General features: G+C 47.8%; 1 protein-coding gene and 1 non-coding gene across 4 annotated transcripts; both read right to left on the reverse strand.

The window, feature by feature from the left end:
• Window positions 1-2,485: 2,485 nt before the first annotated feature.
• On the reverse strand, window positions 2,486-32,852 carry TMEM72 (transmembrane protein 72). 3 transcript variants are annotated; one of them, XM_059398032.1, is made up of 5 exons: window positions 32,496-32,850; window positions 14,673-14,739; window positions 10,722-10,793; window positions 9,004-9,143; window positions 2,489-7,639 (listed from the first exon to the last, which is right to left on the reverse strand). In XM_059398032.1, the coding sequence occupies exons 1-5, from the start codon at window positions 32,797-32,799 to the stop codon at window positions 7,161-7,163; spliced, it is 1,062 nt and encodes a 353-aa protein (XP_059254015.1). In that variant the 5' UTR covers window positions 32,800-32,850; the 3' UTR covers window positions 2,489-7,160. The 3 variants fall into 3 exon arrangements, with proteins under 3 accessions (XP_059254016.1, XP_059254017.1, XP_059254015.1); XM_059398034.1 differs by lacking the exon at window positions 14,673-14,739 and having other exon boundaries at window positions 2,487-7,639; window positions 32,496-32,737; XM_059398033.1 differs by lacking the exons at window positions 9,004-9,143; window positions 14,673-14,739 and having other exon boundaries at window positions 2,486-7,639; window positions 32,496-32,852.
• Window positions 32,853-65,638: 32,786 nt separating this feature from the next.
• Window positions 65,639-65,740, reverse strand: LOC132017038 (U6 spliceosomal RNA). Its single transcript, XR_009404122.1, has one exon. It is a non-coding gene; the product is annotated as a U6 spliceosomal RNA (small nuclear RNA).
• Between the last annotated feature and the right edge of the window lie 5,176 nt (window positions 65,741-70,916).

A 70,916-nucleotide genomic window follows, 5' to 3' on the forward strand; every position in this document is an offset into this window, starting at 1 on the left:
ACACATTCATTTAAGAAAATCTGCTAAATCTTGGTGAGAACAGGGAGTGTCTATAGCATTTGAACTGTGACCCGTTCCCTTATCCCCTCTCAGCTTTGTCTTATGGAAACTCCACACCAGGCTTCTACCCTGGGCCAGTATGGCCACTAACACAGGGCCTGCCTTTCCCTCCGAGACCCAGTTTAGGTTACAGTTTTGCCCCTAATGGGGCAAGACGCAGGTATTTCTCATCCTTACAGGCCTGTGTTTATAGAAATTCTATTCTGAAGAGGCACAGCCAAGATGGCGAAGGCCCCTTTCTCCCATGGAGCCCCCACTCCCATGAGCAGAAGTTCTGCTCCAGGCGCAGTGGGCTGGGATGTTGGGACCTCAACTCCACACCCCACTTGCCCCCAGGAGGGAGGCTCCACACTGGGAGAGGCAAGCTGAGAGTACTGGGGCTGTCTCCATCTCAATACCTGCTTGTAGAACACGGGTGTCATCACTCTGGGGGAAGCAAGTATCTGTCCCCATCTCTGGCTCCTGAGCACTGCTACACATGTTCTAGAAGAACTCACAGTGCTGCCTCAGGGGACTGACTTTATTTAGAACAGAATGTGGAGATTTCCATCCCTGGTGGAAGGGAACTATTGAAAACAATGGCGATCTGGGTAGAGAGCAATTAAAAGGAGGCTCATAAACTTCATGGCATGAGCAGCAAGAAGCAAAAGACAGGAGCAACTAGGAGTTTGCTAGGAATTGGGTAAAGAGATCATCTCCAAGAAGAGCCTTCTTGGGATCTCCGTCAGTTCTGGGAGTCAGGAAGGTGGTGTGCGGTTGCTAGGCTGGACCGACTCAGGCATGATCGGCAGGAGTTGGGGGGAATTGAAATCATTCCCCAGTTCACACACAGATCCGTCAACAAATGGCAATGCCCCATAGGCAGAAGAGGCTTAAGCACACACTGCAGGGCTAGCAGCAACAACCAGAAAGCCAGGCTTAGAAATCCAGTCACATGTATGCCCGATAGCCTAGCACACAGCTTTGTGTGTCCAAAATTGTACCCTCTCAGGGGTGATCAGGGAGGAAACACCCAAGTTACTAATCTCTGGCTAAATGTGGGGGGAAATGTAAATTTCTAGAACTGTGATAGAGGTTTCCAAGTCTCACATGCACGCTGGTGAAGGGTAAGTATCTGACTGGTCAAAGGCACTTAATCACACATTTTTTTTTTTAAAGATTGTATTTATTTATTTGACAGGCAGAGATCACAAGTAGGCAGAGAGGCAGGCAGAGAGAGAGGAGGAAGTAGGGCCCCCCCCCAGCTGAGCAGAGAGCCCCATGCTGGGCTCGATGTGGGGCTCAATCCCAGGACCCTGAGATCATGACCCGAGCCGAAGGCAGAGGCTTTAACTCACTGAGCCACCAAGGTGCCCCTAATCACACTTTTTGACCAATAAATGCCTTATGCTGACTCAGGGTAAACTCCTGGGGAAAGAAGCTAAAAAATTAAACACAAGTAAAAAAAAAAAAAAAAAATCTGAGTGGGGACCTAAGGGGCTGAACACTGGGGGAAACAGATTGACCTCACACAATTAGTCCAGCCAACTAATTAGCAGACAAACAATGACAGGAAATAAACAAATGAATAAACAAAAACAAGAGACTCAGACAGGGACAGGGAGAACCGGTTTCCAGTAGTTATTGTGTATTATCTAAAATGTCAACTTGTTAAAAGTTTTGAGATATACAATGAAAGAACACGTGATACACAGGGACAGAAAGCAGGCAACAGACACAGTGTTTGAGAGGTCCAGACGTGGGACGTGGTGACAAAGGCTTCCAGGTAGCTGTTATAAATATGTTCAAAGGAAAACATGGAAAAAAAACTGATATCAAACCAAGTGTGTTTTGTAATCACAACGGAGTTGAATTAGAATATGTGTAAATTAAATAACATACTCCTATATGGCCAGAAGGCCAAAGAGGAAATCAAAGGAAAGTAGAATATACTTCTAAATGAGTAAAATTCCACATATTAAATTGTAGGGGATGCAGCTAGAGCTGCACTCAGAGAGAAATGTATAGCTGTGAATGTATATATTAAAAAATAACAGATACTTCCTATCAACAACCTAACTTCTACCTGAAAAATACAGAAGAGCAAACTAAAAGCAAAATAAGCCTAAAGAAAGAAAGGTGAAAGATTAGAACAAAAATAAATGAAATAGAGAAATAGAAAAACCATAAAGAAAAATCAATGAAACCAAACACTAGGTATTTTGAAAAGTTCAACAAAATTAATAATCTTTTTGCTAGAAGACCAAGCAAAACAGGGAGAAGACTCAAATTACAGAAATGAGAGGGACTAAAATGTAATAGTCTGAACAACATGATGCCAACAAAAACTTGGGTGAAACGGACAAAACCCTAAAAGCGTGATAGATGTGTTAATTAGCTTGATTGTGGAAATTATTTTACAATGGATATATAAATTAAGTCATCACATTGTATACTTAAATATATATAATTTTATTTGTCAGTTGTGCCTCAATAAAACTGAGAAACAAGGAAAACAATTCCATTTTCAAAAGCACAAAAAAAGAATAAAATATTTAGGAATAATTTTAAGAAAGATGACTAAAGTTGCATATCACAATGAAAGAGATTGAAGACAATCTAAATAAATGGAAAGTCACCATATATTCATGGGTTGAAGAATTAACATTGTGAAGATGAGAAAGCTCTCAAAACTGGTCCAGAAGGCCATGGAATCCCTATCAAAATACCAGCTGGCCTTTTTTTTTTTTTTTTTTTTGCATAAATTGACAAGCTGATCCTAAAATTCGTATGGCAATGTGAGGGACCTTGAATAGCCAAAGCATCCTGAAAAAGAATAAAGTTGGGGGCTCACACTTCCTAGTTTCAAAACATACATACTACAAAGTTACAGTGATCTGAGCTGTGGAAATGTCATAAGGCTAGATACACAGATCAATGGAATAGAGTTAAAAGTGCAGAAATTTATGGTCTATAAATTTTCAACAAAGGTGGCAAAATAATTTAATTCAACAAATGGCACTGGGACAACTGGATATCCACAAGTAAAAGAATTAAGTTATAGACTCCATTTCGCACCATGCTGAAAAATTACCCCAAAACTGATATTTCTAAATTTAACAGCCCAAACTGTAAAGCTGTTAAAAGAAAATATAAGAAAAAAACATGACCTTTGGTTAAGCAATGGTCTCTTAGATTTGGCCACAGAAGAAAAGAAATAGATAAATTGGACTTCATCGAAATTAAATCTTTTGTGTTTCAGAGGACCCTACCAAAAAATGAAAAGGCAACCCACAGAAGTGGGAAAATACTTGCAAATCATTTATCTGGTAAGGGTCTAGTATCTGGAATGTATAGGAAACTGTTACAACTCAAAATTGAAAGACAACCCAGTTTTAAAAAGGTGAAGCCTTTGAATAGTCACGTGGCGTCTCAAAGAAGGTATGCAAATGATCAATAATGACATGAAAAGATGCTCAACCCCTTGAGTCATTAGGGAAATGTATATCAAAACCATAATGAATGGATGACTATAATAAAAAAGACAGATAATAACAAATGTTGGTGAGGATCTGGAGAAATCAGAACCCCCATACACTGTTGGTGGCAATGTAAAATGATGTAGCACCTTTGGAAAACAGTTTGACAGTTTTGCAAGAAGTTAAACGTTGAGTTACTATTTGACCCAGAATTTCTACCCCTAGGCATCTGTCCAAGAGAAATGGAAATATGTATCCACCCCAAGACGTGTATGTTTATAGCAGCATTGTTCATGATAGGCACAAAGTGTAAACAACCCAAATGTCTGTCAACAGATGAATAGATAAATACAATGTGACATATACATGTAATGGAATATTATTCAGCCACAAAAAGGAGTAACATAAGGATACATGTCATTAAAAAAAGGATACATGTTATAACATGGATGAACCTGAAAAATATTACGTTAACTGAATAAGGCAAATAACAAAAGGCCACATACTATGTGGTTCCATTTATATGAAATGTTCGGAATAGGAATATCTATGAAGACAGAAAGTGGATTAGTGGTTGCTTTGGGTGTGGTTGGGGTAGTGATCACTAATGTATACCAAGTGTTTTTTTTTTTTTTTGTGGGGGGTGATGAAAATATTGTGAACTTAGATTGTAGTGAACTTGATTATGAATATACTAAACCCATTTAATTTTGCACTTTATATTGGTTAATTTCATGCTGTGTGAATTTTATCTCAATAAATATATTTTAAGAACTAAAAAAACAATCCCTTAGGGCTGATGAGAGACAGAGAGGACATACTGGGTGGCCCAGCTCCTCTTGATTGAGGGTCCCCTGTGTCTCTGTCTAAGCTGGTGGATGGTGGCTATGCTCTTCCCAGGCTCAAGCACTGGAATCCTGAGGGACGAAAGGAGCTCTTGGACCTTCACTGGCCATGCTGCCAAGACATATTTTGGTGGTGTTTCCTCAGTGTTTCCTTACTCTGGGACTTTCTCACGGTGCAGTCACACACAGCGTGAGGCCCCCACAGCTACGGGGACAGGCACTCACACCGACCTGGGTGATTTGCAATCTTGGCAGCTCTTTCCCCATTTTTGTTGGTTGAGTCATTGTGACAGTCCTGAGAGAAGTGCTGTTATTCCCACATTATAAGGGAACCTGAGACCAGAGGGGTGAAGAAGGTTGGTCAAGGTCAATCAGTGTGTTAGGAGCAGAGCCAGTGATCCAGCCCAAGGCTGTTTCTACTTCCAGTCGCTCTGTTCCACGTCTATGCAACGTCTGCTCCACTTTCTGCTGAGAAAGGGAAAAGGAGAGGACAGGATCAGCCCTTCTGGTCTTTGTTTCTCATCAGGGATAAGGGTCATCACGTCTTTCTGGGATAACAGTGCACAGGGATATGACTGCAAAGTGTCTTGGGCTGAGGATCAAAAGGTGACTTGTGGCATTCATCTGCTCATCAGAGGATGCCACTTTTCTTGTCTGGTCTACTGACAGAGCTGAGGGCTCCAGGCTGTCTAAGGATCTCATCCCAGCTTCGCTGCAGCTGCTGTGGTTGGAAGCACTAGCGTGCTGGAGAGCTTTCCTTCGCTAAGTTAGGGAAGATCATAATTATTGAGCTTCTGATGTCTAGTCAACAAACTCTTGCTTCACTGATCATGGACACCAGGAAGCCCAGATGTCTCAGGAGGGCAGGCCCATCATATCCCCTGGAATTCCCAACACGTGCCTCCCTGCTAAGACCCATCCCAAACAATGCTCTACTCTGGGTTTACAGAAGTGTTTATTAAACAGCTCTGATAATACACTTCAGCATTTGCTTCTTGTGACCTGGTCATTCATCCCCACTGGGCTGGTTTGAGTTCTGAGAACAGAGTGGAAGTGTTGAGTTGCCCAGAAGCCTGCCAATCCTGTGTTGTGTGGCTGTCTGTGCCCATCACTTTCCCCTTCTGGGTGTGACAGGTGCATGACCCCTGGCTCCTCTCCACAGGGGCTCCTTTTGTGCACAGGGGTCCTGCCTAGGACACCGGGCCCATTAGGAATTGGGTGCCATTCCTGTCTCCTAATACCCACATTCTGTGATTCGGTCTCCCCTGACTGTGGGCTGGCAGATTCTGAAGCTCTTGGTGGCAGCCATCCTCGAGGGCTCACAAGAACATATTTACTTGTTTGTTCTCACTTGGTTTTACGGGAGAACTGGGTTACTGCGGGAAGAGAGCTGCTCACTTGGGAAACCTGTTGGGTTCAGGCATCAGAAAGATCATCTGGTTGGCCCTTAGTCCCCCACATTTGCGAAGGAACTACTAGGGGATGTTGAAAAGTATTAACACATGTTTCTTATCTAGACCTTCAAGCATGTGCTCTAAGGGCTGCTCTGCAGAACCCTGGTGCTCACACACACAACACACACACACGGAAACAATATAACTGTTTCTTCAGATTACCCTTTCACTGAGACTATTTATGAATAATGTGTCTGCTCTTCCTTGTGACAATCCCATGAACCAAAAGACACCTTTTAGAAACAAATACCATTTCGCAAATCTTTGAAGGATATCTGATTGAAATTTCTTTGTTCATGATAGGTTAACTGTCACTTCCCTCGCCCAGTGTCCCAAAACTGACCTGCCTGCCCACTTCCCTCCTATCCACCCCCTTTTCCCTCCTCTTCCCTCCCTTCATTTAAAACAAATGTATATTTATCACCTATTCTGCCACCAGGCTGCTGTGCATGGTGTGGCCGTGTCTCTGTGACTGGTGTCTGGGGACCACCGCCTCCCCAGTACCCCCCGCCCCCCTCCCTGCACACTGTAGACACTGGGTGCTGTGCTGGGACCGGCGCCGCTGAATCCTTGTCGCCATCCAAGACCTTTTGGTTTACGTCATCTGCTCGGAATCTCGGGAAAGTTCATGTGGTGGGGATGCCAGGAGTCCTCAGTGATGCTTCTGGAATGAACCCGGCTTTCCCTGCAGGGAGCACAGAGCGGCATTGTTTCCTGAAGGGCTCTGTATCTCCTGCTGCCCAGCACCCAGCCCCAGGACACACAGAGAAGGCGGCCCACGGCTCCCGCTGCTCGCATCCTGAGGGCTGGCAGCCTTGTCTTCCCTCTACCTTGGGAGCAATCTCGCCTGGGGGTTGAGATCTAGGGCTACCTCCAACACCTGCCTTGGATCTGCTCATAACCAACACTCCCCTGGGCTTGTTCAGAGCCAGGTTGTTGCATAAGAGATGGGATGGATGATGAGTCCTTGTTGAGTGCTGGGTCCTCGTGTCTGGAGAAGAGAAGCCCACTGGCTTCCAGGGCCAAAGCAGCCTTATGTGAAGCAGGACTGATGGTCTCTTTCGGGGAAAGCACCAGGATTTCCCCACTCCATGTCCAGGAAGGAGGAACCTGTGCTGGCTTGAGGCAGCGCGAGCTTCATTTGCGCCTTCCTCAAGGATCTGCCAGGCCCCTTGATGGTCCCAGAAGCCTAACTACTGTGGGGAAGTCTGGTCACGCCATGAAGCCCTGACCTGTGACGACCCCCAGCTCCTGGGAGTTCCTCAGGTATTAGGAAACTCCAGGCAGGGCCGTCAATCTCTGAAGACCCCTTGCTGAGTGTCCCTCAGGCTGGAAGGAGCGACTCAGAACAGGCTGGTGTCTGCGAGAGAAAGCAGGAAGATAGGGGCTTGTGGGGGAGGGATGATAGGGGTGGTGTCAGAGGTGGTCTCCTCCGGCTCGCTGTCCCCATCATCCAGGTCTTCAGTGAGAGACGGGATGATTCTGACTGTACTGTCCTCAAAATGCACCTGCTTCTTCTTGACCAGCGAGTCAGCTGGCTCCAAGGTCAGCCCCGTCAGGGTGTCTGGGCACTGGAGGGCACCGGGTCTCTTGGCCCCCTTCAGGATGCTCTTCATGTGGACGAAGAGGGAGCCGGGCCCATCCTTGAAGGCCCCATGGAAGGTGTAGGTTTGCTCGGTGTCCCCAGAGCCGGTGGTGCTCACGGCACTGCTGGAGGGGTCCGTGTACTGCTCCGAGGAGGCCAGCACCTCCGGGGAGGCCTTGCTCTTCTTCCGCTTGCTCAGCAGGAAGTAGGCCAGGCCAGTGATGATGAGCATGGAGCCTGGAAGGAATGCGGGAGGTCAGGAGGCTAGACGTGTGCTGGGGAGGAGCCGGACAGAATGCTGTCCGAGCCCACCATTCCAGAGGGCCACCGTGGCATGCTCAGGCCCCCCAGGCTCCAACCTGCACCCCTGACTTATCCTCACACACCCCCTGATTCAGGGCCAGGCCTGCTGTCTGACTAAGGGATGTCCATGGGGCCAGCGCTGTACTCCTCCTGACTGTTAGCCAGGCAGCTCTGTGCCTGAGGCCCCTGCCTGTTGATAGCCGCCCCTGGGGCCACCTGCCTGTCCTCTCATCACCATTCCTAGCTTCTGTGTTAGGACCTCGTGTTGGGCCGGACCTGCAATGCCTGCCGTGGGTTGCACTCTGTTCTGGATACTGGGTTCCAACCGCAGAACTGGGCTTCCTTCCATTCCCAGAAGTGCAGAGAGGTTCCTTCCTCAGCCTTCCCAGGAAAGATGGAGGAAAGTGTGAATCCTACTGGGTGGGTCCCTCTCTTGGGTGCACCCGCCCTCCCTCCCCACCCCTCTCTCCCAGTCTCCAGCCTAGAGGTCTCTCTGGCTCAGGTTGAGATTGCTGCCCTGGTTCTCCTGCCTGCAGGCCTGCCTATCCCGAGGAGGCCTCTGGGTGTCTCTCCCTCTCTAAAGAGCGGGAGGTTGTGGCTTGCCCTGGCCTCATGGTTGCTGAATCCTCTGGAGTCCACTAAAGGTTGAGCAGAGTGGCCTTGAGATGCTAAGACAGGTACATTAAGAGAAACCACGGGAAGGAAGCCTTCCAACGTTGTCTCTCTGCACACCGGGCATTTTAGGCCGGTCACGAGGAGGGACGGGCTTTCATAGCTAGGGAGTGGGGAAGAAAAGGGTACTAGCAGAAGGGCTGTGGGCAAAACCCAGGGGTGGGAGCAAGGCACCCTGGCTTCTAGCTGACTAGCACGGACTTATGAGGTGGGAGGGAAGATGATGAGGCTTGGAGGGTCTGCCAGGTTCCCCTCATGGCATGCCTCCCAAACCAGGCTGAGGAGTTTGGACCGGAATGGGTAGCACTGAGGAGACATGGGAGGGTTTGGACAGAGAAGTGACCATCTCATACCCTCTGAAGGCCCAGACCACACGCAGGCATTGGAGGAAAGTTCTCCATTTGTGGGTGCAGCCTCTCGGCCTACAAGAAGGGACATTTCTACTACTTTATCAACATGAAGTATGTTTGACCCCACCTCATTCCCTTGATCTAGGCCAAAGGAGTCAGTGGAGCCAGAGGTGGGGCCAATGTCACTGAGGTCTATGAGGGGAGGATTCAGCCCCTCCTGCTCAGAATCCACCTGTGGTAGGGTTTCCTCCCTCCACGAACTCCTGGAGCTCCTACCTGGGATGGTCACGTGCCAGACCAGGACGGGATGGAGAAAGCAGGCCACAGACAGCAGCATGTACGCCAGGAACTTCTGGAAGCAGCCCAACCAGCGGGCTTTCTCCCTTGCTCTGTAGGCCAGGGACTCTGGTTGACACCTGGCAGCAGGGGGGTGGGGGTGGGGGCCGAGTCCAGGATTAGCAGGAAATAGGAAACAACCCAGAAAAGCCCCAGGACATGGGAAGCTGTTGGAGGCTGGGATCGAGTCCTGTTGTCCCCATGTTCTCTTTAGTGGCCTGTGGCCAAACACTCCCCAGGGGCTGGGGTCCTCATCATGGGTTCCACAGTTAGGTTTCTTGCCTGAGTCCTTCAAGAGGGCCCACAATTTTTCTAAAAGGCTGCCTCGCCTGTTCTTTCTGTCAAGGGTGAAGGGAGCTCAATGATACCAGGATTCAGCAAAGGTAGTGGGAAGGAGAATAGGAGACTCAGGGGCCCTTTGAGAGGTCCCCAGTGGAGTAGAGAAGGCATGTGGTCTGGGAAACAGCTGGCTGGGACAGCTGTGTAGACTGGGCACTGCACAAGCCACTTGTTCCCCTGAGTGAACAGGCCAGAATCCAGCTCCACCTGGTTCACAGAGCCTCGCCTAGGCATAAGATGGCATCAGCCCCAGAGGGATCTCTTTTTAAAATGGCCCTCAGTTTAAAAGGTCCCTTTATAAACAGGCCCTTTTTAAACTGGCAGAGGTCTGATGCCGAGCCCATTTCCTCAGCACTCTTGCTTCCGGGTTTCAAAGAAGGAAAGGGCTTGTCTTAGGTTCATCTCCTTCATCCTGTGAATTGGTCTGTCCAGGCTAGTCTGGGGGCAGTGGCGGGGGCTGGAGGACAAAGGTCTGGTTCAGAACACTGCCCTCCTCCTGCAAGCCATAGCCATGGCTCATTGGTGCCCTCTGGTGGACATTGTTTTGTGACCAGACCCTGGCTGGGAGAGGAGGGAGCTCAGAACAGAGTGAAATGCCCCTTTGGGTTCAGGGCTCCTCCCTAACCTGTCCCAGAGAAGTTGCAAAGATCGCTTGACTGTGCCATTCATTAGAAAGGAAGAAGTCTTTTGCCTCAGGGCTGGTGACCTTGGGAGGCAGCTGATGGCCTTGCAAGGTGCTGGGGATTTGAGGCCAGGCTCTTTCTCTGATTACCTAGAGACACAACTATTGAGGTTCTGAGAGCTGTGGTCCAGAAACAGCCCTTGGCCACAATGATGACAGTGTTTAGTAACTGAGCACTGCTGGACAGCAAGTATGGGCCTCTGTGACCATGTGGCTTCCCGAGGGGATCCTTACAGCCCCCGACTTGTGCCTGGGTTCTAGCAGGAAAAAGAACCAGTTCTGCAATCTAGCTCTGCTGCCTCTAAGACCATCCGGCCTTCCGCAGGGTCCTCCCCTCTCTATGGGTGCCTGGGATGGCAGATGCAGCTACGTGCTGTTCTTGGAGGTGGGAATGGACTCTGCGGGGGCTTCTGGGTGGGAGCGGGCCCTAGGTGGATGCTTCACTCTGCTCCCCTGGTTGGGAGCAGAGAAGGGGGACCATTGAGTTCTGTGGGACTGAGCCCGTGGCTGGGCAGGGGCTGGCTGTGTGGGTGGGGAGGGCAGCCGTCGCAGCTGCTTCAGGAGCAGGACCTCACCTGGACTGGCCTCACGGGTCATGGTATGTGGGGGCGCCTGGGGCTAGGAGGAGGCTACTTACTGGAAGCAGATGGCCAGCAGTTGAGCCACAAAGTATGCCCCTTCACACACGGAGACGGCAGCGCCTATGAACCTGTGGTGGAGACAAGGAAGGGAGTTCTAGAGCCCTCTGATCTGCCCTTTGCTCTTCCAGAGCCTCTTTTCTTACTGCCTCTGGGGCTCCTGGCCATCTCCTGCCGACAGACTGTCCAGGAGATTCCTGACCTAATGCGGCCCCCCAGCCGGTGTCTGCCAGGAGCTGCTCCGTGCCAGGGCCTATGCTGGGTCAGGCCTCAGTGGACAGGTGCCAGCCAGGGCCCAAAGATGGGTGCAGGAGTGTAGGCCACCGGAGAACACTGCCTTGACCCTGGCCCCCATGTGTGGCCACTGGCTGGCATGTCCTTCTACTACTGTCACTAACATAACATTTGCTGCTTGGTTGTACAAACTTGAAGGCTGGATCTGTTCCAGATCCTTTTCCTTCTCCCTCTTTTCCCACTGTCCAAACAGTCTCTGGCCTGACCTATATGACCTGAGTTTGGGTAATGCTCCCTTGACCCCTGCACTTGTCTCCCCTTTTCTGCCTCTCTAACTGCCTGCTCTCCCTTCTCCCTCTCCTGCTCTTCCACTTGGTCCCCACTGGCTGCCCTGAGGACTCCCTCTGAATGGAACTGTAGTTTTCCCAATCCACATTGCTTCAAAATCTCCTCATGTTCCATGTGTGGTCCAGGGAATTTCCAATCCAAATCTTCTGGGAAATATGTGAAATCAAAGATTCCTGGGCCAGCCTCAGATTTTATATATCAGAATCTTTGGGAATGGAACTTAAATGTTTTATTGGGGAGTCCTATAAAATTGAACTTTCTTAGCATGCCTTTGAAGCCTTAAATGAAAATCCATAGTTCTCTGACTACAGAGGAAGTTACCAGGTGCCACAGTGACTTTGCACAAGCTGGCCCTTCTTGAAAGGACTCCTCTTTCCTCCTTTTGTCTGTCTCGTGATCTCTTGCTTCTCTGTGTTTTACGGTGTGACCTGAGCTACCAGCCTGTGAACTCCCTTTGTCACTTCCTTCCCTAATTCTTCCCTGTAGCCCAGGCCCACTCTGGGAATGGCTTATTGTTAAGTGCTCCATGGATATCACTGGAGTGAATGAATGAGTGAAAGGAGAGGCTACGCCACAGGCGAAGGTGTCTTGGGGCCAGAATTTCCTCAGGAACCTGGGCATTGCTCCTGCTACTGATCAGCTGTGTGCCTCAGGCAAGGGACTTGACCTTTCTGTACATCAGCGTCCTCATCTGTAAACTGACAGAATTACAGTGCTCCAGCAATAAAATTGTTAAAAAGTCTCAAATGAGCTGATATTTGGAAAACCCTTTAAATGGGGCACATAGTGCTCATTTTGTAAATGTTAGTTACCGATTTCTCGGTCTCTCTCTCCATAAGCATTTATGTACTTAATCCCTATTCTCTCCTACTCTCTCTGTCTCCCAGCATCTCTCTAACACTTACTCCTCAGCTTTCAAATGGAATATCCGTTTGATATAACGAGCACTGTGCACAGGCATGTTCTAAGGGCTTCACCAGTATCAATTCATTTAGTCCTTTTAACAATTTTATGATTGAAGCACTGTACTAATCCTCAGCCTACAGCTAAGGGCACCAAGGCACAGAAAGGTTAAGCTCCTTGCTGTGGTCACACAGCAGATCCATAGCGGCAACAAGATTTGAACCCAGCCCTTAGACTCCAGAGCCTGTGTTTCTAACAAGTACACTGGGGCATGTAGTTTATAAAACAAGCATCATATCTTTTTCTAGATCATGGGATGGAGGACAAGGAGGAAACTGAGGCTTGGGCTGTGGAGTGACTCTCCAGGGGTCCTGTTTGTTGCTGTAGAAGCTGTGCCTCTCGAGGCCAGGAAGGTCTGGTCACTCAGGCAGGGCAGCGAATCCAAGCCGAAAGCCCTGCTGTGATTAGCGGGATCCCACAAACTGAAGCCTCTTCCCTGCAGTGTCACGCCAGCCACGCAGACCCTTCAGCCAGTGGTGTGGCTGGTGTTCGTGGGTGAGTGTGAGGAAGGCCGTGAGGAGCCCCACAGGAAGGAGAAAGGTGGGAGTGGAAGCTGGTGTGCAGAGAAGTGGGGAAGAACCAGAAGAAAGCCCACGATAGCTCAGCGCCCATGGGAGCCTACTCTGAGCCTTGGCCCCTGCCGGGTCCCAGAGACACGGGGGAGGGGGTGACAGTGACACAGGGGTGTGCTAGAGTCAAAGAACACCCTGAGTGTGGGGGCACACAGAGGCAGGAGTCTGAGATCTGCCAGAGAGACTGCATGTGTGCGAGGGAGAAAGGTGGGAGGAGGGAGGCGGAGCATTGAGATGGCCCTTGAGGAATGGGGGGTGGGGGGATGAGTGCGGGAGGGACAGAAGGGACGGAGGGTTGGGGCAGGCAGGCGGGCAGGGGCTCCCATCCCTGCAGCTATGGAGCACTGCACAGGGGAGAACATAAACTAACTCAGAGCGGGGCCGGCGGGACCTGAGGCTGGAAATCAAGTCTTCTAGGACTGGACCACCGAGTGACTAGAGGGGCTTGGTGTCCCCTTGGGACAGGAATAGAGCAGTCAGGGAGGGGCAGGGCTCTGGGCAAAATGCAGTTGCATTAAGTGGCTATAGACCTGACTTGTTATAGGAGGATAATCACATCTAACTCATACCTGAAGTGATGTTTGTGGGGAAGCCAGGTAGAGAGAGGAGAAGACGAAGGCCAGGCTGGTTTCTGGATTCTGGGGGGACAGGCTCAGAAAGACATGGAGGGGGTTCAGAGCAAAGAGAAGTCGCTCCAGGCTCAGGGCAGGCTTCCCAGGGCAGAATGCCAGGGATGGACATCAGGCTTTGGGGACATCGAGGTGGATGGTAAGTCACCCTCGGTGCTCAATGCAGTGAGCAAGGGCTTGGAGGTGAGGCGAGGCAGGGAGTCTGAGAAAGAGTCAGAGGCTCCTGAGGTGGAAGCTGAGTGACAAGAAATAAAACGGAGGCCAGGAGATGGCAGAGGAATATGGCCTGGAGGCCGTGGCCGTGGCTGAAGGTTCCAGAACAGCCCTGCGTTTCTAGGTGGCAAATTTTGTAGCAGAGTGGAAATGGGCTGGGCGGGTGGAAGACAGTTGGGAGACAGTGGAGGCCAATCCACACAGCAAGTCAAAGAGCTGTCCTGGGCAGGGGAAGCCCGGATGACGGTGGGTGCGGGCGGCAGCTCGGTGAGCCCGCAGGAGAGCGCACAGGTGCCCCGTGTCCCTCGGGAGCTGGCAGACCCCCTCCCCCCAGGGTGTCCTCCTTCTTCAGGCCACCACTGCACAGTGGTCTAGCTCCCGTTGGCTGGCGGGAAGAAAGGACAGAGGCTAGGGAACTAAATGGATCCGGGCCCGACTCTGGGCCCTGTTGCTCATGGGTTTGTTGGTGCTGGCTGAGCTGCTTATCCCCTCTAAATCTTCTAATCTGAAAACCTAGGACAGTATGCCCTTCTACAGTGCCATTGGAGTTCAAGGACACACGCAAATAAGACGTGTTTCTGTGCCTGGCATATAGAAGGGCTCAAACATAGAGTCTTTGGAGCTGATTCCTCTCTCTCTGAAACAAGCTTGGTTTGTGTTTGCTGAACAAAGGATGACTGAAAAGATAGATGGATGGCTGGATAGATGGTAGTTGGCTGGCTGGCTGGCTGGCTGGCTGGGTGGATAGATGGACAGATGGACAGATGGATGGATGGATGGGTGTGTAGGTAGAGGGATGGAATAATGATCTGACCAAAGCCCTGCCCAAACCAGAGAATATCCTAGAAGTCCCCTCTAGGGCTTCCACCTGTGGGATGTGATGGAGTTAGCATGGAAAAGGGGTGTGGGCTACTCTGTGTTAGTGGGGCAGCCTTAGGGTGAGCTGGACCAGAACATGCCAGCAGGGAAGGGCACATGCACACATACTCACAGCAAATAGAAAGCCAGGCTTTTGAACTGCCCCTGGAGGAAGGTCTCAGTGCCCACGCCGATCAACACTAAGAGGGGAAGAGGAGAGGGGAGGGTGGGCCTGGGTGCTCCAGCCACATGGCGGCCCTGTGGAAGGTTCCCTGGCTGCGGAGTGAGCCTTCTCCCCGGGGACTGAGAGCCAGAGAGGCTCTTCTCCAGGCACAGGGATTGGTGGCTGGGAAAACGCAAGGGAACAAGGAGCCTTCTGGATTGGTCTCTGGAAACTAGATGGGTTTCAGCAGAAGGCCAGAGGTCTTTTACTCCAGCTCCCAGATCGCAGATGCCTTTCCTCCTCTGCCCACACTGGCCATGCCTCATGCCCCCAGAGACAACATATGCTTCCAGGCCTCCAGACCCTCGATTTCACAACAGTCATGGCTTCAAGGGCCTTCACTGTCCTACAGCCCATGCCCATATGTGCTGTGGGTCTGGGTTCAGTGCTTGGCCATGGGTGGGACCTTCCCAACCCCTGTTGCCCGGATCACTGTTCTAGCTGTTTCTGTGACCCCGTTTTCACTTGCTGTTTTGGTAGCTGTATCACACCTCCTGGTTCCTTGCTTTGGACCCACTGCTGGCTGAGCCCCTGAGGGGCTCTGACACAAGAAGCTGATTAGCTTCGTCTTTCTTCCTGCCCCTTCTTGGCTGTTGGGGTTTGCACGCAAGTACTCAGCCTTCCATTTGTCCAGAGTGAATATTGTCTTGGACCCAGCCTTCCAGACTTGCTGACTCCAGGCTGTCTCCTCACAGGGATTCCCTTGCTCTCTCTGCTTCATTCAATGAGCTGTGGCTCCAACCCCATCCGCTCGCCGATGGAAACATTCCACAGACAGCACTCACGGATTCTGAAACCTTCCTCCAGGGCTGCATGGCCCACTAACTAGAATTATTTCTGGTCCTAACTGATTACACTGCATGCGTCCTCCATTTCTCTCTGGGGTCAGCAGACACCCTCTGGTAATGGCCGCATTGTGGCTTCCTCTGGTCTCCCTCCCGGAACATCAAAGATGGCAGCGCTAGGCTGTCGTGTTTGGCTGCCTGTACATGGCCGTTTATCTCTGCTATTCAGGAGGCTGCTTCCCTGGGTCTGATGACTCTCCTCCCTGGAAGACACCCAGTAAGCTTCCATTCCTGGTGTCCTGAGCCTTTTGTCCATGTGGAAATGAGAAGCCATGTGAGGACCCACACTGAGGCCACAGGCACCTCTCCTCTCACTTCTGAGAGGACTGGATTGTGGAGGTACCTCAGTGAGCAGGGAACAGGGTGCTTTAGTCTAGGAAGGGAGGGGAGATGCCTAAGTATGCTTGGTGAGGGAAGGTTCCGGGGCTCCCCTGGCCTTGGTCTAGAGCCGTGGGGGACACTGCCTTTGCCCTCTTCAGGTTCTAGATGTTCACGCTTGTACCAGGTGAGGGGCCAGGAGTGCTGAGCAGCCACAGACCCTTCCAGAGGGTCAGCATGACCTACAGAGCACTTAATGCTTTATACACAATGGTCACACTTGTGCTCACTCCTCCCAGCAGCTGGAGACACAGGCACATCTGTACTTCCTATTTTACTGGGGAAAACAAGGCTCAGTCAGTCACCATGCCCCGTACGTGTGTGCCCCAAGGACACACCAGAAAACAAAGGACCCGCAGACCAAAACATGAGACTCTGGCTCCAGGTGGCAGACCGTTTCCTGGTTTCCACTGTCTATTTTCTGTGTGTGTGTGTGACTGTGCGTGTATGTGAGATGTGCGCCTATGTGCATGGGGTGTGTGTGTGTGTGTGTTCTGCAGGCAAATGCCCATCTATTTAGTTTTCACTAACTATCCTGTCCTGTTCTCAGCACTTAGCACTTACTAACTTTTTAAGTCATCACTACAGTCCTATGTGAAAGTCTTATGTTATCCTCATTTTACAGGAGGGAAACTGAGGCACAGAGCGCATAGGCAAAACCAATCTACCAACCTGGGCCATTCCAGCACTTCGGTCTCACATCTGCCGGTTAAAAGCTGATTCACTCAGTCTCTCTGAGCCTCAGATTCCACCTTACCCCTCTTGCGCATGATGGTTATAAGGATTCAGTTAGCTGACTAGTGCCAAGCACCTTACAGGTGCTCAGCCCCTTGTGCGCATTCCGGGGTTGAGGTCAGTTTTTGGAGATTTGCATGGCCTTGCGGTGAGTGACCAGCAGGTGGCAGGAAAGGGTCTTGGGAACTCAGCCCTTTACCCGTATTTGTTTAGAACCCTTACTCTGATGCCTTCTGATGGAAACAAAAGGTCTATAGTCAAAGGGGCATTCTAGGAATGCTGTAGGGGCAGCACTGGTTTGTAGTTTAAAAAAAAAAAAATCGATGAAACAGTGGAGAAGACAGAGAGTTGGGCTGGAATCCCCGTTTTGTGAGTTCTTACCTTGGTAACCATGGGTAAGCACTTAGCACAGAAGGGGGCTATGGGCAGTCCTTGTGAGCCGAGGCCTGGGAGTGGGTCTTGAAATATCAGCGTCCACAGGATGGGCAGGGAGGGCCTTCAGTGTTTTGGGGAGGCTGAGCGACATGTTCAGATTGGCGTTACAGAAAGCGACCTGACTTCGGGCTACAGGGTAAGAGGCTTTGGTTATATTTGGCTGAGAGGAAGCAGCAGAGGGGAGGAAGTAACCATGTTCTTCTGAGTGATCATGGCCTCCCGGTGTCCCAGCACACTGGGAGCCACTGGCTCCTTTGCTGGCCTGGCCTGAAGCAAAGTTCTGGTCATGGCTCCTGATGGTATGCCCGGGGCCTTGTTCACCTGTTTTAATACGCAGGTGTTAGTAGGCACAGACGATCAGAAGGGGAGGCTGGTTCTGCCTGGGGGCTCCGACAAGCTCTCCAGGCACAGAGAAGGGCCAGCCTTGCCATTGCAGCCTAGTTTCCTTTTTTTTTTTTTTTTTTTCCTGGGGTAGAGGAAGGTGGCAGCGTAGGAACAGAAGGTGTCTGGGTTCGGAAGACCCCTGGGTGTGCCAGCCCAGCTACCTCTCAAGGAAGTCCCAGCACGTGCGACACACGGCACCACCACCCCCCGCTTCCATGCATCTTATGTAGTCTGGATCGCATCCCTCAAGGTGGGAATCCTCAACCCCATGTTATTTATGGAAACATCCCAGCAAGCCTCCTGGAGGTGCAGCGCCTGGCCCAGGGCAGGCTGGTGGAAAGGGGGCAGAGGGAAGCCAGAAGAAGGACTGATTTTTAGGGGGCTCCAGGAACCCCCAGCGGAGGAGGACTATGGTGTGAATGGTGCTGGTGGGGAGCACATTTCCTGGGGGCCTTCATGTGAATGGGGGTGTCACATGCATGAGACCCTCGTTGCCATGGGCACTGGACTGCCGTGTCCCCCAAGCCCAGCGGTGAATGGAGTTTTGTAACATCTGCCACAGAATGGCCAACAATCACCTCACGGCCTCAGGGAGCTTCCTGGTGCCTAAGGTGCGGGTTGTGGTGACGGCCCCTCTGCTCCCCAACCCGAGGGCTTGGTGCAGGGCCCCAAGCCTGAGCAGAGTTCTCTTCTGAAGGTCAGAAGTAGCCCCAGTCCAATCTCCTTGCCCAGGGCAGTTCCACCCAGCCATCCAAGAGTCATTCCAGTCGTCCAGGGTCCAGAGTCCCCAGTGGTCAGTCTGCACCCATGTTTATGGCACAACCTGTGCGCCGGGCCTGGTAAAGCACGGCGCTGTGAGGGAACTACGTGCTGCAGTGACTGTTGTAGACCCAGAAAATGAAGAGCCGTGGAGGGTAGGACAGGGCCCAGCAAACACGCTGAATGCAGGCTCCATTCTGCCTGGGAACCAGGACGGCTCCAACAAGAAGGAAGGCCAGGTGAGGCCAGGAGCCAGAGCTGCACAAACGAGAGCCCGGAGCAGCAGGAAGGAGAGTCTGGAGCTGCTACCGTGGTTCCGTGGGCTTCTTCGTGCAGTTCGTGTACCTGGGCAAGGTCACGGGTTCTACCTGGGGCAGCGACAGTGTGACTTCCCGAGCCCACACCCTCAAGTCTTTTTGCACCTTGCAACTTCCTCCTGCCCCTCCGAGGGAGCCAAGTCCACGGAGAAAGCTGCGCCCCGCATTCTGGGGGAAACTCTATTCCCACAGTCTGGGTGCCAATAAGTATGCTGGGCATGAGGCCTGTTTCTGCGAGAACTTACTCTCCTTCCCAGTACTCATCTCCCCAAAGGCCTCCTGGGCTTCTGAACATCACACCAGCGGCCATGACTGAGGTAAAGTGAGCTAGGAATGGTCTCCTTGTGAAGGTATTCCTGCTGATCCCAGGGGCAACAACAGTCCCAGAGACCAGGTCGGTAATCTAATTGCTGGGCTCTTTGGCAGAAAATGGGAATTGGCCCCCCATGTACTTAGTATTGTTAAGTAAGATAAATACCCCTAATTATAGCAATGCAATTTGGGGTTTCTTTGTAAGAATAGGGTGCATTAGATGGAAGCTAACCACAAATTCTTTGCAACTTGTCTCATGAAGAGGTGGAGTCTAATTCCCCTCCCTTTGAATGGGGGCTGGCCTTAGTGACTCTCTTGCCCTATAGAATGATCCAGACTTAAACTGCAGTTCACAAAGAGCTTCTGCCCCGCCCTCTTCAAATGCTGGTTCTGGGGCAGCCACTCCCTCTGTAAGAAGTCTGATGCTTCTGAGACTACCATGTGTGAGGAAGCCCAAGTGAGCCCTGGAGAAAGAATGCTAGAGAGAGAGAAAAAGAGAAAGAGGGAAAGAGAGAGAGAGAGATTCATGACCAGCCCCCCACTGGCTCAGCCCTCTCCACCAGGCATAGATGTGTCAGTGAGGAAGTTTCTAGATGACATCCCAGCCCCAGCAGTTATGAAGTGGAGAAGAACTAATGCACTAAACCAACAGTCAGAAGCAAAGCTCTAGATGTTCAGCCCTAGATGCTCCATTGCAGCCCTGCACCTGAGATCTCCGCCTTCATGCAGCCAAGCCGTCTCCACTGCTTTCTGTCTGAATTCCTGAGCCACAACATTTCAAGCATAATAAAATTGATGTAGTCTTAAGTCACTAAAGTTTGAAATAGTTTTATTCTGCAGCCACAGATAACTGAAAAGCAGCTTATCCTATCTTCTTAATTACCTGATGTTTTTGGCGCAGAAGTTCCTTTGTCTGGTCTATATTCTGACTCTCAGCAGGGAGCGTGTCCCCAAGACCCTTGGGTCTCTGGCCCTTCTCACTGGTCCCTAGCTTGATTGTCGGAAAGCCAACCTATGGGCTCCTAGGTCCTGCAGCACCTCTCCTCCTGCTCAAATTCAGGCACAGCCTGGGAGATGCAGTCTCCTAGGGGTTGGGTGATGTCTGGGGACTACTTCTGGGCTGCAGAATCCTACCGGGGATGTAATATCTTAGGATTTCACACAGGATTAGTGAGGCTCTGCCTCATCCAAAGTAGTTCTCTTCTACAGATTCATTTTACAGAAAGTCCCAGTGGAAAAAGTGAGGAAAGTAAAAATTGAGACCCCCTCCTGCAGGAGGATTTTGTGAATTGCATCCAGTACTTCCCCACGCCAATGGCAGGGGCCATTGCCATGAACCCTGCTAGCCTGCTGTTCTCACTGACCTGTGCTGGGAATGAGCTGACTTTGGAAGGCACCAGAGTTCCACATGACCCAGAAACAGAACCCCAAGACGGTTTGACTGAGGGTCTGGAGTACCCTAAAATTTTTTTTTTTTTTTTCCTAAGGGACTAGTTTCCAGAACTGGGACATTTCAGAAGCTAGGAAAAGATAACGATGTGTGGTCTTAAATTGGAAGGGGGAGTGGTAAGTGAAAGATGGGACTGGTGTGTGAGAAGAGGTTTGGTCCTCCTGTGTCCTGCGTGTCTGTCTCCCCAGGACTGCACAGGTAGACACCTGCTCTCCTGGAGGCCTCCTGTCGACCTCATGGATGAGAAGGGGTACAACCCTTGCTTTGTGGAGTTGGACCCAGGAACTCTCCCCAGTTTCCAGAATTAGGCATGGCTGTCTGTAAGACACAGAGAAGATGTGGCATCCGGCAGAGCCAGGACGAGGGGGAGGTCAGCAGGGCCCCTGGGCACAACATTTAAAGAGGCACTCAACGTCCATGGAAGGAGACAATTCACTCCCAGTGCTGGCCAGTGGTAGCATTGGCCCCTTTTTGGCCACGAGACTGAGTGCCTGCAGCCCTGGCATCTGGTGATGTTCATGGCCCAGGGTTTGGGAGCCTCTAAGCTACTTGTGGAGTCCGGGCTGTACTTCTGGTCCTCCTTCCTCCTCACCAGGCAGCCTGATGGGTAGCTCTGAAACTTCGCCTTTGAAGGACTCTGGTTCAGTGTGACCTGGGCAATCAGGATCAATAATTCACTCCAACAAATGACACTGAGGCCTTTTCCCAGAGCCACCCAGGCCCCCTGGGTTGAGTTTTGATATCCATCTTACATTCAGTGCAGTGCCCTGGGGGCCATAGAGGTCACTTTTCACGCCAGACAATGAAAGAAGAAAGTAGCTACCAAGAGCAGCCTCGATTCCCAGATGTGTTGGGTTTTGCACTGTAGGTGGGAGGGGTGCCCGACGGAGTGGCAATGTAACCATTTTTATACCACCATTAAGCGGCCCATTGATACCTTCCATCCTTCCCTGTTTTCTTTCCCTCAGGTTCCTGTTTATTCCTCGTCCCAGGCCAACAGAACCACATTAGGAGCCCAACCCAGTTCAGTCCGCCCCTGGCTTCTGTCTCCCCTCTCCTGCACAACTCCCTGGGAGGCTACTTCCTTGGCACTCATTGGAGTGAACTCTTCCTCTACTAGCTTTTATGGACAAGCCTGGCCTCCTCACCTTGTCCCCTTCCCTCTAGTCTCTGTCCCTTTTGTCTGGGACAAGGCACAGCTTTCTCTTCTCCTAGGGCTTTCTTCTGAGTAGCTTTCCTGAATGGTTTGTTCTAGTTTAGGTTAGCAGGGATCAGAGGTGCTGGACTGAGACCCTGTGGCGCACCACCTTCTCAGCCTCCTCCTGGGTGTCCTGAAGCTCTGGTCCCAGAGGGTGGGTGGAAGCTTTGAGGGTGCTGTGCTATAGCAGAGAGAACGTGAGGCTTGATCAGGAAAGCTGAGTCCTGGTTCCTCAAGCAAATCATCACTCTCGTCTGCTTTCTCTTCCAGAAAATGGGGCTAATAAAAGCATGCATCAGTGACTGTAAACATTCAGTCTTAGTAAATTATAGAGTGTTGTTCAAATTTAGAAGATGGCTAATAGAATTATCAGGAGAGGAAGCTTGTTCCTGACTGAGAAAGGCAAGCACTCTCAAGGGGGAGAAGAGGATTTATTCTCATCCTTTCCTTCCATTAATACACATTTTTATGGTGGCTGAAGAGCTTTTATCTATACACTGACGCTTATTCATTGATTTTCCTGTCTTAGGTCCCTTCTGCAGGTCTGACTGGGATATCAGTAGTCCAAAGCCCCATCCATTTCAACGTCTCTTGTGTCCTGTCCTCTGTGCAACCTTCAAGGGATGCCAAGGGCTTAGGGCCAACGTGCTCACAAGGATGTGGCCTGTCCGTGGTGCTGACTGCCGAGGGGCTCTCCTGGCAGCCTCCGGGCTTGTGCTGCTTTTGTCCCCGGACTGACCTCATGGTTGGCTATAGGTTGTCTGTTCTGACTCCATAGATGGGTTGAGTTTTTTTTTTTTTAAAGAATTTTATTTATTTATCTGACAGATCACAAGTAGGCAGAGAGAGAGAGGAAGGGAAGCAGATTCCCCACTGAGCAGAGAGCCCGATGTGGGGTTCGATCCCAGGACCCTGAAATCATGACCTGAGCTGAAGGCAGCGGCTAAACCTACTGAGCCACCCAGGCCCCCTGGGTTGAGTTTTGATATCCATCTTACATTCAATGCAGTGCCCTGGGGGCCATAGAGGTCACTTTTCACGCCAGACAGTGATCTTGGCTCTGGATGCCCAGGGAGAAGGTTGAGAATGTCATGTTCACTGCAGCTGAGGGCAGCCCCATAACTCATCCTGTTATATTCATGGCTCTTCTTCATCCTCAAGTATGGTGTGCTTCCTACTAGTCTTAGTGTCTGTAAGGACATCTCAGGTAAGAATGTACCACCTGATGACAATGGCTGGGGATGGTTTAGGTTCTGAAAGGGTCATGGCTGGTTGTAGAGGTAAGAGCTAGATTTGCACCATTCCTAGGAACATGAAGATTCTGGAGTCAGTTGTTAAGAATCCATTGAGATAAGAAGGTAGTAGCCGTAGATTTCTTAACTCAGGAGAAGCTGTGGCTTCTAGATATTCAAGTAGAAGAGATTTTAGACTATAGCGTGGCACTCAGTACCCCTAACACCTCCCACAAGCCTGTGTGGGGAGAATTTCCTGAAGGCTAGAGAATGCACTGATGGGGATTCTTTAACCTTGATTCTCTAAACATGAATTATACACCAAAGTTGGCCAGCCAGGAGATTTGTTTTTTTCGCCTTGCAGGAGGCCTTGTGGTAGTGTGCAGTAATGCCCCTCTCTGTGTCCACCCTCTTTGTTATGTGACTTTGCTAGAGTGAAGTCTGTTTCCCCATCCCTTGAATCTGAGCTTAGCAATGTGACTTGCTCTGGGCAAGAGGATGATAAATCAGGCATCATGCAAGCAAAGATATAAAGTGGGTTTGTGAACTGGGCCTGCTCTTTCCTGCCTCTGCCATTATCATACACATCTAGCTGAGCCAACCTGCCAGAACATGAGGGACACAGAAAGCAGAATGACTTCTAGTTTCCTGGTAATACTATCTTCCCACACTTCCATTCACCCCCAGACAGCCACTGATCTGCTTTCAGCACTAGAGATCAGTTTAAATCCTCTAGAAGTTTATAAAAATGGAATCATACAGCATGTACTCTTTTTTGGCTGTCTACTTTCATACATATAATTATTTTGAGGTGTATCCGTCTGGTAGCATGTATCAGTAGTTATGCCTTTCTGTTGCTAAGTAGTATGGATATACCTTGGTTAGTTTATAACTCATCTGTTGATGGGCATTTGGGTTTTCTCTAGCTTCTGACTATTACAAATAAAGATGTTATGGACATTCATGTGCAATTTTTGTATGGACATTTGCTTTCTTTTCTCTTGGGTAGAAATAGCTAGGAGTGGAATGTTTGGATCATATGGTAGGTATATGTTTAAGTTTTTAAGAAACTGCCAAAATGTTCTTAAAGCGAGTGCACCGTTTTACATCACCATCAGGAGTGTATGAGAGTTCCCCATCCTTGCCAACATTCAGCACTTGGTGTGATGTGTCTTTATTTATTTACTTATTTATTTTTGAATGTGTCTTTATTTTAAGCCATTCTAATACTATGTAGTAGTGTCTCATTTTATTTTGATTTGCATTTTCTTGATGACCGATGATACGGAACATCTTTTCATGGGCTCATTTACTACCATAGCTCTTTGTTAACTTTTTTTTCATTCTTTTAACATTATATTTTAAAAAGTGAAGTTTTTAATTTTGATAGCATGCAATTTATCAGTTTGTTCTTTTACAGACTGAAAGTGTGATATTGTAAATAAGAAATGGCTGCCTAACTCATTACTTAGAGTTTATCTGATTATAGAAAAGTTTTGTAGTTTTCGGGGTGCCTGGGTGGCTCAGTCAGTTAAGCATTCGATTCTGATTTAGGCTCAGGTCATGACTTCAGGATCATGGGATCGAGCCCTGAGTTGGGTTCTAGGCTCAGCGCAGAGTTGGCTTGTCCCTCTCCTTTGATTCTTCCCCCAGCTCTCTGTCTCTCTCATTCTCTCTCTCTTAAATAAATAAATAAATAAATAAATAAATAAAATATTTAGGAAAAAATAAAAGTTTTATAGTTTTAGGTTTCACATTTAGGTCTATAATCAATTTTTTGTCTTTTTTGTGTATGGTACGAGGTGTAGATAGACATTCAGTTTTTGGTAAATGCATATTGCTCAGTGTAATTTGCTGAAAAAGTTATCCTTTCTACACTAAATTTTCTCCACACTTTTGTCAAAAGTCTGTTGTTTATATATGTGTAGGTCTATTTCTGGACTCTGTCCTGTTGCCTGAATCTATTTATTTTTCTTTGTGTCCATACTGTAGTGTCTTGATTTCTGTAGACTTATAGTAAGTGTTAAAATCAGGTAGTGTTAACGTCCTTTGCTCTTTGTTTACAAAATCATTTTGGTTATATTAAGAACTTTGCATTTCCAGGCCAATTTTAGAAACAACCTTCAAGTTTTAGAAAAAACTCTGTTGGAATTTTGACTAGGATTGCATTTAAACTGTACAGCAGTTTTGGGAAGAGTTGACATCCAAACAATGTTAAGTCTTCTGACCCATGAGCAGGATATATTTTTCCATTTATTTAGGTCTTTTTATTATCTCTCATCAATTTTTTTTTTTTTAGTTTCCTGTATACAGTTTTTTATTTACACTTTTGGGATCAGATTCACCCCCAATTATTTCATATTTTTGATGCTATTATACATTGTCTTTCAAATTTTTCATTTTCTAATTTTTTGCTGCTAGTATATTGAAATATGATTGGTCTCCGTATATTGATTTTGTCTTCTGCAACTTACTGAACCCTTTATTAGTTCTGGCAGCTTTTCTGGTAGATTCCATCCGATTTTCCATAGAGGACCATGTCATCTGTGAATAACAAGTTTTTCCTCTTCTTTGCTGATCTGTATGCATTTTATTTCTCTTGCCTTATCATACTCTTTAGAATTGGTAATACAATATTGTCTAAAAATGATGATAGTGGACATCCTTGTCTTGTTACTGACTTAGGAGGAGAACACCTGATCTTTGACTTGTAAGTAGTTACAGGGTTTTTTGGTAGATGCTTTTTATAGGCTGAGAAAGTTTTCTTCTCTTTCCAGTTTGGAGATAGTTTTTGTCATGACACAATGCTGAATTTTGTCAAATGCCTTCTCTGTACCTATTTTCATAATATAAGCTTTTCTTTACTAGTTTGTTAACATGGTCAGCTATATCGATTGATTTTCAAATATTAAAGCAACCTTAATATTTCACTTGTTTATGATATACTACCCCCTTGGCATTTATTTATTTATTTATTTATTTATTTATTTATTTATTTTTGATGTGCTAAAACATTGTTTGGACTTTAACTTCTGTTAAGTTGAGGGATGTATGTCTGTAATTTCCTTATGATGCTTTTGTATGGTCTTGGTATTAGAGTAATGCTAGTTCTATAGAGTGAGTTGAAAATAACCTTTCTTTTTTCAGACTTCAGGAAAGGTTGTGTAGCATAGATCGTGTGCCGATATGCTACTTTTTTGTTTTTTAAGATTTTATTTATTTATTTGACAGAGAGATCACAAGGAGACAGAGAGGCAGGCAGAGAGAGAGAGGAGGAAGCAGGCTCCCCACTGAGCAGAGAGCCCAATGTGGGGCTCGATCCCAGGACCCTGAGACCATGACCCGAGCTGAAGGCAGAGGCTTTAACCCACTGAGCCACCCAGGTGCCCCTGATATGCTACTTTTTGATGATGATGTCATTTACAATCCTGCAGGTTCACTGATACTACTGAGGACATTGTCTCTAACACAGAATAGCATCTTTCTTGTAAGGACCCACAGGGGAAATTTCTTCCGGGTCTTGATTTCAGGTTAAAGTATTTGCCCAAGGTATTTGCTTCTTATTCTTTCTCACATTCAGAAAGAATGCATCTGCTCACCCTTCCACATGACAGCTTTCCTGGTGCCAGCAACAATAACTGAACCTCCAGATATTCATAAGCCATGTTTCTTCATCAGACCTTCTCCTGGCCTCTGTAATCTAGGAAGGTTCAGAGGGAGCCCACAGAAGCCACTCTCTTCTCAGCATCTGCCAGTGGTATGTAAGGACAATCCTTTTTGATAATAGCCCTCTTCAGATGGTTGTTCAGAACTGAGGACAATTTTAAGAGAATTTTCAGCCCATTTAAAAAAAAAAATGAGGCTACCATCTTCCTTCTGATTTGGTCACTACATGGAGTACAGAAATAACCCAATTTCCTTGAGCTGATCCTAATGACCCAACCTTAAAATGTGAAGGAAAATGTTACTCAGTAGAAGACTTCACATTCTAACTCCTTCCTCACTTTGTAGCTTTCAGGGTCATAGATTGCCTTGTTCTTTTCCTCTGGTCTTCCTTCTTTTTCCATCTGAAAGGAAGAGCCCATCACTCATGCTATACAGTCCCTGAGTTCTACACATTCCTTTAAAAATTAACTGGCACTGACTGAGAATCTATGTGCCAGGCAGTTTTTGCGTTAGTCATTGTTTTTTTGAATGCTCACAACCCCGGAAGGTAGGTACCCTCATTATCGCCATTTCACAGGTAAAATAACTGATGTTTAAAGTGGCTAGGTAACATGCCTAAGGTCACACAGCTTGTAATTAGTAGAGAAGGACACAAATTCATCCCTCCAAACTCTATACTGGAGAGAATCATGCTAGGATGTGTAATTTCTGGCTTGTTTCCTTGGTCGGACCTTGGTGCTTCTCAAGGGGAGGGGTCACCTTTCTTTTTCAGACTTCAGGAAAGATTGTGTAGCATAGATCTATGTGTCTACATGGCACAGAGTAGGGACTCAGCAAATGTTTGCTGAATAGTGTTACAGATCCCTTATTCTAAATCTAAGGAAGATATAGGCATAAGGAAGTAAAGAAAAAGTGTTTGAACCAAATCATATGATCTTTCAGTGGAAAGAGAGTGGAACAGAGGTAGGGGTATTTTATTTACTCATTAGGACAATCAGATTGGAAAAGAAAAGCAGTCAACATCCATTTGGAGGCTCTGAAAACAGTGGGGTCTTGCTTGGGTAATAAATCCACCGTGGACATGTTGAAGTGCAGGAATCTTCCTTGGATGGCAGGAGATGGTCATGGGGATACACATTTAAGAAGGATGGAAATTAGCGTGGAGGGCCCAAGATGGTTGTCTCAGAAGCATTAGTTTTGTTGTTGTTGTTGTTGTTGTTGTTTTTAAGACTTTTATAGGGCTAAGGTCAAACTATGCATTTGCTTTACTCTTCAGTACTCTTTAAAAAATAATGGGTTTAAATGCTACTTTTGTCTTAGGCTGTATTAATAAACCAAATCTCCATTTCGAACTGAGTATTCGTAAGGAGTGGGGCTGTTGGGAATGCGGCACTGTCCTTTAAGTAGAGAAGAGGTTAATGGGTCAAAAACCTGGAACAAAACAAAACCCGTAAGTGATTCCAGGTTGATCTAAAATCATTGATTTGTGAGAAAGAGCACATTAGCTTGACAAGCAAGGCTCATTCTAAATGGCCTTGTCTCAATGCTGGTCCATTTCCTTGCTGGCTGTGTGGTGCCCTTCTCTTTGGAGCAGTGTGCAGACGGCCCCCGGATGTGCCCCTGCCTCACTGACTTGTGAGTGGACAGACCGGACCTCCAATACCAGAGCCGCTTTCTACGGGCCATGTGACCTGTGCCAAGCTACATGGACATTCTGAGCTTCAGTTTCCTCATGGGTAAAATACGTCTAAGATCAGCATTTGGCCCTCATAGATACCAGCAGGGCTTTAGCAAGATCATGACTTCCTCTCACTGTTGTCAGTTATGCATCTCTGGACCAATAAATGGAAGATCCTGCCCTAGTTCCCTCTGGAAATGTAAGCAGATTTGTCTGTCCTCTGATGAGGTCCAGGAATGGATTTGGCTGGATGGTTATGGTAGTGTCAGTCAAAGTCTGCACGGCAATTATTCAGAGAGAGAAAATGAACATCTGGATCAAATATCAGAGTCTTTAGACTTTGGAAGTATTTGGTCATGCTTCCTATGCTTCCTATGCTGTGTTTAACTGTGCCCAACCTCAGCATAACCCCCCCCCCCTGCCTGAGCCTGTGTATGGTATGGCCTCAGACAAGGCTCTTATGGGTATTGTATCCTGCATCTTGGGATTGCCAAACCAGAGAAAGACATGTCCTTTAGCCTGATTTAAGTGGAGGATACAATGTTTAAGAGAAAGGTTCTCAGGAATAGACCCTCATCAGTTAGAAACTTGCCTCTCTGCCTCCTGGTTGTGAGACCCCGGACAAGGTGTTTCACCACGCTTCGGTTTCTCCCCACATATAGTGGGGGTGATGATGAGCGAGCATTGATGAGGCTTCAAAAGGTAATTATGAAGCTGAAAGGAAATGTTACATCTAAGCCATGGAGCCCAGGACTTGGTCACAAAATGTTCATTATCAACTGTTACCCCAGGGTAGAGCTGGAAGAGCGAAGAAAACCCTCAAGTGCTGGCAGTGAGAAGCCTCATTCTTGAGCCTCCTAGCCCCGAGGGAAGTGACAGAGGTCTCCACAAACAGCTGACACAGTGGGTTCTTTCCATTCTCCTCCCCACAGGCTTGGGACTAGGACTGAGGAGTGAGGACAAGCACAGGGAGATTCTCCCTCAGGGATTAAGAGGATTGCGGAAGTTCAAAGTGAAGCCAATCCCGCCTTCCAAGAACAGGTATGGGGACCAGTCCTGTAAGACGGAGAAGGGGCATTCTGTGCTTCTGTGTTCCCATCTCAGTAAAACCTATTCCCAGGTTCTCTCTTCTAATGGTTGGTTTATAGTGAAAATAAATCACAGGGCCATGCATCCTCTAGGGCCTGAGTCTCCAACTCAAGATATCATGACCCCACCTTTATGTGGACACAGTGAGAACCCGCTTTGAGGGTTGGACAAGTGGGTATCTAACATCTGGACAGGGAGTTGTGGAGCGCTCACAGTCTGTGTGCAGTTCCCTAGCTGTGTTTGCTTCTTTGGGTGACTCTTGGAGCCCCGTCTCAGCAGGAGACACACCAGTGGTCACACATGTGTCCACTCATGCATAGGTGCACATACGCACACACATGTGCACACACACATACACACACACAGCCTTCCATGCCAGGGAGGTAATGCAAATGAGTGAAGCTGGCCAAGTGTAAGACAAATTTTGGGAGAAGTTCTGTGATGATTTGGAACCCTTATGACTGGCTCAAAGTCATAAAAAGCATCTCATGGGAGAGAATCTTCTAATTTTAGGAACAGTTCAGCTGGGTGCTCTCTGTTTGTGGCTTGTCTACCCCTGTTTAGCAGTGGCACTGCTCGTCAGTGCCCACTGGTGGTGAGGGCTGGGCATGGGGGTGGGGCAGCAATGGCCCATGGGACCCCTGGACATCTTGATGAAGCTTCATCCAGAGTGGCTGGGAGGCGAAGAAAAGATGAACTCAGCCAGCTGGGCCATCGCCACTGGGCCTTTCCATTCTGGTGGAGTCTCCTGGGGTCTGGTACCCTTGGGCCTCTAGCGGTCCCAGATCTCATCTGCAGAGGAGAAGGGGATTCAGGGAAGAGGCTGCCACATTGGCAGCTCCCTGGTCTCTGCTGGTGACACTCTGAGCAATCTTGAGCCACATGCTTTTTCTAGCTTCTGGAGAACCTACACTTCTCATAGAAGGACCAGGGCCACCTTAGGTCTCCTGGGGTTTCTGCAAAGTGACAGCCTCTGTCTCAAGCCTTATTTCTTATCTATAGCAGTGTTACTGTAAATGAGGCCCGGACTTCTCAACAGAGATTTCAATAACAAGAGGCTTAAGGGAATAAGGAATTTGCAAATCTTAAACCCTGGAAACAGGCCAGGAGTTTAGTGACGCTGGAAGAAACTTGAGATTTGCCCAAGAGCCCTGAAGCCCCTCTCTCTAGCTTCCCACTTGCTCCCAGAACTCTAGAAGGCTCCAACAAGATTACTGGAAAGCCTGGCCCTTAAAAGACAACTCATGGCCTATTTTTAGCTTAGATCCTATATCAAAACCAAGCGGAAGACTCATCTTCAGCATTAACAGTGGCCCTCTGCACAGAGATAAGAGTTGTGGTTAAGAGTAACTCTGTGTGTGTGTGTGTGTGTGTGTGTGTGTGTGTGTGTGTGTGTGTGTGTGCAAGCGCATGCACGGACACCAACCCTTCCACTGGCTGAGATATATCAGACTTTTAAGCTGTCTTTTGAAAGGCTATTGGGAAAATAGATATATCTTAAAACAGCTTCCTGAGAGGAAGCAGGCCTCAGTTCTTGGCAGACTATAGCAAGGGGAGCTATCACCAAAATACCTGAGAGCTGAAAAGGGTACATTTTACCTACCTGGAAACCAAGGCCTAAGGAGAGCAGGGTGGGCTCAAGATCAACATGGTAGACCAGGACTTCCGGACATAGAAGCCCTATTGAGGTTTACCTTCCTCTCCCCAGGATGGGAAGTTGTGTACCTGGGCAGTCATTCCCCTGCATGTAGGTGACAAGGTGGTTCTGGCAGAGGCTGGAACAGGTTCCCCCATCAGCCCATTACTGAGGTAAGGAATGGGGCCATTTACTCAGGGCCCTCAGCAGAGCAATTCCAGACTCTGACTCTGGGGAGCAGGGAGTTCCTTGGCCAGAGTCCTGGCCTTTTCAAAAGCTGGGGCCCCTGGGCTCCAGACTAGCTGTCCCTCTGATCTGCAGGGTGACCTTGGGCAAGGTCACTGCCTCTGTTTAGGCTCAGATGCTCCATCTTGCGATAGAAGGAATGTCATTAGATCTTCCCCAACAGCTGACTTCCTGTGCTGAAGACCTAGATGCTAGAAGAGCCCACCAGCCAGCCACCCCACTGAGCTCGGAACCAGGTCATGTGGGCTTCTCCCAAGAGGTTTATGGGCTCGGTTTCATGGAGCTTTGCTCATTCTATGCATCCTTGATCCTCCAAAACAGCTGGCCAGGAGGTCCAGATTGGAAAGTACCATCCTAGAGGCACTGGGTGGCTCTCCCAAGGTCACACATCAGCAAATGACAGGGTGGGGGCTGGAACCAGCACAGCTGGAGTCCTGAGCTGGGAGACATTTCTTAACTTGCCAAGACTCATACTGGATGTTGTCCAGTGGCAAGGAAGGACTTGGCGAGCGATGTGCATCTCTTCCTGATGCCCAAGGGACAGTGGAGTCTAGAGCCGAGAGCTCAGAATACTGCCTTCTCACAATCCACACACAGACCCTGACCATGTGGGGGATCTGGAGGGGCCAAAGGTTGGCATCTACACTGGGGAAGGGAGCAGGCAGAACTCAGGAGGGTGGCTGCTCTGGTTCTGCTCTGAGAGTCGAGCAGCCCTGTGATCAGGCAAAGTGAGGGAGAGGAGCCCAGCTTAGGGAGCCATTCTACCTCAGACCCATGGCGCATACTTGAGGTCAGACCACAGAAAGGGGCACTGGATTTCTATGGGACTTTATGTTAATGGCGGGAGGAGTGGGGCAAGGGAAGCCTGGGATCTCCATGTCCACTGCTGGACCTCAGCCTGTCCCAAGTGCTGGGATTTCTCTTTCCTTGAAATGGAGCCATGGTTTGAGTAAAACATGACGAGCTCTGTTGACCGGCTTCATAACTATACAGCGAAGCATCCAACTCTCACATTTGCCTGGGCTTCTTAGACCTTCAGCTTCCGCTCTCACCTCCACCTTACAATAACCCTCAAGGAGGTAGGGGAGACCCTCTCTACTTATTTTGCAGATGAGGACACCGAGGGCTCCCTAGGTCACATGGGTGGGGGCCAGCCAAGTGGAGATCCAGCACCAGGCTCCCTCACCCAGGCTCACCCCACTGCACCTGCTGCTGCCCTGCGGAGCAGTTTCTGGAGGCATTGGGAAGAAAAGTGAAGGCAGATGTGGCCAGATGTGTCCATTCGTCCCCAGCCTTCTGGCTCCCACCCCTTGAGCAGCCTTGTCTACTATGCCTAGAGCCCAGGGGACTGCAGCTGGGAGGCGGGGTCTTACCTGCAGCGGTGGTGATGCCCAGGAGCCGGCAGGTGTATTCCAGACCAGTCCAGAACTTTTGCAGCTTCATGGTGCCAGGGTTGAGGGCAGGGTCCCAGTAGGGCAGGCAGCAGAGACTCCGGCCTGAGATGCTCCTTGATGCCCGTGTGCAGGGGGAGGCTGTGGCTGTCGGCTCTGGGCCCCCGTGCCCTGGGGCCCTGCCTTCCAAACCAGTCTTGGCCACCACGGCCTGGTTGAGGTGTGAATAGGGCTCACCTTCCTGGCTCTGCTGCCTATGCCCTTGCCAGACGCTTAGCTTAATCATTACCTTGGAAGAATGCCTCTGCTGCTCCGTGCAGCTCCAGCCTGGCCCGGAGCTGCTGCGGTTCCAGCACGGCCAGCCAGCCGCTTGAGATCACGCCAATTAGGGCTGGGCTGGAGGCAGCCTGGAGCTGGCAATTAACCATTTCTGGGCGGGAGGAGAGAGCCAGGGAGACAGCCCAGGCCCTTCCTTCCTGGTCAGCTCTGAACAAGTCACACCTTGATCTCAGGCCCACTGGGTCTAGGAGAGCTGGTGTCTAGAGGGGACAGGTCCATGTCAGTGTGTGTGCGGGAGAAAAAGATGTGTTTTTAAATCACCAGCAGAAGCAGCTTTTTTTTTTTTTTTTAAGATTTTATTCATTTATTTGACAGACAGAGATCACAAGTAGGCAGAGAGGCAGGCAGAGAGAGGAGGAAGCAGGCTCCCTGCTGAGCAGAGAGCCCGATGCGGAGCTCGATCCCAGGACCCCAGGATCATGACCTGAGCCAAAGGCAGAGGCTTTAACCCACTGAACTACCCAGGCGCCCCCAGAAGCAGCTTTTGAAATGAGTTCCAAGCTTCTCTTCTGCATATAGATAGAAAACTTTGCAGTCTGTGTTGAATTTGGACTCGACCAGACATACCTAGAGCTCAGGCCGACGCCACACGTACCCTCCTTTATCCCTGACATGCATCCCTGATGCGCGATGTGGGAAATCACTGGGATACTTTGGGAGGAGGCTTTCTATGTCAATAATTAACTGGTGACCTTGGGGAAACCCAGAGATATTTGTGAGCTATAGTAACTTTTGCAGAAAACAAATGGGAGGGTTTGGCTAGACTGGTGGCTCTCAAAGTATGTTCTGATTGCTGCTCTAAGAAGCCCAGCTTCAAAAAGTCGACAGTCGTGGGCTTTTGCTAATTCTCAATTTACTCATTGATGCGAGGAATTGCATGATTCAAGTTTTAGCTTTTCTCCCAGGCATTTTTTCTCAAGTCTTTTACTCCTGTGCTCAGATGGGATAGATAGCAAAACCACCAAATTGGTAAAAAAACTGAAACAAAAACAAAAACCCAAAACCCCAAAACCAAATTGTAATGATAATAAAAATTCAGGCATAGTCTGTTTTGCTTACTGCTTTATGAGGACCCTATACTCTCATATAATGAATAGATATTTTTAACTATTAAAATTATTCTAAGTTTCCAATGAAGGAAATAATTAATAAAAACTAAAAGATAACCTACTGAATGAAAGAAGATATTTGCAAATGCCATCTCTGATAAATGGTTAGGATCCAAAATCTATAAAGAACTTATCAAACTCGACACCCCAAAAACAAATAATCCAATTAAAAAATGAGCAGAAGGCATGAACAGATATTTCTCCAAAGAAGACATCCAGATGGCCAACAGACACATGAAAATATGCTCAGCATCACTCATCATCAGGAAAATGCAAATCAAAACCGCAAGGAGATATCACCTTACACCTGTCAGAATGGCTAAAATTAAAAACACAAGAAACAACAGGTGTTGGTAAGCATGAACTTTTGGTGGGAATACAAAATGGTGCAGCCACTCTGGAAAATAGTATGGGTTTAAAAAAAAAATTAAAAGCAGAACTACCCTGTCTCCCAGAAAGCACACTACTGGTTATTTAGTCCCAAAACACAAAAACACAAATTCAAAAGGATACACATACCCCTATGTTTATAGAAGCATTATTTGCAGTAGTCAACCTATGGACGCAGTCGAAGTGTCTATCAACTCATGAATGGATAAAGAAGATGTAGTACATATACACAGTGGACTATTACTCAGCCATAAAAAAGAATGACATCTTGCCATTTGCAACGATATGGATAGAGCTAGAGAGTATCTTACTAAGTGAAATAAGTCAGAGAGAGACAAGTACCATGTGATCTTATTCATGTGCGGAATTTCAGAAACAAATGAGCAAAAGAAAAAAAGAGACACACAAACCAAAAAACAGACTCTTAACCATAGAGAACAAATTGATGGTTACCAAAGGGAGGTGGATGGGGAGGTGGGGGAAATAGAAGATGGGAATTATAGACTTATTATGATAAAAAAAAAGTTATTCTGATGTGATTGGTTAATTTGATCAAGATTTCAGGGCGCCTGGGTGGCTCAGTGGGTTAAGCCACTGCCTTCGGCTCAGGTCATGATCTCGGGGTCCTGGGATCAAGTCCAGCATGGGGCTCTCTGCTCAGCAGGGAGCCTGCTTCCCTCTCTCTCTCTCTCTGCCTGCCTCTCCATCTACTTGTGATTTCTCTCTGTCAAATAAATAAATAAAAATCTAAAAAAAAAAGATTTCATAATATTCATATGCTTTTTTCAACTCCCCCCTTTGATTGAGTTTAAGAATCTCTGTGTTCATGGGATCTTTAAGTTTAAAACTGTATGGTTTGACTTATTTATTTCTTGGGTCAGCTGACTATGTTTAATAGCAGACTGTGATCATCAGCTCCAAATTTCCCAGTTTTCTGCAGGCCTTGGCACCTGTGTCTCCATGCATCACCTCTCCTGCCCGGGTTTCTGTGACAGACACTGAGCCGCACAGATGTTGCTGCTGGGGGCCGGGGTCTGTGGCCCTGTGGCTCCATGTCCTGGGGGGACCTGTTCTCTCTGAGACCCTCGGGAGACTCTGAACAGCCCCGCAGCCTGCCTGGCTTCCTCCTTGCTCACAGCAGCTGGTTTTCTTGGCTCTCTGATACCTGCCTGCTTGGAAGACATAGAGTCCTTCCAGGCCTTGGTAGACAAGATCTGTTTAGCTCAGTCCCGATTATAGCCTCCCCTTCCTAGTGCCTTTGTTTTAGGAATGAACATGAGGCCCAGTTCTGGTCAAACAGCCCGGAAAGGGCATGTGCTGATGCACTTCTGGGAAAGCATCCCTCACTTTTTTAAAAAAAAAAAAATTATTTATATGTTTGACAGGCAGAGATCACAAGTAGGCAGAGAGGCAGGCAGAGAGAGAGAGGCGGGCAGAGAGCTGAGCAGAGAGCCCGACACAGGGCTCAATCCCAGGACCCTGAGATCATGACCTGAGCTGAAGTCAAAGGCTTAACCCACTGAGCCACCCATGCGCCCCAACATCCCTCACTTTTAACAAGGGGTCCAAGGAGGGGCCGGGCTCCTCCTGTTTGTGTGCACTTGTGTCGGGATGAGCAGCTCTGTCGTGATGGGAGGGTCAAAACAAAGGGCGCAATCAGCAGGTGAAGTCTGGCCCGGGGTGCAGCAGCCACACGGGGCACTGGCTATCCTTTGGGAGCTGCTAAACTTACCTCTTCCTTATTGCTAAGCCAGTTAACTAGGTTTGGGTTAAAGCCCAAAGCATCTTGCCTGACATCATGGGTCATGCCTGAACAGAGTTCTTGCCAAGACCTCTCCTCAGGAGGCTCTTTCCTGCACACTGGGCTCAGGTTGGGGAGACTCAGAACCAGGGAGCTCCACCCCTCCTGAGGGTGCCCCGGTTTCATGGGGACTGCAGCTAAGATGGATGGAAGTGGGGTGTTGGGCCAGTGGGGTTCAGCCTGTGGCAAAAGCACAATGTGGAGGAACCCCAGGGTGTGTCGTCGCCAAGAAACTGCCTAGAGGACTCTGGCACAGTTTCTGGCCACTTTTACTACCATGAAGCCATTTGTGGAGCCCCATGGAGAAAGGAGAAATCTGGCTGGCAGATAAGGTTCTCAGACATCTCAAAATTTGGAGAAAAGATTCCAGGAACCAAGGGCCAGAGGCCCTGAAATCAAAGCTGACTGATGGAAGGTGGTAGAACTCTCAGACATTGTAGTCACCAAAGGGCCCAGAGGGAAAAGAAAGGGGCATGCTCCTGAGAGATCCTGTCCCAGGAACCACTTCCTACAGGCTGGAGAAAGGGTGGAGAGAAGGACCCAGACTGTGGACGGCTGTGAGGGACCTGCTTGAAGAGTATGGAAAAGTACCCCGAGCAACAAGAAGGGAGTCTCAGATTCCAGCAGGTTAGGAAGCACAGCACTAGGGACCCCACTGCTCTCTTCAATGGTGTGACATGGGTATCACAAGGAGAAAGCAGACTTCCCACTCCTGGTGCACTGGGAGGAGTCTCAACTTGCCTTCATTGGTGGGAGTTATGGGGGAAAAGCTCAGAGCAGGGGAAGGTGTTCTATCCATCGTTCCCCCACTGATAGGCTGGGCCGATGCAGGAGGTCATTAACTCCCTGGAACCCCCAAGCTCAATGCCTTTGAGAGTGTGTGTGTTTGTGTGCACACACATGTGTGCATGGGTGGGGAACACTGTGGGTCATTCTCAAGCACTGATTGGATGATTTGGACTCGGGAGTCTGATTCCATATGGCTATGATTCCTAAAAGAATCCAGACAGGTGCTCTGAGAAGTTCCAGGGAAGCTCTGAGAATGCAAAAGAAGAGAGCCGGGCTCTCCTGCCTTGCCTGGTTCCTCTTCTGCACGTCTGTCCACAGTCCCTGGGCCGAGAAGCAGTGTAGCAATGCAGAGGAGGGACACCAAGCTCAGCTCCACGGTTCACAGCAGTGGGGCCTGCAGCATTATTTATCTTCTGTCAGTCTTCACTTCCTTATCTGTCCAGTGGGGTCTACAAGACATCTCACTGGGTTGGAAGTAGGGTGTCAAAAGTACCTGTCTAAAACAGACACCAGGAAATGGGGTCTAATGTTATAAGTGAACAAAGAAAGCTGTCTGCATTGTAGCCAAAGTTTTGTAGATTTTTTTACAACAGGATTCCACCCAACAAACTGACAACACTCCAAATTCGGGGCATAGCCCTGACCTCATGGAAAACCAGGCTAGAGGAAGTAGTTGTTCCTTGGGACGACAGGGCTCACCCGGAGCTTTATTTACTATATTGTTCCATGTCACTGCACACTGACCAGAAGTTCCTATGTGTTGTAACCATAGGAAGACAGTTCAACCCAATCCACGTACAATAATTCAAGCGGCTTGGTAATGAATGTCCTGCCTCCAGGGCCATGAATACTGGTGATAATGGCAGTGACAATGAGAATAGCTAGTGTTTGCTCAACATTAACTGCATTCCAGGTGCTGTGCTGAGTGCTATGTATACATCCCCATTCTTCCTCTTCACATTTTACAGATGAGAAAGCAGTCATGTTGGATTAAGGGCATGCCCTCGAGATCACACAAAGCAGAAATGAGGTGACAGTGAACCCAGGGGTCTCAGCAGAGCTCCCTCTGCTGTGCCCTCTGATTTTTCCGGTGCTTCCTTCATAAAGCTGCCCAGTGAGAGGAGCCCATCCCAGGGCTTCTGCCAGAAGCTGGGCGTTGATTCCCTCACTGCTCTCAGATCCGAGGAGGTGACTGTGGACCAAGTAGAGCTCCCCTCTGTCTTCACATGGTGGTTCATGGGAATGAATGGCCCCAGAGGCTGGGCTGCAGCTGCCTCTGGCCTTGTCTAGAACATCTGTGTGTTGCTATGTATGGATGCTTTGCAGATACGCCCTGTCGTATGCGATGGTCATAAATTGTGTGCCCTTAAGAACACCATTAAATTCCTAGATGCCCAGGATGGCTCTGGGAGCGTAAGAAGTCAGGAAGAGATGAAATGTGGGTGTATGTTAATTTTCGTCTGTTGGGGCATGAGGAAGCTTGCACAAAAGAGAAGGAAGCTCATGGGTATAACTCAAAGCCAGTGCGTGGTCCTGGAGACAGATCCCTGGGACCCATCTAAACCTTTGCCCTCTTCAGACTATCATCTGCGTGTCTGCAGAAGAAAAGAGATATCCTCAGACCTGCAGGTCCCCAGCAGTGGGCCACATTGTATTTCCACTTGCTGAGTTACTGTTGGCCTCTTTCATACGCTGGTGAAATTGATCAACAGAGGGATGGTGGGTGCTTGAGTGAATGAAGAAGCCTTGTCCGAGGGGACCCTTTATTTACATTTTAGCTCGTTAGAATCAATGTAGCCAAAGCACAGGAAGTAGGCGAAGCCACATACCCAATAGTGTAAAGGGTATAGAGTGCACACATTTTCGGGTAAATTCCTCTTTGCTCTTGACTCTAAGTTTGGTGTCATCTGTGTTTGCTCCCTCACAGTGTGGGGTGTACTGACTGATCCGTGCAAGGCCCGTGTCATGGCACAAGGCTGCTCACAAGGAGGCAGAGCTGCCCAGGGCCCACCAGGTGTTGGTTTGTGCAGGGTAGGGAGAGACACCTGTTCTGGAATGGGCTGGGTGGGGTAGGGGGGAGGCTACTGAGCCCTGTGGGTCTGTCCTGCTGCAGCCCACGGAAGGGCTTTGTGACTGTCATTTTCACACCCTGGTTCTAGAAGAGGAGATGGTGCAGCAGTCTTCAGTCCAGGTTACCAGGGGGTGAACTCCGACTTGCCTCTAAAGGTCCATGTGAACCAGGACAGGTCACGCTTCTTGGGGACTGGTTTTCCTGGACTTATAAATGAAGCAGTTGGACCCTTCAGATCTTTCCAGGTTACTGAGACTGTGGCCTTTATTACCCTGATTCCATTTCAATTAAGCTGTCTCGAAAGGGTAGACTGACAGGGTGAGGGATTGCCGTGCCTGACCGGCCCGACACAGGGACCACCTGCTCTGTTGAGCGAGCCGCGTTGGACATGGTGGGGCGGCCCTACCAGTGCAGCCGCTCTCCGGGGACCACCTGTCGAGACACAGATTTACGGTGCGAGGCCAGAGGGGGTTTTAAACATTTCACGGGCTTGGCCCTCTTGATGACCATGGATTTTGGGAAATTGGTCTCTGACATCCGTCCCCCCAGGGGACACAGCGAGACTAAATACCTGTCCAGGTTTGTAGCATTTAGGAGGTGAAATCCCTAGAGGTCCCAGGAGTGAACTCCAACATGTGGAGGAAATAATATTTTAGTCAGAGGCGCCAAGTTAACTCAGACAAGGTCCCCCTCTGTTGTTGCTGTGAGGAAGGAGTTTCCTCATCAATCAGAGCCCCAAGAGGGGGGCTCAGAAGAAAGAAAACAGGCTTCTTCTTGAGAGTCCTGGCTGTGCTCTCCTAGAAAACCACACCCACCATGAAATGTGAGGGCAGGGGTGAAATGAAGAGGGGAAGCTACAGAACCCCCTTCCATGGCAGTGCTTTTCATAAAGGTGTCTTTGAACGTTTTGGTTTTTTTGGTTTAAATTAATTCGCAAAAGATGTCTAAGGCTCTGTCAGGTGAATCCTGTCAGTGAATTTTGTTCAGAAGTCAAGCAAGGTCATTTTAACGTCTCTAGGAGCTAAAAGCCATGTTTTACTCATTTGATTCCTTTCATTCATCCACCAGCAGCCAATTGCTAGTCCACATACTAAGAAAAACAATTTTTTCTGATAGTTAAAAAATAAATAAAACAAAAAAACGCCCAGATTTAGTTTTGAAAACACAGGAGCTTCCAGATGAATGCGGGGGTTTTTGTTTGTTTGTTTTAATGGTTAAGCATTTGGCTCCTCCCCATTAAGACGGAATGTGAGAATTTAAAAACTGTTTACTCCAAGGACACAAGACAAGAGCAGACGGGGGAAATTCAAGTGAAGGGGGATGGAGGAGTGGCAACCGACTTTACAGAACATGGCAAGGTTGAAGCTGCCTTCCCCCCGTGGGTGTTTCCTGTGAGCAGTGAAGGGTTTCCTCCTGCAGATCCCTGAGAGGTTCAGCACCCAGGAACAACGCAGACCAAGGACCCAGGGTCAGGCTGGGGGCTAAAAATGAGAGAGAGTTAAAAGTCTGGAAACTTTGAGGTCCATTCCCTACCCCTACACCACGTGGAGGCTCCCATCCCTTCTTTCTGCTCTGCTTGTCTCCTGTTCCTCCCCGCAGTGGAGGCCAGAGGTTTATTGTCCAGATGAACTGACTGGAGGCATGTCAGGATCTGGGAAGTGAGGCAAGGCATTGAAGTCAGACTTGTGCTGAACTGTGGGCACTTCAGCACTTTCCCCGATTTGACTCTAGAACAGCAGCAGGCAGCCCTGGGCCCCAGGGAGGCAGCTGGAGAACTTTTCCTGTAGAGTGGGACTAGCCCCAGAGAAGACCTAAATATTAATTTGAAGGGGATCAAAAAGTCTCATGACCTTCTGATGAAACCCCCAAGTCCTCAAAGTCTTCCCATGGCATTTCCAATCAGTTTTTCAGTAACTTATGGTAGGTAGAAGGTAGTACTTGAAGAGAGGCGCCAACATAACAGAGAGAGTCCAAGATGAACAGAAAGAGAGGACCCATGGACACATGGAGAACTTAAAAACAATAAACCCTATAATTGCTATCCTGAGAGACCTATGAGAAGGTATGACACCTACAAAACAAGGACAGAAAACACTGGGAAAAAAAAAAGGCAAAAGAATCTCAAAACAAAAAGCAAACAGGATCCAAGCTATATATATATATTTATATACAATTAGAAGCTAAAATCCAGTACAACAATAAGACAAAGAAAGGGAAATAGAGGAGAAAGGCTAAGCTTATGTCTACAGGAGTTCTGGAAAGTATGACAGAGGGGTAAAAATAGGGAAGTTGTAACACAAGAAAATTTCCGAGAACTGAAGAAAAGGAGCATTGACAATAATTATGTTTTAGGGGGGCACCTGGGTGGCTCAGTGGGTTAAAGCCTCTGCCTTCGGCTCAGGTCATGATCCCAGGGTCATGGGATCAAGCCCCACATCGGGCTCTCTGCTCAGCAGGGAGCCTGCTTCCTCCTCTCTCTCTCTCTGCCTGCTTCTTTGCCTACTTGTGATCTCTCTCTGTCAAAAAAAATAAATGAAATCTTTAAAAAAATAATTATGTTTTAGGAAGATGGAAGGAGAGGTAGTGATGGGGATGTCAGAAGCTAATGCCTACAGCTGATCGATAAAAAATTGCAACATGAGTATATTATAAAAAAATAGGGCAGTGAAAATCAGAAGAATTTACAATATTTATCTTTGGGAAGTAGAACTAGAGAGAGGAATTGGAGAAATAGGGGCTTTTTGTTATTGTTGTTCTTGTTGATTTGCTGCTTCTCATTATCTCTTGAAATTTTAAGCTTGGTTCCTTTTTTATTACTTGGAAAAAAAATACATTTTGAAAAAGGAAACAGGGATAAGAGTTAAGAAAGTACCCCCTCTGCAGATGTTAATATATTACAGTGTATTCTAGATATACTATTCTGCCTATGTGAAAAAAAAAAGATATTTTCTTACCACAACAGGATAACATGTGTGTTGTTAAATAGTTCATTTTTTAAACTTAAAACTATACTGGAATTATGCACCTGCCAACAAAAACATGTAGGATGCTTATATAAGGAAAGCCTATAGAGAATGAAGCTCTATACAGCTAGAAAGTATAAAAGCTGCATGGATTTAGTGCCAGGGGAGAGAAACAATAGGGAGGCTTCTGAGAAGGAATGATTTAGAAACGCTGTGAGTCACAAATGTAGAAGCCTTGGTGATGGAGAAGACACAGCAAGTCAGGACCATGGCAGCTCCAAGCCATCCGCAGCCAGTGAAGCCTATGCCTGGTCCTGGCTGGAAGGCTGGGCCCACATCTGTCACGGCTGGGGTCCAGGTAAAGGCTAAGGGGCAGGGAACCCCCAGCTTGGTTATAGGGAGCTCTGTCCCCTGCCGGGAAGGATGGGGAGCAGGGCAGGCAGACACCTTCCACATCTCTGTGATGATACTCACCACATGCAGCAAGTCTCCCACTGTGATATCTCCAGTGACGAGCTGAGCTGAGCTGAGCTCAGTGAGGTCCCAGCCTGGGAGGTTTCCGGGGAGAAGCCATGTGAGGGCAGAGAGGATGCCTGCAGAATCTTCCACTTAGGATGAAGCCCTTCACTCTGACGGCATCCTTCATCAACTCCTGTGTCTGCTCTCAGCTTTAAAAGCCAGTCTCCCCTTTCTTGTTTTCTTTTCCGGTCACACCTCACCCCTCTGCTCCTTCTGCCTATGGTGTCTGCCTGTATAATTCCCATCTGTGTTGCCTTATCCAAAGACTACCTTGGAACGGGAAGCTCTGGGAGGGAGGGTGCCACACAGGGCACTCATACACGTCAGAGGCAAAGGCAGTACAAAGGAAGGGAGCCCCATAGCGCTCTGAGCTGCAGTGGGGCTCAGTCTGGTGTCTGGGCTCAAATCAAGGGGGGGCCTCTTTCTGCAGCCTCTGTGGGAGGACCTGTTTCCTTACTCATTTCCACTTACTGGCAGAGTTCATTTCCTTGCAGCTGTAGGACTGAGGGCCCTGTCTCCTTGCTGGGTGTCAGCAGAGGGCTGTTCACACTTTCTAGAGGACACTTCCATTTCTTAGTTTGTGATCACTTTTCTCCATCTTCAAAGCCATCAAATGGGGCCGCATCTCTTTCACCTTCAAAGGTGTTCCTTCATCTCATCTCTATCCCAGATGAGGAAGTGGCTCCACTGGGCCCTGGGCCAGGTGGATGACTGATAGTGTCCCTTTCTTAGGGACAGCCCCTTCAAAGTCTAATTCCACCTGCAACCTTACTTCCCTTTTTCATGTAGCACACCCTTCCCGGGGCCCAGGGATTAGGACATGGACGTTGTCGGGGGCCGTTATTCTGTCTGCTGTACTGTCTGTCTTCCCTCTGCAGACCCTGTTTTCCACAGAAGACTGGAGCAGGGAGCCTAAGCACAAGAAGCTGTGGTATTTTATTTAGGCTTGCAGAGAATCCTGTGAGAGGAACAGTTGCAACAGTGGGAAAGTAGAAAACAGCTACCTTTGGACCAGGGGTTTGCAGAAGGGGCTCTCTGGACCAGTGGCACTGGTCACCAGGGAATATGTTAGAAAGGTACATTCAATGGGTCCCACTCAGACCTACCAAATCAGAAACGCTTGGGGTGGGGCCCAGCAATCCGGGGTTTAGAACCCTATTCCAGAATAGTCATCTTGCCCCACCCTCATTGTGATGGCTGAGCTGGCCCATGGGGTGACCTAAGATAGAGTCTTCCTCTCTGCCCTGTGCTTGGCTGGGGAGGATGTCTTCTTAGGCTTCCAGTGCCCCCCATCCCTTCTGGGGCCTCCTCAGAGAAATGCCCCTCAAAGGTTACATGACCCAGAAAATCAACCAAGAAGAACTAAAAAGCCTCTGACAGGGTCTTCTGGGTAAAGAGCTGGGCTCCCGGCTCAGAGATACTGGAAGTCAGGCCTGCCGGGAAGGAGAGAGCTCCCCGGCAGGACACAGGCCAGCCTGAGCTCTGGAGTGCTGCTAGAGGCATTCTCTGGGGGCGAACGTTCGAGGAGTGAGTGAAACCAGAGATTCAGACCCCAGAGAATGGTGGTGTGGGTGCGTCCCTGTGGGGTCAAGCACCCAGGTGATGGGGCCTTTTGACCTTTCTGAGAATCCCAGACTCACTCTTTCCTTAAGGTCACCTCAGAGAGTGGGTCTTAACTTCAAGACTCATAGGAATCACTTGGGAGGTTTAAAAAGTGCTGAGGCCCAGGTCACACCTCCAACTAATTAAATCAGAATGTCTGTGGTGGAACCCAGGCTCTATACCTTTTTTAAAGCTCCCTAACTTTAACGTGCAGGTAATGTTGAGAACACGTCTCACCCAGCGGCCCTTGATCCTGACTACACATTGAAATCAACTGGGAAATGAACAAACAAAAAGCAGGACAGCCAGTGCCATAAACCTGTCTCTGGGGGGCCAGCTCGGGCACTGTTTGCGTTAGGATGCCCTGAGAGACTCCAGGAGGGAGCAGCCAGAATGAAAGCCCTGGTTTAATGACAGCAGTGCTATCTCTTGCTGGTTGTGTGTGGTCTTGAGGTTCAGCTCAGTGTCCCCTGCCAACACCCATCCATGGGGTGGGATCCTCCCCTTTTAATTTCAAGGCATGCAATGCCTGGCCTGGCTTTGGCACATGGCAGGGCTCAGTGGAGGTCCCTCTGTCCTCTATTAGACCAGCTCTTCTTTGTGTCCAGCAAGGAAACTTGGATCATAAGAAAGGCTTGAGCCCTGCCATGAGACCTGAGAGGTGTCCCACGGTCATTATTATCTATATAATCTGAGATTGGTTTTAGTCAAAGCTCTTTTTTTTTTAAGTGAAGATCTAGTCCTTTTATTTTAATGGGTTACAAAATGATTTCCCTTGTTTTCCCTTCTCTGCTTTTCTATTCTGACAGTTTTATAGAGAAACCCAACAAAAGAACAGAAAAGCTGGCTCCTCCTCAGGGATTGCAAGTATGACAACACAGATGCCACATGTACCTTCCAGGTCCCTGTGTGGGGGAGGAGGTGAAGCGGCAGGGGCCAGATGCACAGTTCTCAGCATGCCTTTCTTCCTGGGGTCTCCCAGTGCTTTCCTCTCTGGAGCTCTCAGTGCCCATGGTTCATTCTAGAGCCTCCCCAGTCAGTGGACCATTTGCTTTCAGCTACCGGCAACCAGGGTAGCATGTAGGGTGCTGAGAAAAGCAAGGTTGATGGGCTATTTATTAGCTGTGTGACACTGGGCAAGTGACTTGGTCTTTCTTTGCACCTCAGCTGTTTTTGGTGAGTACAGATATTGGTGCCTAACACTCAGGTAGAAGAACTGTCACATTTCTCTGAGGTAGATAACGCATGGCGGCTTCTAGTGACTAAGCCCGTGGACAATGCATTCTGTCCAGTTGGAGGACCGCCATCTCAGACCGCCGTCTCCATAGGACTAAGTAACAGTGTTAGGGATTTAAATGGCCCAAACGCTCAGAAGAGGCCCCCTGGTTTTCATTCCATACTAATCCCCACTGAAATTCTCTTTGTTCAAACCCTCAGGTTCCTCAAAGGCAAGTGGTTGTGAACCACCTGGACCATGTCATGGGGGTGGTGGCAGAGTCCAAGAATGGCCACAAACCCATGCTCCTTCCTGGACCCATGGTCTTTGCAATGTGCCTTTGCAGCTCCTTGTCTTCCTCCCAAGTCTGGGCTGGCCTACGGAATGGAATGCAGTGGAAATGTCGGTGGGCCAGCTCTGGATCTCGGGGTCCCCCACACATCCATGTTTTCTCTTTCTCTTTTTCAGAGCTCATCCAGAATTGGAACACCCATCTGCTGCTGTGGCAAGGTGCCTAGGCCAGTGTTCTGGAGGACAGGGGCTGAGAGGAGCTGTTCTCGCTGAGGTCATCTCCAACCAGCTGGCCCCCAGCTGCTCCAGCAACAGGGGAGGAAATCGTGTCACTGTGCCCAGCTCAAGCTGCCAGTCCACAGAGCTGTAAGATAATCACTGGTTGTGTTTTAAGTTGTGGGGTGTTGGTGAGTCAAAACTGACAAAGTGGCCTTCCCCACTCTGGCCTGCAGAGTGAGATACTGCTGCTGATGCTTGTTGGAAGAAATCTGACTCATGCCCGAACTCAGGAGATGTTTGCCACCCCCACCCCCCCACATTCTCTTGGTGGGCTCACCAGTTCTCTCCCGGCCTAGGCCTGAATGGCAGGTACAGCTCTTCATAGGTCCTGGTGGGCATGTTCCGTCTGAGGGCTGGCTGGGAGTGACAGGCTTGGGGCCAGCTGACCTTGCATAAACCCTGGCTGTGATGATCTCATGTGGATGATGAGGTGACAGGGTCTGACATCGTTCCAGCTCTGACACCCTGAGATTGTAAAACAAGGTGAAATCTTGCTGAGGAGGGTTTATGATCTCTAGCCAAGGACACAGACATCTTTCCTCCAGTCTCTGCCGAGCCTTTGCTGAAGACCCTAGAAGTGCTCAAGTTCAAGACCTGGCCATTTGGAGCTCTTGGGAAAGCACCTTCTTGCTCGATGTTCTTTTTCAGACCATGGAGAGTCAGCATCTGAATAACATGGGATTTCTACTCATAGAATTGACTGCAGTTTGGCCCTTGTTTGAATTTTGAGATACAAATTACTCCTGTGTCTTCTGCTCCAGGACCCATGTTATTTATTGCTGGAGGTTAAGCTATGTGGAGGATCAGATACGGGCAGCCAGGTCAGGCCAGCTGGGGACAGTCTGCAGACCTTGCATCCTTTCCCCTATTTATCTACTCATTGGTTTCAGTCATTTTGGAACTGAGCAGTGGCCCATAAATATGAGTGTGAAGACTGTGTGAGTTCCCTTCAGTCGTGTCTTCCTCCCAGGCACTGGTTTGTGACGTGCACAAGGCTGACAAGGGTTGGCAGGAAGAGAGAAGAAAATACTAGAACCGATTCCTAGACTTCCTAGGTCTGATAGGACACATCACCAAGCTTTCTAGATAGGCTGCTAGTCCCCGTCACCACTCTTGCTATGGAAAGAAACAGACACAGTTATAACTTTGTTGAGATTACTTTTTAAAAAAAATATATATTTTATTTATTTATTTGACAGACAGAGATCACAAGCAGGCAGAGCAGCAGGCAGAGGCAGACAGAGAAGTAGGCTCCCTGCTGAGCAAGGAGCCCAATGCAGAACTGGATCCCAGGACCCTGGGATCATGACCTGAGCTGAGGCATGCTTAACCGACTAAGCCACCCAGGCGTCCCTGTTGAGATTACCTTTGACAATGCCTTAAATTGTCCATATGGCGCAGAATACATAGACTGGTATACACAACCCTACACAGAAATGTTTTCTATCAATAAATGATGGGGAGAGCAGTGGAGGCATATAATGCGCATGCCTGCTGGGTGCAATCTGACGATACTGCACTGTGATTACATAAAAGAGAGCAAGAGATCCCATCCGTTAGGATGGCTGTTACTAGAGAACCAGGAAATAGCTGGTGTCGGTGAGGACGTGGGGCAATGAGAGCCCTCGTGCGTTGCTAGTGTGCATGGAAAATGGTACACGGCGGAGAACAGTTTGGTAATCCCTCAAAAAGCTAAACGTGAAATTATCATATGATCCCGCAATTCCGCTTCGAAGTGAAGCTCAAGGAAATGAGTTCAGCATGAAAGGACACACACTGTGATTCCATTTATGTGAGGTGTCTGGAAAAGGCAAATTTATAGAGACAGAAAGTAAAATAGGGTGACAGGGGCTGGGGGTCAGGGGGATGGGGACTGGAGGTTTCATGGGGGCAGAGTTGGGAGGAAAAGACCTGGAGGCAGATGGGGGTGATGGGTGCGTAACATGGTGAATGTACTTAATGCCTCTTAGAAATGGTTAAAATTTATGTATATTTTCCCACAGTACAAAAAAAAAAAAAAGAAAAGAAAAAGAGGGAAAAACATCTGCGGTTGAATTTGGCTCATTCTCCAGCCCTGCAGCAGATAGCAGCGGTTTTCACCTGGATTTCACCAGAGGGAGAAGTCAGTAGCCATAACAGTCCCATTTTGTAGATGAATAAGACAAGGGCCCAGGGCTCAGGGAACTCCTTGAGTTTCTTCACAGCACATGCATACGTGTTCTCATTTGTGTGCCTGCTTACTGCTCGTCCCCCCTCCACTGGGACACGCATTTCTCCGGGCAGGGGCAAAGTGGGGCCCCTCAGTGCTTGGCACATGGAAGACATTTATACTGAATGGAGGAGCCAGTGATGCTATTCGCCTGGGGGTGGTCCCGGGCAGGGAGCACACAGGGAGCCTCGTTTTCTGGCTCTGGCTCTGTGTTTTCCATCATCTCAGGCTACCTGGGTGGGCCAGTGGAGACCCCATAAATGTGAAGACCTCTTATGCTCCAAACCAGGGTCAGTGGCTTCCGCAGAGCTGCATTTTGAGCAGGCGCACTCTCTTGATGGCTGTGGGGCTCGCCCCAGAGTCACCCCATTTTCTGGGCTGCAGTTCTTCCCAGCCTCCTGCCCTAGCCTACCTTAGCCACCCCAGCACACTCCCAGTGGGGTCAGCCTTCACCTCCTTCTGCAGAGTGCCCTCAGCACCTCTTCAGCAGCCTTGTCCCTGTTCGCTCTAGCGCTTTCTCCCCACCCAGAGCCCCCTGGGGCAGCCATCGCTACTTCACTTCTCAACCCATCCCCAGCATGGAGAGCCCATCCTGTCAAGGCTGATGCAGATCGGGTTTCCCCTGCTGAATGGGGTGGGGCCCCTAACAGACCCAGGTCCTACCCCTGGGTTTGGGGCAAGTCAGGGTTGCAGCGATTACCTGGGAGTGACAGGTTTGGGGCGTGCATACTTCCCTTGAACCCCTAGCTGTGATGATCTCATGTGGATGACGAGGTGACAGGATCTGAGGGTTGCAAACATCCTTCCAGCTCTGACACCCTGAGATTGTAAAATGAACTGAAAACTTGCTGAGCAGTGCGGGGAGGATCTCTCGCCAAAGACTCAGACCTCTTTCCTCCAGTGTCTGCCTGGCCAACACCCTAAGTTCATGATCATAGGGCACCACCCATTACTTCCGCTTCAAAACAGCTCGAAGGGATTCATCTTTTCTCAGTCCTGGTCCTCCCTTGAAGCATCCTCCTGAGACTTCTGACTTGGCTGATGACATCAGAATCTATAGATCACTCAGGCTTCGAATCTCTGAGCCAGGGCTGCCTGGCTGGCCCAGTTAAGTGTCAAATTTTGGATTTTGATTCAAGTCATGATCTCAGGGTCCTGGGATTTAGCCCCAAGTCCAGCTCTGCCCTGGGTGTAAAGCCTGCTTAGGTTTCTCTCCCTCTCCCTCTGCCCCTCCTCACCCCAATTAAAAAAAAAAAATAGCCAAAGTCCATTTGAACTCTGACCTTTTGACTTCAAAGCTAGGGTCTTGGACTATACACTTACCTCTTCTGAGTGAAGGGTTTGGAGGGGTATGAGATCTGTCCAACTTCAATTTAAAAAACAAACGAAAACCCAAAGAACCCAGAACCGACTTGAGCTCCTAGCTCTCCCTCAGTGCTTCCCAGTGCAGCATAAGCCCTGCGGTTTCCAGTTTCCTGCTCATCGCCCCCGAAGCTATTCCTGCTCCAGGGTCAGCCCGTCCATCCTGTGGTGTGGGCCACAAGCTGCCCACTGCTCTGTTCCTCGGGCACTTCCCCTTGCCACTCCAGATGCCACACCACAGCCCACGGGGTTGTTCACAGACACAGAATGAACCACGGCACTCCCCAGAGTAAAATCTCAACAACTCCTACACCACACATTCGCGGCACTCATCTGGCTCAGGGACGATGATGGGCTGGCTGGTAAATGTTCAACCGTAGTCATCCAGGGAAAACTGGATTCAACTTCAGACATGTGAATACTCCCACTGTGGCTGCCTTCAAGCTACCAACAGGACGCTCTCGCATGAGGAGCTGGGAAGGAACACCCAGAGGACACTGTCATCCAGTGTTTCCTGGATACAGTTCCAGGGGCTGCTAATGACTTCAAGGACAGAGATGAGAGTAAAATGCAATAAATTCATTAGACTGTGATGAGTTTTGAATATTTGTTGTATTTAATTCTATATTTACTTGAATATGATTTAATTTTAAATGGTGAATTTAACAGCTCTTTAAATACCTGGAAATGTGACCATGAGCTCTCACGAAACAACACGAGTCAATGCCAGCACAGAACTGCCTGCAACCAAGCTGGTCTCTATCTTGCTGGGGCTGTAATGTGGGGCTCTTGGCTTGGGAATTGAACCTCATCAGCCTGCTCGTGGATTCTTCCCTGGTTTCTGATGACTGAGTTCTACCTGGTTGGTCCTGTCCTCCTCTAGGCATGTGCACACTTGGGAAATCAGTACTCTGACTTGGAGCCAGACAGAAGGGAGTGCTAGAGGCATATTCCAGAGTCTGCAAACCTGAAGGACAGATGACCCCAAAATGTCAGGATGTGGAAAGTTATCTGTGGAATTGAGATACAACATATACTCAATATTTAACCTTTAATCCATGCATTCTTTTCATTTATGGAAAACAAAGTGCAGATGGTGTTGGAAAGGCCCTGGAATCTGATAGAATGCCATTCGCCATCATTCTGTTGTTTTTCATTATGTGAAGTCCATGGGATTGTAGAGATTCATGGTTGGCATTGCATAGATCGCTGTAGCAGAATTTTCCTTGTGTCAGTCAGCCTTCATCTCTGATAGCCATTTTAAAGACGGGGAGTTAAAATGGAAAGGAACCCTGTTCAAGGAGGGAACAGCAACAGTACTGTAGTTTTCCCTGAAGCCTATTCATAGCAATGATGCTGGTGCAATCTCACCTGTGAACTGGCCTGATCCTTGGACAAGGATGCTGGGTTCTTTGACCATGCCTTGCATTTGCCATAAGGGGCTCTGAGCTCCCAGGAGTCTTCACAGGCCATTTGCTGTTGGCTTGGACATTCTTCTGGTCCACTGTATCTTGTTTCTTCCTCTGCTCCCCTGAGTACCCCTTCCCTGACCATCCTGATAGACTTGGTCATTCATTTTCTCTGCTGCCAGAAAGGCTCATCTGGACCTCTGTGGTGACCCTTACCACACTGTAATACCACCATTGTCATCATCATGGCCACTCGTGTTTGTGAATACTTGCAAGGTGCAAAGCCTGGAGCTGGGCAGTCTGAGTCGCTTTTATGTCTGTGTCCCCCTGACCCTTGTTCTCTGAGCTCCTGGGAGGCAGGGAGCATGTTTAATATATCTTAGTCCTCTTAGTCTAGGGACTAACATAATATTGGGTTTATGGTAGATATCCTATAAATATTTGGTAAAGGAACTTACGTGAATTGATTTGTAGCCATGCCTTTTACAAAATCAACCTCATTTCTATTTAATATTCTAACAAAGTGGCTTTAGTCCTTTGTCTTTTGTGAGAAGGTCCTTCCTTTCTCTCAAGGTCTGTTCTCCCTTAATAAAGGTAGGTCCACAAGTCTACAAACTCAGCCAGTTTCTCCTTCCTTCCCTCTGGGGCTGAGACTAAAGAACTCCATTGCTAGGATCAGAAGCTATTACCTGCGAATGTCCACAGCGCAGTCACACTGACCCTGTTCCCGATGCTGTGATGCATGTCCCATCACTGGCTGTTCCTGTGCTTCCCTTAGAGTCTCCCTCATGGAGTTGAGGGATTCAGCTTGGATAATCAAAATACAGTGTATGTACCCCATGTAGGAGGATGTCATGGGAGTGTCATTACTAAGTACTCCTAATTGATGAGCTCAGACTTCAACTTTGGATTTATAACTGGTTTGCTTCTGTACAGCTCCATCACCTCAGTGGATGGTATGACCACTTACTTGTTAACTAAAATCATCCCTTTATCACTCCTCTTCTGACTCTATGTAATTCTATCTTATTTTTGAAATCTAGTTCTCTTGACACCAGCCATTTCCGGTATTTCCCAGCAATCGAGATGTTTCCACGGTGATGCTGGTAACTTCCACCTGACTTACCCAAGGGACTTATCTGGGAGGTCCACCTTGGGGCTATTGGGTCTAAAGCAGGAGTTATAAATCCCCTTTTTGCCTCCTTGCACTTTAGTGCGAAAGAAAGCTGGAGAAAACGGAAGTGAGGTGGATGGAGGAGAAGGACCTCATTTTTTTGCTCAAATAAATCACTTCACAAAATACATATGTAATTGTTCCCATCAGCATGGCAACATGCTGGGATTTCTTGCAGAAAGAGGCACTGCCCCATTTGTCTGCTCCCCTTAGAACACAATTTCTGAGTGAGTCGTTTCTTTTGCTGTCTCTATGGTATATGGCATGAGGAGGAAATCTATCCTGCTCCTACCAGAAAATCGTATGCTTATATGGTTACTATAGCCAACGCATATGGACAGACTGGGTACTTTGGTGTCTAGGATTGGGTTTTCTGAGTCATCCATAGCCAGCCCTGATAGTCAGGGATTTAGTGCCATTCTGTATTTATAGCGTACCTAGGGTCTGTTATCCCCCACCTGGCATGAGGTATACAGAGATGGTTGACAAACCTCACTGTGTCCCAGGAGTTTCTGGTTTGAGGACGTGGACTGGGAGAGGCAGGCAAGGATTGTGACTCAGGAAACACATTTCACAGACACTGCTTCTGGAAAATTCAAGGAAAGGCAAGGTAGACCAGTGTTCATGCAGACATTGGAACCTTTCCTTAGCAAGTCCCCAGCAACTAATGCAATTCTGGAATTCAGGGTTGGGATTATAGGATTAGACAGGATTTTTCCTGAATGGCCGAGGGCCTCCTCTTCCCATGTAGAAAGAGACCTTAATACAGTTCTTAGGCACATGATCTTCACTGAGAAGGCTTTAATTTTTTTTTTTTTTAACTGAGGTACAAGCCAATAGATAGTAAAATGGAAGATTTTAAGCTTTCAGTTTGGGGAATTCTGATGATCATGTACACCTGTGTAGCTACCACTCAAAAAATAAATTATAGCGCAATTTCAATCTCCAAGAGAGATCACTCATACCCCTTTCCAATCAACTGCCAACCACCATGTCCCTACCTTGATTCTTCTAGATTAATTTTCATTATTCTAGATCAATATACATGGGATCATAAAGTATGTACCTTCTTGTGTCTAGCTTTTTAAAATTTTAAGATTTATTCGTTTGGGTTTTTCTATCAGTGGTTCATTCCTTTTTATTCTATGACAATTCATTTATCCATTCACCTTCTGTTTCTAGGTGTTTTTCAGTTGTTATGAAAAAGGTGACCATGACCATCCAGTACAGCTTTCCTTGTAGACATAAGTTTTTATTTCTCTTGGTGAATACCTATGAGTGGAATTGCTGAATCATGGTGGAGTCATGCGTTTAACTTTATGGAAACTAACAAACACGTCTCCTTCGTGGGTGTGCCAACCTACACTCCCATGTGAAGGTGAGCTCTGGCTAGCTCTGATCGCAGCATCACTGGTACTTGTGAAATAGTATCTCATCGTGGAGAGTTTTAACTGGTTTACTGCACTGGTTTGGCTCCTTTCACACAATCCTCCTAGATGCACACAGACTACCATTTAGGTAGGTTTGATGATATCTTGCAATGTTTGCAGCCCAGGAAGTGGATCCTTGCCCAGTCAGCCAGGTGGTTCAAGGAAGCACCAGATCATGCTGTGTGGTATAATAAAAAATAGACACTTGATCTTTGTCCCTGATTCCTGGCACAGAGCTCCTAAAATCCTTAGGATTTCCTGAATGGTAGGAGTGTCTTTTATTACTCCTGAGTCTCTGCTTTTGAATTTACCTGAGTTTAGCTAAAGGAGGTGAATCTTGGCAGCTCTCTAGAAAGCCTCAGGATGGGGGTTGGTTGTAGGAGAAACCAACCCCGGGGAGTGGGGGTAGTGGAGGATTAGAGGATTCAAATTTTTAGCCTCACTCCCTGACCTCGAGAGAGGAGAGAGGCTGGAGATTTACTTTACTCACCAATGGCCATGATTTAATCCATCATAAATTTAAAAAAATAAATACTTGGATAAAAAAAATACTTGAATTAGAAACTCTGGAACAATGAGGCTAACAGAGCTTCTGTGTTTGTAAATACAATAGCTGTAGGGAAGGGAGCACATCTGAAGAAGGCGTGGAAGCTCTGTCCACCCCATCTACACACTTTGCCCTATGAATCTCTCTTCCATTTGGCTGTTCCTTCGTACCTTTTATAATAAAACCATATCTGTAAGCAGAGTTGCTTTCCTGGGTTTTGTGAATCATTCTAGCCAATTATCAAGGCTGAAGGGGCGTTGTGGAAACCCTGAATTTACAGGTGACCGGGCAGAAGTGCAGGTTGCCTGGAGACTCTGACATCTGAAGCAAGGACAGTGGTGGGACTGATCCCTTAGATTGTGGGGTCTTCCCTAGATCTGGGTGCTTAGTGTCAGAACTGAACTGAATCGTCAGATCCTCAGCTCATGTTGGAGGAGAATCTGAGATGCAGTGTAGAAACATTGTTATGTTACTTGAGGAGAAACCCTACAGGTTGACCTGTAGCTATCCTTCTGTTCCTGTTTTCTGTGGGCACATAATATTAAGGTGTCCATGAAAGGGTGGGACCTGTCAGTGTTAGGACTGAAAACTGAAGAGAGAGCCCTGTGAGAAACGCCCATGCTCGCTTTACAACCTTTCTTGCTATAAAAGCAGACATTTCTGTGGATCTGCCAGGTGCTATTTATCTGATAAAGATAAAGAGAGAGTAGTAATGTCTTAGGAAAATGAAAGCTACAGTCTACTGAGCACTGACTGTGTCTCCGCCCTCTGTGCGTACTTTCCAAATGCCCTAAGGAGAGAAGGAAGCTACTAAGCCTGAGAAAGGTGAGGTGAGTTCTCTAAGGTCAAAGGTCAAGCACGTGAGTCTTTGCCTCATGGACAGCGTAGAAGATGCTGCCCTCCCTCCGCTTTAGACAGTCTCACTGACCACTGGCTGAGCGATGACGTGATTTGGGACCTTTCCAGCCTCAGTATTCTAGAACGCGTTGGCTACTCTTTCTAATACTGGTCCCCGGTCACCCAAGGGACTGCTCTCTCTTGTCTGTGTGGGGGATGCGCAGGCGGGTCCTGAGTTATGTGCATCCATTCCTCGGGCTCTCCTATCGCTCTGATAAGAGGATGCCACACGTGGAACTGTGCTGCTCTAGGGTGACAGCAGTCAGTCACACTGTCCGTTCACCCACAGCGTCTACGGCTTCATTCTGGTCTGCTCAATAGCTCCATTTTCCAGCGACGGAAAAACAGGTGCCTTCTGTTTCATGGCATGTTCGGTGTCTTCCACAGAGTCTCCTGGGCCACATGTAGGCCTGGGAACCGCATGGCCCCCCAGACACGGAGAAGTCTTTCAGCCTCGGGCAGCCAGCCTCAGAAGGGAACGTCTCTGTCAGTGAGACTTTGCTATATTGCCCAGGGTCCTTCCCATTCCCACTTCCAGAGACCAGAGCAAACCTTTCTTTTTTTTTTAATTTTATTTATTTAACAGAGAGAGAGATCACAAGTAGTCAGAGAGGCAGGCAGAGGGGGAGGAGGAAGCAGGCCCCCTGCCGAGCAGAGAGCCCAACGCAGGGCTCAATCCCAGGATCCTGGGATCATGACCGGAGCCGAAGGCAGAGGCTCAACCCACTGAGCCACCCAGGCGCCCCAGAGCAAACCTGTCTTTAACCAGACTTTCCTCAACTTGGATTTAAATCTGAAAACCTACAGAGAAAAACAGTAGATCCATAAGGACTTGGAGGCCAGAGCAAGTATTTGATGAGCTTTTGCATTTAATTGAGAAGAGAAACAAGTAGTCTGAGCTACGTTACTCAGGGTGGGCCAGACTCTGTAAAATGGAATAATCGCACTGTGTGTTAAGGGCCCTCAGCTTCCTCCTCTTCCTCCCTGTAGCCCCAGCCCTGATCTAAAGTTGTTGGTCCTCCTTGCCCATGACCAACCTTGCCTGTGGGACCATCTCTATTCCCATACCCCATAGACCCTCCCACACTCATCATTCCCCCTGCTGGGAGGGTGTTTTCTCCCCATTCTATAGGTGGGCAGACTGATGCTCAAAAGCAGTAAGTGGCTCGCCTTTGAGGCCACAGGGTGGTGAGGATCCTGACTTGAGGCCAGATCTTCTGACTTCTCCTCCAGGGTTTCTGCCACCTCATGCTGGCTCCTTGCCAACCTCAGCATCCAAGTTCCCCACCAGGTACACTGTGAACTGGGATCCCAGGCAGGAATATCTCCCCAACATCCTTGGCAAATAATCTGTTCTTGGGGTGATTTTCAGAACCATACACTCCATTGCTCCTGGGGTTTCTCCCCTGGGTGCTCTGTAGGCAGACCTGTCCTTCTGTGCCTGAAACAGATCATATGACATCCCCCTCCCTTACTGGCTACTTTTCTAAGAGCACCATCTTCCACCCAACACCCTGACCAAGAGCCTGGGGGTGAGCTCAGCCTCCACACCTGAGTCCAGTGTCCTTGCCTTCTTCATAGCTTTTAATCCAGTCCCCTTCTCTGCACACACTGCTCCTGCCTCGGGTCGGGCATTAGTCATTCTCATGACTACAACTGGAATAGACTCAGACAAGATTCCCTCGTAGCTGGTGTCCTGGGTGTCTTGCCCTCTCTCGCTCAGGGAAGGAGAGTTCTTTGGCTGGAAGCAACAGAGACTTACACTAGTAACTTAAACAGAAGGGACTGCATTTACTTACAGGACTGAACGGAGAGCTGACAAGCCAGGCTTGGAGCAGGAAGACGTTGAGGGTCTCACTGGTGAGAATAAACCCGCCTCCTCTCACTTTACGTTTGTAAAGCAAATGTCCACTCTACTTGAACGACTGTGTGATCGTGTCTAGGGGGTAAGGGAGAAGAACCTGCTGAGGGCATGACCTCCTGGGGCCCTGAGTGAAGAGTTTGGAAGCAAGGGGATGAGAAAATGGGCAGTATCTTCGGGAGTCCATCGAAATCAAAGTTTGGAAGGCCACGCAAACAGTCATCAATAGAGAAGCCAGGCAAGGGGAGACGGGGAGGGTGAAAGGAAGAGGGACGGGGGCAGGGGGAGAAGAAATGAAGGAGGAAGAAAGGAAGATAAATGCACAACTAGGAGAGAAGGGAAGGCAGGTGGGGGGGGGGGTGGAGACCATGTGAGATTTGACATGAGGCTGGAACCTAGGAAACCCTCCGTGTAGGCACGAAGAAGTTCTCTGAGGACATTTACCTCAGCCACGCTGGGCACAAGGGGAGTCAGGGGAACGAGCCCCACACCGGTCCTCAGTGTCCCCAAGTTGGCAGGGCCCCTGAGACAGGCCTGTAGTTTGGGAGGCAACTGGCCAGGAGAGGATGCAAGTAGTTAAGCCTCTTCAGCGCTAAGTTGTTCATGGTCCTATGTAAGGTGGATGTTACTGTCCCCCTCACAGATGAGGATGTCAGACTCAGCAGGATGGAGCCTTTGTCCATGTCATAGCTAGAAAGTGGGGCCCTGGCATCTGAGCGCAGAGCTCTCTGCTCTCCTCCACACAGTGCACAGAGCCTCTTTGCATATGAATTCAGGACCTGGGACTCAGGGAGGCTGGGGGAGGCCGAGGACTTGGGCTGGTGTGACAAGGGGACCTATGCACTGAACAGAGATGTTGCTGCATCAAGGTGACTTTCCCACCCAGCCCAGGGAGGCCCAGGCCTCACCTGGGCCATCCCATGTCTACAGCTGGGTAGGCAGCCTGGGTGGGGTGGGGGCGGGGAAGGTCAAGGGGGTGCGGGAGTGTTCTTCCCTGCCTTCTCTGAGCTGACCTTTCAATGTCAAACCAGGCTGCTCCCTCCCAGGTTTCTAGTACATTCCCAGCTGTTGATTGCTCCAGGGCCTGCAGGAATGGGTCCTGTGACCTGGCTGTTTTCTCAGCCCTGCACGGTCACAAGGGGTTGTTTTGTTTTCGGCACTGCTGGTAAGTCAAACCTTGCTGTGCGGCATCTAATTTTGGCCTTCAAGCACCCTGGTTTTATCTCATTTCCAGGCCAGCCTCCATTTGTCATACCTTCCAACATGCCATCTGGAAATCCCATAACTACTCTGAAAGACAAGAGACCTTGTTGCTTGGAATTCTCTGCTTGTCTCCTAAGTAGGAGTCCGTGGACCGAATGCAAGTGAGCCATTAGGTCTGTGGAAAACGCCCAGTTCAGATGGATTTGTTTCCATTTAGATATTTTCTAGATCTTAGCCCATCCCTGCAAATAAACACTGGAAAAATTATCCAGTTACTTGGTTTGCCGTGGTCGGATGGAATACCGGTATCTCGGGCCTCAGTGCCGTTTTAGTGACTTCTCTGATTTGCCTGTCGCTGTGGTTAATAAGATCATCGTTAGCTTTTCCTTCCTTTTGGGAGGATCCTCGGAAATGCTAACGTTCTCTATGCCTTTGAAGGTAAAAAGGAAAAAAACTGGTGACCCAGAGCATCGTCACTCCCACCGCTGGACAGGGACTCTGCCTCCCATGGTCCCCTGCGCCCTGCTCTAATCGGACATGAGGTTCTTAGACGTCTCTGCTTAGGAAAAGTGACCTGTGTGTTCAACAGTCAACGCTGAGGAGAAAACGAAGTCTCTGCTTTGCCTAATAGATGGAATGAGAAAGTACTGAATACGTGAAAATGTTTTGGACATGATGGAACATACAGGAATGTCAGCCATTGTTATGATCATGGCACTCCTCTGTCAGGATCTGGGAACCATCAACTTTGCCCTAAAATGACTCTGGCCCTGACTCTTCATTGAAGTGTACACAATCAAAGACTGTCTGAGTCTGCTTGCCTGGCCATAAGGTCCGTTCTTAGCACTGCGATGAATCCACAGAAATGCAGTTTTAATTCCGGAAGCATTGCCGAGTAGCATAAGACTTGAGTTTAGTCTTTTGGAGACTTGAGGGAACACACGACACAGCAGAAGTTCTCACAGCTATCTTTAGGAATAAGGCTTCATTGCAGTCTTTGTCACCAGTGCCTGCTTCCTCTCCCCTGTCGTGGGCCACAGTCACGTCTTCTGGTCTCCAAGCTCCGGCCAGCCCCCTTTTTAAGACCACTTTCCCCCTCTCACAGCTGTCCTCTTGGTCCCCTGGCTGACTGCCACGAAAGATTTAGAATCTTGCTTCTATTCATGCTTCTGCTGAAAGTCACAGAGAGGAAAAGTTAAGAATAATTTATGCCGTATTCTCATCTTTGTGACATATGCTGTAAAACTCATTCAAGCTGGGTCTAAATCTTCCTTTGGACTCCACATCCTATAGGTCTTGAGAGGTTGAGAGGTTGCATCTTAATAACCCGGGGTTACGGGTAAGGAAGCGAAGGTGCAGGGGGTTGGTAGGACTCGCCTGACACACAGCGCCCTTAAAGGGTGGATCCTGGTATTCAACCTGGGTTTTCTGGCTCCAAGTATGAGGATATGGAGCACTAGTCAAAGCACTGGTGTGGTACAGTGGGAATCACAGCTTCTGGGGGGAATAAATTTCATTTTGTTTTGCTGCCCACATTTCCAGCAGTGACACTGGCAGAGGGACGAGCAGGGTCAGGCTGAGACTAGGGATGGGGAACTGCCTTCAGGATGCTGCTGGGCTGACCCTCATCTCATTTGTGCTGCCCGAGCCCACCCCGAAGAGCACTGTGGCCTGGCCACCCTGATGAGGCCCCACTGACATGACAGGTTCCTTAGCACCCAAGCCGCTTTTCTAGATGGAATGCAAACCATTCCCTATCTGGGGCCCTGCCAAGCCTTGGCAGGATCAAATGTGACATTCAGTTCCAGATTAATCCAAGTCGAAACAGTTTTCCCGCAGGTGTAGAAGGTGTAGAGATTATTTATTTATTTATTTATTTATTTATTTATTTGTTATTTTCTGAAACCCCAAAACAGCTTTAACATCATGATTTTGGGTTTCTGTACCTAAGATGCATAAGCAGGGTTAAAATTTTTATAATGGGCATCCATAACCGTTCTACTAACAATGCCATCTTCTTATATTTCTTTAAGGTATGTTCCTTTCTTTTAAGCTCCATCCCAGGAATTTGAGCTAGAATTCAGGGATTCATAGAATTTTACAATGTGAGAGCAGAGGATGTGTCCAGTCTGCTCTCTGAATTCTCTCTATGAAATTTCCTCCAAGCATCCTCTGCTTGGTCTCTCCCATTCACAGGCAACCTCCTACCTTACAGAGCAGTCCATTTCCCAACCGACAGCACCAACAGTCTGAGTGTCTGTATTGAACAGAATCAAGATGTGTAAGACCTTGGTGGAAGAGTAATTAGGTCTGGAGAGACCTGGAGCAACAGGAGCTCTGGCTTCGTTGAGTTTTCCAAACTGTGAGCCTCATGACCTTGCCCGGCCAGAAGTCTTGACTTTTGGTGCCCTTCCCCTGCACTTTGACCATATTGAGGCTGACCAGCAGGCATGTATCTCTACTGTTTTGGAATAAATTAAATAAATTTAAGTTAATTTATTTATTAATTAACTGATTAGATGTATGTGAGTAGTCACCCAACTTTTTTTTAATATAATTGTATGAAGGGGTGGTCAGGGCTGGGTGGACATTTTTCTGGGGGTTAAGAAATTACTTCTTGTTGAAAATTTAAATGTTGGGAAATTTTCAAATAATCATTATTATACAGAAAATACAGATCAGAAAAATACATTTCTTTAATGATGGTTTATGATGCTTTAATGTCATCAGTTAGAGCAAAGTAGAAACATGATGCAACAGGATTTCTCAGTGTGGTCCCTGGGCCAGCATCATCAACATCAAGGGGACTTGCTATAAAGACAGCCTCACTCTACTGAATCAGAAGCTCAGAGGATGGGACTCCGTGACCTGTGTTTTTACACATCCTCCAAGGGATTCCCATATATGCTGAAGCTTGAGATCCACGGTTGTACAGAATATTCTTCCTGGTCTATAACTGTGTGATGGCTAATTTTATGTGTCAACCTGGATCGGCATTTGATTGGCCAAATATCTGTTTAGAAGTTGTGAAGAAATTTTAAAATTTAAATCAGTAGACCTTGGGTAAAGAGATTACCCTTCATAATGTGGGTGGGCCTCATCCAATCAGTTGAAGGGTATAAGAGAAAAGATCGCTCCACTGGGAAGGAAGAAATTCTACTTCTAAAAAGCCCTGGAACTCAAGACCCCCAACATCAACTCCTGTTGAAATGTCCAGTCTGCCAGCCAGTCCTTTCTCCCCCTCTCCTTAATCTATCCATCCGATTCGCTCTGTTTCTCCGGAGAATCTTGACTAATACAAACAGCATTAGAATCTATTCTCCGCAATCTTTCTCTCTTAGCCTGAAACCAGCTGCACAGTTTTTCTCAGTACAGGACTGCAGACAGCTACTTCCATTAGGCAGGAGTTAGGATAGTCATGAAACTTAATAACTATCCATGAATTAGAATATTAACTAGGAGCTTTAAATTTTGATTTGGCAGAAACCATTTGGTTTGTGTCATTCCTTGGAAACTCTCCTTTTTTTTTTTTTTTAAGATTTTATTTATTCATTTGACAGACAGAGATTACAAGTAGGCAGAGAGGTAGGCGGGTGGGTGTGGGGGGTGGGAAGCAGGATTCCCTGCTGAGCAGAGAGCCCAATGTGGGGCTTGATCCCAGGACCCTGAGATCATTACCCAAGCCGAAGGCAGAGGCTTAACCCACTGAGCCACCCAGGTGCCCCAGGAAGCTTCTTTATTGAAAAAAATCCCAGCTTTCAGTGCGCAGTTTAAAACCAGATGGATCTGAATTTGAGTCCCCACTGTTACTCACTAGATGACCTCAGGCAAGTCATAGGAGAGCCATGTTTTCCTAATCAATGAAACAAAATTACTAACATTTTTTGCTTCAATGGCTCTAATAAAGCTTCTGGCACATCCAGAACACCATTTTATGTCAGGCTTATAGTAGGCATTCAGGGAATGATAACTATTATTATTCAGCTAGTTACTTCTAGAAGTGGAGCTATACTAGAAATTTACCACTGTCAACTGGGAGTTCTAGGCAGCTGTTCTCTGGTTAATCCTGTAATGTAGCAGAGATAACACTTCCAAGTGTAATCAGTACATCAGTGTGGTTATTTGGGCAATACACTAGGCACTGAGTGGGAAGAGATAAATCTTAAGAAGATGGAAGACACAGTAGCAGCCTTTGGTGGCATGAAACACCAAAGCCAAGGAGGAAGAGTGTGAAGGATTTACCTATATGTTATTGTAGAAAGAAACCAGGCATGCCATAGGTTCTTGAAATTGGTACTAAAACAACACAGACTTTCAAGGGAGGGCATAGTTGTAGGAGACATTATTTGCTGTAGACAATTCTAGAGATACAAATGAACATCATCAAAGAAAATGATGTTGTTTCCATCTGGGAAGAAGGCTGACCTATGCAAATAAGCATAGGTTGGTAAGTGAACTTAGCAAAGCCTGAAAAGGCTAAACCCTCTCATTCCTTGAAACACTCACTATATATTATGTTTAATTGTGCTAATAATTTAAAAAACCCAAATGCAATGAATGAAGTTTTAGAAAAATAATGGCCCAAATTAGTTCTGGAGAAAATGAGAAAAGTTATAGACACCAATAATTATTAAGGAAATTAAAGTGGCATTTAAAGACCTTCTACCTTTAAAACCTCAAGTCCAGATGGGTTATAGGTGAGTTTTATAAAACTTACAAGGAATAGTTAATTCCTGATTTTTATAAAGGACTCCATCAATAGGAAAAGAGAAAGTTTTCTGGCCTGTTTTATAAGTCTAATGTAATTTTTAATTCAAAATTCAGATAAGAACAATGCATGTAAAGGAAACAGTACTCTGATTTTACTACTTATTACTGTAGAAGGAAAAGTTCAAATCTTAGCTAAGTGAATGAAATAATATATTATTATTGGAGATTGCTATTCGATATTCAAGTGGTGGAGAGTTGTCTAAGTTTCAGGGAGGAGGTCTGAACTAGAGGAATAAATCTGAGACTTGTGTATGGGTGATTTTGGAAGCTATGAAATTGGATGAACTCACAGAAGATTCTTTATAGAGGTCCTTTATCAGGTTGAGGAAGTTCCTTCTATTTCTAGTTTTCTGACAGTTTTTGTGTGGAATGAAGGTGGATTTTATGAAAATATTTCTACTGTGTCTACTGAAATGCCTATATGATATTTTTTCTTTTTTAATTGATAAAGGTGGTGAATTATACAGATGGATTTTCAAATCACCAATTGACCTTGCCTTCCTGGAATATCTTACTTGGTCATGATGTATTATTTTTTTATATTATTGGATTTAATGTGCTAAAATTTTGTTTGGCTATTTTTATTTTTTGTATCGGTTTTCTTAGGGATATAGGTCTACAGTTTTCTTATAAAGTCTGTCTGGTTTTGCTGTCAGGGCAATGCTAACCAATCTCTCAGGATGGGTTGAAAAGTATTTCCTCTTACAATTTTCTGGAAGAGTTATATAAGATTGGAATTATTTCTTTCTTAAATGTTAGCTAATGAAACCATATGGGCCTGGAATTTTCTTTGTGGGAATATTTTAAAGTATAAATTTACTTTAAAAATAGATATAAAGATTTTTCAGATCATTTGTTTACTTTTTAGTGAACACTGATAATGGCTTTCATGGAATTTGTACATTTTATTTTACTTGTTAACTATGCTGGTCTCAAGTTTTCTACAATACGCTCTTTTTTCTTTTTAACAGCTGTGGAATCTATAATTTCTTTTTAATTATTATTTTTTATTAACATATAATATATTATTAGCCCCAGGGATACAGGTCTGTGAATTGCCAGGTTTACACACTTCACAGTACTCACCATAACACATACCCTCCCCAATGTCCATAACCCCACCACCCTCTCTCCAGCAACTCTCAATTTGTTTTGTGAGATTAAGAGTCTCTAATGGTTTGTCTCCCTCCCGATCCCATCTTGTTTCATTTATTCTTTTCCTACCCCCCAAATCCCCCACTTTGCCTCTCAACTTCCTCATATCAGGGAGATCATATGATAGTTGTCTTTCTCCGATTGACTTAGTTCGCTAAGCATAATACCCTCTAGTTCCATCCACGTCATCGCAAATGGGAAGATTTCATTTCTTTTGATGGCTGCATGTATATATATACCACATCTTCTTTATCCATTCATCTATTGATGAACATCTAGGTTCTTTCCATAGTTTGGCTATTGTGGACATTGCTGTTATAAACATTTGGGTGCATGTGCCCCTTCGGATTACTACATTTGTATCTTTAGGGTAAATACCCAGTAGTGTAATTGCTGGGTCAACTTTTTGAGGAACCTCCATGCTGTTTTCCAGAGTGGTTGCACCACCTTGCCTTCTCACCAACAGTGTAGGAGGGTTCCCCTTTCTCCGCTTCCTCGCCAGCATCTGTCATTTCCTGACTTGTTAATTTTAGCCATTCTGACTGGTGTGAGGTGGTATCTCATTGTGGTTTTGATTTGTATTTCCCTGATGCCAAGTGATATGGAGCACTTTTTCATGTGTCTGTTGGCCATAGCTGTAGAATCTATAATTATATCAAATCTACCACTCCTAACATTAGTAGTTTGAGTTCTTCTTTCCTATTTTGTGAGCAGTCTGACCAAGGGCTTATCAATTTAATTGATCTTATTTATTATTTATTTGTTTATTTATTTATATGTTTTTTAAAGTCTTTATTTATTTGACATAACAGGAGAAGGAATACAAGCAGGGGGAGAGGGAAAGGAAAAGGCAGGCTTCTGGCTAAGCAGGGAGCCTGGTGTGGGGCTCCATCCCAGGGCCCTGGGATCCTGACCTGAGCTGAAGGTAGACGCTTTATGACTGAGCCACCCAGGCACCTCTGATCTTTTTTTGTTTTGTTTTTTAACCCTCCAGCTTTTTAATTTCACTGATTTTTTTCTCTTGTTCTTCTACTTTGTATTTTTTGATTTATGCCCTAATCTTTTTTCTTTGTTTCTCCTGCTTACTCTGGGTGTTATTTATTCTCTTTTATTTTTTTAAGATGGAAGCTGATAATCATAGATTTGAGATTTTCCCTGCTTTCAAACCAAGTTAGTGCTGTAACGTCCTTCTAAGTATTGCTTGATCCCTGTCCTACCAGTTTTGATGAGTCATATTTTGGCACTCAATCCATTGCTTGGGTTTTCCCATTATGATGGATAATTTCCCTGCAGCCTTGCATGTGTGGCCATTTTTTATTGATTGCTGGGCACTGTTACTTTTTATCCTTGTGTGCTGGCTATTTTTGTTTTCTTGCTTTTTTTTTTTTAAGCTTCCTCCTGGGATATGATTAAGTTTACTTAGAAACAGTTTGGCCCTTTCAGGTCATGCCTTTAAATTTCTTAGGGCGGTTGTGGGGGGTGGGGTGTTGGGAGTTGGAGCTTTGTTTACTCTAGGGGTAATCATTTCCTACTCCTGAAGCAAGATTCCACCTAATGCCTCATGGTTTGCAAAGTTTTCATTCTGGCTTGTGGGAAGAGACCCTGTTCTGATCCTGTGTGAATGCTGGGTACCCCTCCCTCCACTGTGGACAGGTGGTTCTTTCCTAGTCTTTGGTAGTTTCTCCATACACACATGCTGATGGGTACTTTGCTACATACTTAAAGAGGACCCTTTCTCTGGAGTTCTCTGGAGTTTCGCGAGCTTGTGCGTCATCCTGACCCAGGGCCATGCTAATCTTCTCTGTATCACTCCAAGTTTAGTGCATGTGCTGCGGAAGCAAGCGCCGGATTTCTCTGGAGTTCTCTCTTTGCTCAGCTCTGTCTTGCTCCAGGTCCTCAGGAATTGTCTCGGTATCTTTGGACGCTGGCTTTGTCTCCTCCAGTCATGGAGTCTGCAAGCTGTGCCAGGGTCCCCTCCCTCTACCCTGGAAATTCTCTGGTCAGTGAGCTGGGCAATCATGGGGATCATTTGTTTCCTCTCTCCCTGTACTTCGTGTCTGATGTGCCCTGTGCTGAAAACTGCTCTTTAGGATATTTGGTCAGTCCTGCCCAATCCCCATCCCCACCCCCAGGGGTTCTTGTGAGAGGGGGGGAGGAGGAGGGTAAGTCTGGTCCTTTGTTACTCCATCTTGGCCATTTAAACCTCATAAACATCTCACAGGAGGTAGGGACTAGTTTTACCCCTCACTTTACAAATAAGAACTTCTGCAGGGCTGTTTTCAATAACTTCCCAAGGTCACCTGCTCAAAAGTGGCAGTGTCTGTTAAAGAGCCCAGCATTGGAGCCTGCTCTGGGTGCCGGCGCTCCCACGGCAGGGAGACAGTACCACCAGTGCCTGCTAGAGGGCGGCAGAGGTCCAGGATTGTTCTGGTGAATCTGGCGGCTTTTATTCCCCGCTGTGGCTTCTTTCACTTGATCCTTGTTCTTGGCTCCTGTCCTGTTGCTGCTTTCGTGTCCACTCCTAGTGATTTCTCAGCTCTAAGCTCTGCTCCTTCAGCTTTGCTTCTTGGATGGTGGGCTGAGATGCAGCCTCCGAAACACCCTCCCTGGGAACAGGGAGTGTCGGGGTGGGAGGGAGGGCAAGTTAGGAGCCCTGGGCAAGGGGGCCAACCACAGACGGCAGCTGGTGTGGAAAAGTTGATTTCCCGCTGCCCTCCAGTGTCATTTATACAAAATCGTGTAGGGTTTTAAAGCATGTTTGCAGGTTTTCACAAGCTAAAAGCTGGTCATAGCTTCAACGGGGCTTGGCCGTCCAGTGGAACCCCACCTACCCCCCACTCCCCACCCATGTGGGACTGTGGGACTGTTCCTCCACTTATTAAAAAAAAAAAAAAAAAGTTGCTTTCCATGACCTTGATGAAATATATAAAGATATTTAAATGCTGTCAGCTCAGTCTTTAAGTGTGCTGTTCAAGAAACTGATATCAATTGGTTACTCTTGGTGAAAGTCCTGGAACTAAAATAAGCCATCCTCTGAGTCTTGACATCTGGAGTGGTCTCCTTCCTGGCATGCTTTTTCTCCCGGCACAAATACAATCCTAGGGCCAAAGGAGGCAGGAGTTACCAGAAACCTTAACAGAATGCAGCTGCACGGAGACCACGAAACCCCTCTGTATGTTCACACCTCCTGGATGTGGGCTCCCAGCGGGCTCACCTTTTTACCCCACAGAGCCTACCCAGCTCAGAGTTCGTGCCAATATGCATTCTTGAGCCGACTTTAGGGATTTGAGCTGCATATATTCTTTCCCTATATCAGGCATCATGATCTCAAAGCCTTTTCGACATTTTTCATCTATTTATCCGTGAATGCTTAATATACGTATAGGCCCTGGGCTGGTATGTGGTGAGCAAAACAGCCACAATTGCTTATTTGTACAGCTTGCCATCAACAGGATGTTCAGTGCACAGGGAGCCACGAAGATGAAGCCAGGAGAACTAACTGGGTCCTTGAGTCAAGAAAGACTTCCTGGAGAAACAAGCTCCCAGCTGGCCTGTTGGTGGAAAGCGCTGGGCATTAGGGAGAAACGGGTGGGGTATGAGCAAGACATCTCCTGCCGAGGGTTACGGGGGGAGGAGAGAGGATGGTCTCTCCAGCTGGCAGTGTCTTGGACCCTGGGAGCTGAAGGGGTTTGTCTAGGGATTTGCAGAGAAGCAGAAACATGCCAGGTCACCTGAGTAGAGAGAGATTTAACCTGGGGAACCGGCGGCTTTCTCCACTGTGGGAGAGTCTGGGGAGGGGGGGGGGGGGTCAGGAAGACTCCCTTGGGACTTCCAGAGCAGAAATCAAAGGGAAGTCATCACCAGTGCCTCCAGGGCCTGTGGTACCAAAGCAAGTGTGGCCAGGAGGCTGCCTGGAGACCTGAGAGCTGCCTGTCCACAAATATCATCTCCCTGTGACACCCAGCGGCCAGAGGCCATGGGACAGAGAATCACAATTACTCTCCTGCTGAACTCCACATCCCAGTGTACGTGCTCACAGACTGACCTAACCTCAACCCAGGGGGGCAGTGATTCTGGGGCTCTGGGCATACCCTCGAGAAGCAGAGAACAGTGTAGCAGGGACAAGGAGAGCTGATGACTGCAGACAATGCAGAAAAATCAGTTTTGGAGAAGGAACTGGGTGTGTGTCTTGCCTCTCTCACTTACTGGCCATGTGCCTATATGGCCAGGCCTCAGTGTCTTTTTCTGTAAAGCAGAACGACAGTACTGCGTATCATAAAACATTAGCCACCGCATAGAAGTCAAATTCTTAGCACTGTCCTGGGTGTGAAGGTATCAATAATTTCAAATCATTGGCAGTATAACCATTATTATTGTTAGTGATGTTTTTGTTATCATGTGTTGAAAGCCATTAAAAGATTTAGAAAGCAGAACAGAAAGATGCTCATCTTTAAGAAAAGTTGCAGTGGCTTCGGGGGGGTCAGTGGGAACGACAGCCACAAGTGTACTCACCAGGGTGAGGATCCTAGGGCACCCGCTGGGCCATTCAGCTTCCACATCTTTGTCAAGTCACTGTGAATCTCAACACATTCAAAAGGGCCACATGAGGGGCGCCTGGGTGGCTCAGTGGGTTGAGCTGCTGCCTTCGGCTCAGGTCATGATCTCAGGGTCCTGGGATCGAGTCCCGCATTGGGCTCTCTGCTCAGCAGGGAGCCTGCTTCCTTCTCTCTCTCTCTGCCTGCCTCTCAGTGTACTTGTAATTTCTCTCTGTCAAATAAATAAATAAAATCTTTAAAAAAAAAAAAAAAGGGCCACATGAGTGACGCACGTAGGGTGGTCAGATCATTTCCTCATTTTTGGCCCAATGAGAATTTGACATACTCCAGGGGTCACTGTTGTTTTGTTTTGTTTTAAAGATTTATTTATTTATTTGACAGAGAGATACACAGGGAGAGAAGGAACACAAGCTGGGGGAGAGGGAGAGGCAGGCTTCCCGCTGTGCAGGAAGCCTGATGCAGGGCTTGATCACAGGACCCTGGGATCCCCACCTGAGCCAAAGACAGACACCCGAATGGGGCACCGTTTTTAAAACTCTGTCCAGTATTGTTCAAACGGCATAGCTTGCTTAGTCTGAACCATTTCAGTGGTTGCTCTGGATTTTTTCTCCATCTGAAGGGGCCATGGGAACCTCTGAACAGGGTTTGTACTTTTAGTCTGGGGGACTGTAGCAATGTGATTCTGGAAGGCTCTGTATTGTACCAACAGCTCCCAAACAAGGATGGGAATGAGAGAGACCCCTGAACTGGGCTGATGTGGAGTCCATGCTGAGTCACATGAGCTGGAGTCCAAGGACAAGTTTCACAGGTCCAACAGGGAACTTTCACTCAGAAAAATGAAAAAGGAACCAGCACCCAAGGGCCCAACTACACAGAAACTTAAAGGCCCAGACCAGTAAAGGCTCCAGACTCAATATGTTGTGTGGTTGCTGGTGGGAACAAAGCTCCAAACCTCCTGAGGGTTTGCAGATCCTGGGGGTCTGAGCCTGTAGGAGGAGGGTCTGGAGTTCCTACCTTACTATGCCAAAGGTGCTGTTTCAAACACTGTTCTGTTCCAACTATTTAATCTCCACACCAAATCTAGGAACAGATGCTATCCTATCTCCAGCGACAGATGAAGAAGCTGAGATTCAGAGAGGGTAAGGCACTTGCCTCAGGTCACACAGCCAGTGAGTCGGACGGCTAGCACCTCAGTAGCCTGGCTCTAGACAGTGTGTCTGGCATCCCGTCTCTCCACAGATGTGTCTGTGCACCTTCCCGTCGCAGGCTCTAAAGCCCATCCTGCGGGCAGCTGGGAGACTGTTTAGTGGTCTTCAATCTGGTCTGCAGAAATTGTGGGTATGTAAACCATTCATTAATCATAAAAGACAGTCAGCCCAGAGGGGGGGCACTGCTCTGTGAGAAAGACTGTGACTAAGGCAGGACCAGAAATAGTTCAGTCAAGCTCCTGGAGTAGTGTGTGCGTATGTGCACATGTGTGTGTGCCCATGTGTGTATGCACACATGTATGTGTGAGCTCAGAAAAGGCAGGCTCCAATTATGTCCAACCCTAGAAGCTAGAAATGCAAACATACTGAATCCCTTCTGACAAAACTAGTTCTTTCTGTTTATTCACACACTCTTTATCATTTTAATAGAGACAATGTTGTCTCTGAGGGAGTAAGTTTATAAAGTAAGCCTCTGTGATTTTACTAGCATTAAGTCACCAGGAGACTACTGTTCGCATCTACATCCTCAGACACACATGTGCTCTCTCTTGTCCTCATGACAACAGACAAATAAAATCGTGGCATCTCAAGCCTGCAAAGGACCTGAACAACCTTTCCTCTCAAGGGGCTCAGATGAGCCTCCCTGGGCTGTCCACTCCTCAGGCTTGGCTCCTGGCTCCAAGCCTTTCTTTTGCTCATCAGGAAGCCTGCTTCTTCTCGGGGCATCTGAGGGTTTAACAAAAGAGCATGCATGCATGGGTTACATCAGTCAGGCGTCGCATGTCCCTGGCAGACCACAAGTGTCAGCTAGCGTTACCATCCTCACTTCTGCATCCCAGAGCCCGACGGTGTGCCTGTTACTCTCCTAGGACAGCTGTTAGCACAACTTGGCTACTGAAAATCAGAAGTATAGACTTTTCTCACTATTGTCTAATTTGTGAGTTTCAAGACCTAGTTTAGGGGTTCAAAACCTGAAGACTGAATATTTTATTCCCTTATGTTCCCACTACATTGTTCTTAATTCTCCTTCCAGCAGGACAGACTGGCAGCATGGTGGTATACAACCATGGGTGAGAAATAAATAACAAAAATAATATTTCTATCTGTCACCTTGCTCCTCCTTTAAGGGTGAAGATGCCTATATTTGTTAGCTGGGCTGGTCTACACCTTGAAGGAAGTTGGTTTGCAGCTGTTCCCCAGATGCCCACGGAGGCCCAGATAGCAGGTTCAGAGGTCCGGGGATCATGTCTTCT

This window comes from Mustela nigripes, chromosome 4, assembly GCF_022355385.1.
Source record: "Mustela nigripes isolate SB6536 chromosome 4, MUSNIG.SB6536, whole genome shotgun sequence".
Classification (NCBI taxonomy): Eukaryota; Metazoa; Chordata; class Mammalia; order Carnivora; family Mustelidae; genus Mustela; species Mustela nigripes.

Coding starts and splice junctions, on each gene's coding strand:
- TMEM72 (XM_059398032.1), bottom strand. CDS start 32,799: ATGATTAAGCTAAGCGTCTGGCAAGGGCATAGGCAGCAGAGCCAGGAA. Junction 14,740..32,495: donor GGGCATCACCACCGCTGCAG/GTAAGACCCCGC, acceptor TTCCCCTCTTAG/TGTTGATCGGCGTGGGCACT. Junction 9,144..10,721: donor CTGCTGGCCATCTGCTTCCA/GTAAGTAGCCTC, acceptor CCCTGCTGCCAG/GTGTCAACCAGAGTCCCTGG.